This window comes from Ovis aries, chromosome 2 (genome assembly GCF_016772045.2).
Source record: "Ovis aries strain OAR_USU_Benz2616 breed Rambouillet chromosome 2, ARS-UI_Ramb_v3.0, whole genome shotgun sequence".
NCBI lineage: Eukaryota > Metazoa > Chordata > Mammalia > Artiodactyla > Bovidae > Ovis > Ovis aries.
The window spans coordinates 226,358,948-226,431,036 of record NC_056055.1 but is presented as its reverse complement, the minus strand read 5'-3'; the positions used below and the strand labels follow the sequence as shown (position 1 = coordinate 226,431,036).

Below are 72,089 nucleotides of genomic sequence, written 5' to 3'. Positions count from 1 at the left end.
CTGCAGGGACAGCCAGCTGACAGCTGACGAGTCACGATGTTGCTCTGAAGCCCACTTGTGTCACAGTCCCAAGGGGTTCCATTTGTATGTTATTTTTAAGTATTTTGGAGAATAGAGTTCAATTAGAGCAGAAAGTATGAGAGAGGGTGGAATAAACATTAGACGAAAGGCTGAAATTCTGCTAAGTTCAACTGTACACGCTTAAAATTTTGCTATCGTTGCCCTTGAAATCTAATCTTTAAAACTAGTTGTGATTATGAAAATATTCACATTTTATGAGATTAGTTTAACAGATTATACTGGGGCCATCGAGGTTGAGACCATGTGGGTAAAAATTAAAGAGTTGAAATCTCTATTTCCTTTCTGCCAGCCAGGTGCTCTTTTTGGTTAAACATTTATTGTTTGAAATAATTACAAATTTACCCCTCAAAAGTTGCAGGAATAGTACAGTGCCTGTGTAACCCCATTAACCAGCCTTCTCTGATGGTAACTAGCATCTTACATAACAACCATATATTATCAAGGGATTTCCCTGGTAGACCAGTCGCTAAGATTTTGCCTTCCAGTGCAGGAGGTGCGGGTTTGATCACTGGTAGCTCAGATGGTAAAGCGTCTGCCCACAATGCAGGAGACCCGGGTTCGATCCCTGGGTTTGGAAGATCCCCTGGAGAAGGAAATGGCAACCCTCTCCAGGACTCTTGCCTGGAAAATCCTATGGACTGAGGAGCCTGGTAGGCTACAGTCCATGGGGTTGCAAAGAGTCAGACACGACTGAGCGACTTCACTTATGGAGTTAAGATCACACATGGCTCATGGTCAAAAAACCAAAACATAAAATAAAAACAATATTGTAACAAATTCAGTAAAGACTTTAAAAAACGATCCACATAAAAAACTTTAATGAAAAAATGAAAACACATAATACGTTAGCAAAACCAGGAAACTGACATTAGAACAATACAACTAACTAGACTATAGATGTTACTTATACTTCACCAACTTTTGAATGTAATCATTATTTTCTTGGGGGAAGTGTATGTATATGACATTTTATTCCATATACAGATTTGTATAACCACCACAGCAATCAAGGTACAGGATTGCTAGGGAACTCCTGGTGTTACCTCTGTCTAGTCATATCTTTCCTTCCTTCTAGAAATGCTGGCAACCCTGATTGATTCTCCATTTCTATAATATTCCCTTTCCACCATCCCTTACTACCTTGCAGTCAATATCTTTGGGGGCAGATTTTCTCTGAAATGCGCATCTGGTCCTTTTCAGTCTTCCCCCTTTGAGGCATATAGTTCTTTGATCCAATCAACATAAAGATCCCTGGTTATCAGTGACTGATACTGCAAGGAGTAAAGTAAGCTGTGTTTAATCTAATGTCAATGAGAATCCAACTTAACTCATTTCACCCATTTATCTCTGAGGATACTGCAATTAATTGCCACTAAAGTAATGCTCAAAATTCTCCAAGCCAGGCTTCAGCAATACATGAACTGTGAACTTCCAAATGTTCAAGCTGGTTTTAGAAAAGGCAGAGGAACCAGAGATCAAATTGCTTACATCCACTGGATCATGGAAAAAGCAAGAGAGTTCCAGAAAAACATTTATTTCTGCTTTATTGACTATGTCAAAGCCATTGACTATGTGGATCACAATAAACTGTGGAAAATTCTGAGAGAGATGTGAATACCAGACCACTTGACCTGCCTCTTGAGAAATCTGTGTGCAGGTCAGAAAGCAGCAGTTAGAACTGGACATGGAAAAACAGACTGATTTCAAATAGGAAAAGGAGTACATTAAGGCTGTATATTGTCACCCTGCTTATTTAACTTCTATGCAGAGTACATCATGAGAAACGCTGGACTGGAAGAAGCACAAGCTGGAATCAAGATTGCCGGGAGAAATCTCAATAACCTCAGATATGCAGATGACACCAGCCTTATGGCAGAAAGTGAAGAGGAGCTAAAAAGCCTCTTGATGAAAGCGAAAGAAGAGAGCGAAAAAGCTGGCTTAAAGCTCAACATTCAGAAAATGAAGATCATGGCATCCGGTCCCATCACTTCATGGAAAATAGATGGGGAAACAGTGGAAACAGTGTCAGACTTTATTTTTTGGGGATCCAAAATCACTACAGATGGTGACTGCAGTCATGAAATTAAAAGACGCTTACTCCTTGGAAGAAAAGTTATGACCAATCTAGATAGTATATTCAAAAGCAGAGACATTACTTTGCCAACATAGGTCCGTCTAGTCAAGGCTATGGTTTTTCCTGTGGTCATAAGTGGATGTGAGAGTTGGACTGTTGGAGCACCGAAGAATTGATGCGTTTGAACTGTGGTGTTGGAGAAGACTCTTGAGAGTCTCTTGGACTGTAAGGAGATCCAACCAGTCCATTCTGATGGAGATCAGCCCTGGGATTTCTTTGGAAGGAATGATGCTAAAGCTGAAGCTCCAGTACTTTGGCCACCTCATGCGAAGAGTTGACTCATTGGAAAAGACTCTGATGCTGGGAGGGACTGGGGGCAGGAGGAGAAGGGGACGACCGAGGATGAGATGGCTGGATGGCATCACGGAGTCGATGGATGTGAGTCTGAGTGAACTCCGGGAGATGGTGATGGACAAGGAGGCGTGGCCTGCTGAGATTCATGGGGTCACAAAGAGTCGGACACGACTGAGCAACTGAACTGAACTGAATGCATCATAATTCTGATCTTCACCTGATGTTCTCCCTATGGGTGTTTTCATGTCTTTTTTTTTTTTTTTTGTATGTATTTCTCTGTGTCTAAAATTCCCCTTTTTATAAGGACACCTATCATTTTGGATTAGGGTCCTCTCTAATCCAGTTTCCGCCAGTGGAGGAAGCTAGCTGATGGTCACATAAGCTCTCTCTGCAATATGTTTGTGAATTTATAATTATTTAAAAATAATACATGTTTAACCTAAAAGAGAGCTTGACTGGGAGAAAGGAGATAGAGATTTCAATTATTTAATTTCTACTCACAAGGTCTCAATTTTTTATCTAAATGGCCCCAGTATACTCATCTGTTAAACTAATCTCATAAAATGTGGATATTTTCATAACCACAGCTAGTTTTAACTTGACCTCATTTTAACTTGATTACCTCTGTAAAAATTTTACCTCCAAGTAAGGTTGAATTCTGAGATATTGAAGGTTAAGACTTTTTTTGTGGGACTTTTTTTTTTCCGATCCATAACAATAAACATTCAAGAATCATGACCAGGATATTTTGGCAAACAGAGTACAAGGAAAATAAATTAGACATGATAGTAGAAAAGTGGGGGACTGTGGAAGAGAATGCTTCCTGATTTATTAAATTAATAAATTCTGAATCTTCAGGATGTGACCTGAAAAGAGATGCTCCAAAGGGCAGACATGGCAGCCTTGACCTGGACCTTTGACTGTCACCTTCTGCCTAGTAGTGACTCTACATGATCACTCCAGGAAACCAGTGCTCTGTTGGTCAGATCTCTGTCCCAAATCTGAATGCAGTTAAACAACACTCAGAGCAGCCTTTATATATACCAAGGGGAAAAGGAAAGCAAGAAATCCAGAAGTTTACAAAAGAAAGTGAAAGTTGCTTAGTTGTGTCTGACTCTTTGTGATCCCATGGGTAGTCCATGGAATTCTCCAGGCCATACTGGTGTGATGGGTAGCCATTCCCTTCTCCAGGGGATCTTCCCAACCCAGGAATCAAAGCAGGGTCTCTGGCATTGCAGGCAGATTCTTTACCAGCTGAGCTACCAGAGAAGTTTACAGATGAAGGTTAAATGCTGCATGTTTTTAAAAGAATAAGTTTCAGATCCTATGCCGCTGTATCTCTTGCAATAGAAACAAGTATGCTAAGAGGACTGCAGAGAGGTGATCTTTCTTACTTGTGCGTGACCATGATGGTGTCACGATGTCTAAGTGATGGCTTCCAGATGACCTGTTTTGCACTCTGTCTTAAGATGTTTTTATAAACTGAATGTTTGTGCTGCTCCTTCCCAAAATTCATATATTGAAGCTCTAACTCCCAGTTTGGCTGTATTTGGAGTGCTAAGTGCTAAGTCACTTCAGTTGTGTCCGACTCTCTGAGACTCAGTGGACTGCAGCCTGCCAGGCTCCATGGAATCCTCCAGGCAAGAATACCAGAGTGATTGCCATGCTCTCCTCCAGGGGATCTTCTCAACTCTGGTATTGAACCTGCATCTCTTATGTCTCCTGCATCAGCAGACAGGTTCTTTCCCACTAGATCCACCTGGGAAGACTGTGTATTTGGAGACCAGGTCTCAAAGGCAATAATTAAGGTTAAATAAGGTGTGCCCAACATAATTTAGTCATGTCTGATTCTTTGTGACCCATGGACTGTATAGTCCACCAGCCTCCTTTACCCATGGCAGGATTGGCACAGTTTATCTGGTGCTCATCTCCTAGCCTCCGTCTATCTAGAGGTGCCATCCTCACAGCCTTTACCTGGGAACTCCCACCCATATGTTGATACCTGCATGGAGAAATCCAGGAAAGATCCCCTCCCTACAGCTCACTTCGATTCTATCTAAGTTCTTGTTTCTGTTAGGAGAGATACATCTCTTTCCAATTAATATTGAGACTGATCTCACCCTTCCAATGAGTGGTCCCCTCCCGAAAAGAGGTCCAAGAAAATGAGAGTTCTTTATGCTAGTTGATCAGTTGTGTCCGACTCTTTGTGACCTCATGGATTGTAGCCCTCCAGGCTCCTCTTGTCTGTGGGATTTCCCAGGCAAGAACACTGGAATGGGTTGCCATGCCCTCCTCCAGGGGATCTTCCCAACCCAGGGATCAAACCCAGGTCTCCAGCATTGCAGGCAGACTCTTTACCGTCTGAGCCACCAGGGAAGCCCAAGAATACTGGAGTGAGTAGCCTATCCCTTCTCCAGGGGTTCTTCCTGACCCAGGAATTGAACCAGGGTCTCCTGCATTCCAGGCGGATGCTTTACCAGCTGAGCTACTTATACCTCTACAGTAAATGTAAGCCTACCCAGAAAAGCTTGAATGCTTAAAATAAAAATGGGAGGCCTGGTTTTCCAATAGGATGACCCAACTTTCTGTTTCTTTATTTAAGCTAATTTGTTTTAAGTTAGAATGATTGCTGGACTATAGACCAATAGATCATAGATTTATAAGAGATGCCACATCATTTGGGACATTATCTAGAGGCAATAGTCAATGAAGATTGGAGAACTTTTAAAATAATTTTTTCAAAACCAGTTTTGAATATGAGAGATTGCTTTTGTATTTTCTGTTTCCCGGTGTTTTCTAACTTTGCATGTTTCCCTTTTGCTAGATTTAAAATAAAGCAAAATATTAAATAATACCAAAAATAAAAACTAGAAGTCTAAGCTAAAGAGTTTTTTTTTTTTAATCACACTTCTAAAAGGCATTAAGTGGAAGAAGGGGATGGCAAATAAAACTTAGTGACCATATTATCTATAATTTACTAACTTCTCATTTTGACACAAGCACTGTTCTAAGCATTTTGTGTGGACATGCTTGTTTCATCATATAATCAGGAAATCTTAAAAATAGGAGGTAATATGAAAAAATTTATAACATTTTAAGAGTTTTATAGAAAAGTGGGTTTTGTGTGCAAAGTAGGTGGCTGAGAGTATCACATAGATATAAAATTGGGGAAGAATAAAGACTTATAGAACATTTAGAGGATAATGTAAATTCATTTGAACAACCTTCAGATGCAGGAAATTTAATAGAAAATGTGAACATAAAGATAACATTTTTAGCTCTTTTGATGCACTGGGTCTCAGAATAGGGAAGGTTATGAAATGGAAAACTTGTGAACCTTGATACAATCAGAAAAAATAACAGCTCTTTTAGGAGATTAGGGAAATAAAAGCTTTTTGAGGAATGCCATAGATTCAGGGGTATGTCCCTGAGACTGGGATCCCTAACTGAGGCTGTGTCACCCAGCAGGTCACGCTGTTCTAATTCAGCCTGGTGAGCTGCCAAAGATACTACATGCAAGAACAGCTGTCTGCTAGGTGAGGGGATGGGTGTGTTTTATAACTTCTATCAATTTTTTAGAAAGCTTTTTAATTTGAACTAATATAGACTTATAGGGAGATGTCAAAAAATGTACAGAGACGTCCCATGTTTCCTTCATCCAAGTTTCTCCAATGTTAGCATCTTTAGGATGGTATGGCATCAAAAACTGACATTAGCAGAATACAGTGAGCTAGACAACAGATTGCATTTGGATTTAACCAGTTTTATATGCACTTTTTTGGGGGATTGACATCTGCAAATTGAAAATACTCAATACTGAGTTCCTCAAATCTTCATGGGCAATGTCTCCAATACTTGCCTGCTCTCCATCCCTCCTCCCTCCTTCCTTCCCTCATTCTCTACTTCCCTCCTTGGCTTCCATCCCTCCACATGAGAACCAGTTTAGTATCAGGCACTGTGCTCTGTGTTGAAAAGATTGGTGAAGGCAGACAGTCCTAGCAGGTCCTTCCTTCATTGCCCCCATCCCCCATTACTCCATCCCCACTAGTCCCCTCCCTCATCCTCATTCAGACTCTTCCTAGGATTTCTGATGGGTTTTCCAAACTTTTGTCTCCTGCAACCTGGTCATTCTTACATACAGATCCAGATGAATCCTCCTAAAACAGTTCTTATCTATTGCTTCTTTTTCTAAAGTACTAAAACTCTTCATCACCAACAGAATTATTGTACTGCATATTTGGAAGTCACTAAGAGAGTAAATCTTAAAAGTTATCATTACAAGGAAAAGAAAATTTTGTAACTATGTGTGGTGACAGATGTTAACCAGACTAATTTTAGTGATCATTTCCCTATATACACATATATATATCAAATCATTATGTTGTACACCTGAAGTTGAAACATATAATATGTATGTCAATTTCACCTCAGTAAAAATGCTTAAATATAAAAATAAATCTAAGAATCTTGAAATCATATAGACTATATTCTCTCACAACTAATTAAGAAATATATACAAAAATTTTTTTAAAAAAAAACTGAAAGCCATTCAGTCATGTCCGACTTTTTGTGACCCCATGGCCTATACAGTCCGTGGAAGTCTCCAGGTCAGAATACTGGAGTGGGTAGCTTTTCCCTTCTCCAGGGAATCTTCCCAACCAAGTGATCAAATCCAGGTCTCCTGCATTGCAGGCAGGTTCTTTATCAGCTGAGCCACAGGGAAGCCCATTTAAAAAACAACAACAACAACAACAACAGAATTAGCTAGAACAGTATGTATTCAGTCCTCGTTATGGAACTTGCCTTCTAGGCTGACTCTACAAAGTGCTATTTTTGATCCTCCCTGCATGTTTTTCCCTCCAGTAACTGTAAACCGTATATTAAAAGACGAGACGTCACTTTGTCAACAAAGGTCGGTCTAGTCAAAGCTATGGCTTTTCCCATATTCACATATGGATGTGAGAGTTGGACCATAAAGAAGGCTGAGAACTGAAGAATCGATGCTTTTGAACTGTGGTGTTGGAGAAGACCCTTGAGAGTCCTCTGGACTGCAAGGCGATCAAACCAGTCAATCCTAAAGGAAATCAACCCTGAATGTTCAATGGAAGGACTGATGCTGAAGCTGAAGCTCCAATATTTTGGCCACCTGATGGGAACAACAAACTCATAGGAGAAGACCCTGATGCTGGGAAAGGTTAAGGGGAAGTGGACAAGGGGGCAACAGAGGATAAGATGGTTGGATGGCATCACCAACTTAATGGGCATGAGTTTGAGCAAACTCTGGGAGATAGTGAAAGACAGGGAAGCCTGGCGTACTGCAGTGTATGGAGTTGCAGAGTTGGACACAACTTAGTGACTGAAAAAGAGCAATAACAAATTGTAACCCTCTTGAATGACACCTCTTCCATGAGATTTCTCTAAGCAGATGCAACTTTTCCTTTCTTCCAGTGCTCCCGGCCAAGTATTCTGTTTGTATTCTCTAACTTGTGTGGTGTCACATGGTTACATCCCTGCCTCTAGATCATACTCTCCTCCTTCAGGATGGAGCTTCAACATCATTTTTTTTTTTCAGTTTTTGATTAATCTCTAGAGAAGAAACATAGATTTGCGGGGCTTCCCTGGTAGCTCAGATGGTGAAGAATCTGCCCGCAGTTTGGGAGACCCAGATTCCATCCCTGGGTCAGGAAGATCCCCTGGTGAAGGAAATGGCAATCCACTCCAGTATTCTTGCTTGGAAAATCCCGTGGACAGAGAAAACTGACAGGCTACAGTCCATGGGGTTGCAGAGTTGAGCATGACTGAGTGACTTCACTCTTTCTAGAGAAGAAACATAGTTTTGTAGTCAACATGTTACTGAGTCCAACCTCGTACTGCTCGTCCCATGACAGGCCAGTAAACCGAGGGAGACAAGTTGTTGGGGTAAGGAATAGTGAGTGATTTTATTCGGAAAGCCAGAAGACCAAGAAGGTGGCCTAGTGACTCAAGGAACTATCTTGCAGGAGTTTCGGTACTAGTTTCTTTTATAGAACATGATATGGGGGAAGTAGGGAGGCAAAGTAAAAAAGGTGATAAATTTGGAGGAGGTATGTTAATTTCTTCCTTCCTGCAGGCATTCGTAAGTGAGCCTGGTCAGGGTCTTTCCTATTAGCTGAACAAAGGCATTTTAGCTTAACTAACTCAGACATAGGAGGCAGGGTTTCCAGTGATGGGTCATTATAGGCAACATTTCTTTAGTGATTAACTTGTAGCAAAAGCAATAGAATATAAAGGTTAGAGTAAAAAAGTAAAGAAACTGATCCAATATGGAGTCAGATTTGTTGTTCCCTATTATTAACAGGAAGACAGATCTTCACAACTGCCCCTCTTCTCAGCCTCTGCCACTTGTTATCTTTGTGACCTGTAGCCCTACAAGGAGGCTGCTATGAGCTCCAAGTCTTTTGGAGCTGATGTGCCTATGTCCTGGGGCCTGGCACAGAAAATACTTGTAAAAGCAAATCTTCAAGGGTGGAGAAAACTGTCTTTCTAAACAAAGAAGTAGGTTTTATAAATATGACTGTCTTTCAATGAGTTAGAGATGCCCAGTTAATGATCTTTCTTAACACTCTAAAACCAGTCTGAACCAGTCAAGTTCAGAATCCTCTGAGATTAGAGTCATTTTGAGAATGTTGCTACCACTAACTCTTGACAACACATGCTGAGAATAACAAGGTCAGGGTGTGGGGTAGAAACTCCCAACTCCTTCTCACTGCACGCTTTGTTTCTTAGGGTCTGAAATAGCTGCACTGCTCAGATTTGCTTCCTGCCCCCTCTCCTCTCTATAGTTGTTGTTCAGTTCCTAAAATTCTTTGCAACCCCTTGGGCTGCAGCATGCCAAATATCTCCTGGAGTTTGCTCAAATTCATGTCCACTGAGTCGGTGATGGCCCCCAACAACCTCATCTTCTGGCGCCCCCTTCTCCTCCTGCCCTCCATCTTTCCAGAATCAGGGTCTTTTCTCTCCTCCATACGTCTGGATATTTTAGTTGTGTGGAATCAGATGAGGGCTACACTTCCACTCCTTTCTTCTTTGGAAGTAACTGTTGGAGCCAATTCTTTATTGTTTCTAATTCAAGGAAGACTTGGCTTATGATTTGCATAGCTGTCACCTAATTTGCATATTGCGCACAAATCTTTCTTTTATTACCCTGAAAAACTGAGTTGAATCTATACACATTTTGATCTCTTTAAGAGTATACCAGGCCCTTGTTTTCTCAGGACTGAACAGTTATCGGGGACATAAGCACTTCTCTGTATTTTAAACCGAATGAGTTAACTACATGTCCACCTTCTTACTCAAAGGGTTTGCTTACTTTGTAAGGAGTGTGCCAGGTCTCCAATTCGGCTGGCTGGAGCTCTCTGCAAAGATGGCAATCATTCCAGGACTTGGAAGCCAAATATTATGTGGCTAGCCTCCAGCAATCTGGAAAACAGTTTAGAGGTTACTTTTGAGGCTGATAAAGGCGTTCTGCAAGAAGGCCAAGATCATGCAATCTGACCTTTTGCAAACTTATGGGCCTTGTATCAGAAAAGTTTGCCTAAAAGTGAATGTTCAAGTGCCTTGATATTTTCTGAGGAATCTTTCTAATGAATAATAATGATAATAATGAGATAGGAATAACAACTACTGCAAACCAAGGGCTCATCTTGTCCCAGACCTTATACTAACAGCTTCATATTGTTTCTCCTGGAAATGCTCACAGTATCTCTATGTTAGCCCTATTTTTATAAATGAGAAGCCCATGCCTAAAAACTTTAAATCACAAGATCCCTGAGGGGATGAGTTAGTATTTAAATCTAAGTTTCTCTAAAAGCCATGTCTTAATTGTCCTGATGGTAAGTATTACAATTTCTCAAATACTTAAAATAAGACTCTAAATTAATTAAATTATTTCATCTTTATTAGCTTTTCTTTACTTTAAGAGTTAAAAGTCATGCTGTTATGGGGAAAATATCAAATTTATTGAGCATCCACTATGAGTCAGGCACTGTGATAAACACTTCCATTCATTTTATCTCATTTACTCTGAATAGTCACACTTGTAGATAGGCATTGTTATATCCAGGCTTAAAGAAATGAAAACAGATGATCAGAGAGGCCAAGTAACCTACCTGTGGTTATAAAGCCAGTATGTCATGGAGCTAAGATGGGGGCTCTTTCTGCAAACAACCACATAGTAGTGACTTCTTGGGAGAATCTTTAAAGGGAACGCATGTGTCCATCAAAATTCAAACCTTACTCTGGGCTTCCCTATCAGTCTAATGGTTAAGACTTCACCTTCCAATCTGGGAACTAAAATCCCACATGCCTTGTGGCCAAAAAACCAAAACATAAAACAGCAACAATACTGTGACAAATTTAAAGACTTTAAAAATGGTCCACATGAAAAAAAGCTAAAAACAAACAAACAGAAACTCAAAACTCTATGGATACTGAATTTAAAAAATTCACACTCCAGCTTCTTTTCCTCAGCATTGATTGGCTTGGTGGTTTTAATATATTATCCCTGATAATTTCTTGGGGTATGCTTTGGAGCTAGGAAGCATGGTCAAGGATAGACATTTCTCACTGATGCCTGATTTATTTTTTTAAGTTACCAGATTATTGTTATTTATAAGAGGATGTATTATACCTTTTGCTTCATGACTAAAACTTCATAACATTCTTAGAAATATGTGGGTTGGTAACTACAAATTTAAAATCTGTACAGCATGAAATTTTCGTAGGTTAAAAAATAAAAAACCTAACTTTTATTCTGAAAAGAGACAAAAAATAGATTGGGGGGATTTTTAAGCACCCCAAGGAAGGATGAGAAGTTTGGAATCTGTGTGGCTTTCTTTATCTTGAACTAATTAATGTGTAGCTTCTATGTGAAAATTAACATGTCCTTTGAAGAGCCTGGTAGAAGAAGTGAGGATATTTGTTAATTCCCTGATACCTAGTGAGATGTCATGTACACATCTGACCCTTGGCAAACTATGGACCCTTACGCTTCTTCCTTTACTCAACCCAACACTGCTAATCCATTGTTGCCTTTCACTCACTCAGTTGCGTCCCACTCCTTGCAACCCTGTGGACTGCAGCACACCAGTCTTCTCTGTCCTTCACTATCTCCCAGAGTGTGCTCAAACTCATGTCTGTTGAGTCGGTAATGCCATCCAACCATCTCATCCTCGCTAGCCCCTTCTCCACTGCCCCTCAATTTTCTGCAGCACCAGGGTCTTTTCCACTGAGTCAGCTCTTAGCATCAGATAGCCAAAGTTTTGGAGCTTTAGGTTCAGTATCAATCCTTCCAATGAGTATTCAGGGTTGATTTCCTTAAAGATTGACTGTTTTGATCTTGCTAATTCATGCATTATAATAATGGCTTTGACTCTGTGGATCACAAGAAAATTGTGGAAAATTTTTTTTGTATTATTATTATTATTTACTTTACAATATTGTATTGGTTTTGCCACACATCAACATGAATCTGCCACTGGTGTACACGTGTTCCCAATCCCGAACCCCCCTCCCACCTCCCGTGCAAAATTCTTAAAGAGATGGGAATATCAGACTACTTTACCTGCCCCCTGAGAAGTCTGTATGCAGGTCAAGAAACAATAGTTAGAACTGAACATGAAACAACAGACTGGTTCCAAATTGGGAAAGGAGTACATCAAGGCTGTGTATTGTCACCCTGCTTATTTAACTTATATGCAGAGTACATCATGAGAAACAATGGGCTGGATGAAGCACAAGCTGGAATCAAAATTGCCGGGAGAAATATCAATAACTTCAGATATGCAGATGATATCACCCTTATGGCAGAAAGCCAAGAAGAACTGAAGAGCCTTTTGCTGAAAGTGAAAGAGGGGAGTGGAAAAGTTGGCTTAAAACTCAACATTCAGAAAACAAAGGTCATGGCATCCGGTCCCATCATTTCATGGCAAATAGATGGGGAGACAATGGAAATAGTGACAGACTTAATTTTCTTGGCTTCCAAAGTCACTGCAAGTGGTGACTGCAGCCATGAAATTAAAAGATGCTTGCTCCTTGGAAGAAAAGCTATGACCTACCTAGACAGCATATATTAGAAAGCAGAGACATTTCTTTGCCAACAAAGGTCTGTCTAGTCAAAGCTATGGTTTTTCCAGTAGTCATGTATGGATGTGAGAGTTGGACCAAAAAGAAAGCTGAATGCCAAAGAATTGATGCCTTTGAACTGTGGTGTTGGAGAGGATCTCTTGAATAGCAAGGAGATGAAACCAGTCAATCCTAAAGGAAATCAACCCTGAATATTCTCAGTGGATGCTGAAGCTCCAATACTTTGACCACCTGATGCAAAGAGCTGATTCATTTGAAAAGACCTTGATGCTGGGAAAGATTGAAGGTGGGAGGAGAAGGGGATGACAGAGGATGAAATGGTTGGCTTGCATCACTACTTAATGGACATGAGTTTGATTAAACTCCGGGAGTTGGTGGTGGACAGGGAGGCCTGGTGTGCTGCAGTCCATGGGGTCTCAAAGAGTCAGACACGACTGAGCCACTGAACTGAACTGAACTGATAGTAATGGTTATATTCAGAATGAAACCAAATTCCCCAAAATACTACATGATGAGAGATGGTTCCTCCTTTCATTATTGCAGCTAAAGTTAAAGGGGTTCCACTCTAGGAGAATTTCTTGAAGTATGGCTCAGGAATGTGTGTTATCTGGAATGTGTGTTAAAAATGCAGACTCCTTGACCTCATATTAGACTCTGCTGTGGGAGGGTCCCTCGGGTGATTTTTATGCGGAATGGTATTTAAGACCTTATCTTCCAGTCTTCCATACTAACTACTCATGTTCATCCTCATTCCTCGCCTTAATACCACAAAAAGGAAAGCCTTAATTGCGTTAACTGAACTGCACCTATCTTTTCCTCATGTTCAGTTTCACTGTAATCCTTTATATGTTAATAGTCAGCTTCTGATTTTCTCTGCAAAGGTGACATTCTCTGTCCATGGAATTCTCCAGGCAAGAATACTGGAATTCCATTCTTCAGGGGATCTTCCAGCCCAGGGATCTAATCCTAGAATCCTGAATTGCATATAAATTCTTTACCATCTGAGCCACCAGGGAAGCCCAAAGGTGGCATTAAGGATGCCTAAATGCACAGACAATTCAACATATATAATTCAGTCAACACATTTGACCTTCACACACACTAAAGCTTTTATAATTTCTAATACAGTAGGTAGCAAATTTGAAATAGTGATTTATCATCTTTTTTTTTTTTTTTTAACTTTTTGGCCACGCCATGTGGCATGCTGAATCATAGTTCCCTGACCAGGGATTGAACCCATGATCACTGCAGCAGAAGCATGGAGTCTTAGCCATTGGGTTGCTGGGGAAGTCCCCTGATTTATCATCCTTTTAAAGACTTTCTTCTGATGCTGATGATCAACAAAAGAGGAAAATATAGGCATTCAAATGAGAGAAAAATAGGATGCTATATGTGTATGCGTGTCCTGCCAGAGTGGTGTTAGTTAGGAATACTGCTGGGATGTAATTGGGAGGGAACCCAGTCTGCATTCCTCTGTCCACAGTAATTTTTTTTTTCCCTGTGTGAAAGAAAATACAGGAGATTGCTTTGGGTGCACTTTGTAATTTCTGAGACTCTTTCCCCTAGAGACAATAGGTGTTGACCTGAGCACTTTCCTGCTGGATGAATCAAAATGATGTGCGTAAAAAGAGAATTATTAAGCCTGAAAGTGATACAGAGCCTTTCCCAGCCTCCGTGGGAGTGTAGCTGGCTCTCTTTTTTCTGCATTTGCTGGTGGAAATAGGGTGGGGCACAATTGGAAGGCCAAGCTGTACTCTGCAGTTAAGCCTGCAGTTAATATGAGCATGAACGGTCAACTTCTCCCAAAAGTAGGAAAGCTGAACTTCAGTTGTTAGAGTCAGCCAGACCCACAGAACGCTGATTTACTGCTCAGCTGAACAGACACTACACTGCTTCCTAATTAAAGCCCAGGGATCTGTTTCTGTCATGAAGCAGTGTTTTACTGTCCAGTCACTTCCTCTCTTTCCCGCCTCAAAAACCCCAAGCCAAACCAAACCCAAACAACTCCCCCCCGCTACCCAGAACTCCCGAAATAGATACCTCAGCATGTTATAATAATAGAATACCCTTGCTAATAGGGGTGTTCAGAAGAAACATTCCCATTTCCTAAATGCTATATGGTTGCCAAAATATATTTTTCTTTCTAAGAATAACTGAGAAGGCGCTTTCATGACTTTTAACAAGTGAGGTGAGAAAAGTCACACGTTTCTGCCCAAATCTTGTTTCAACTGGGTGACAACATTTCAGGTGGCTATTCTTTCATGAAAGAGTGTCTATAAGTCAATAAGTTGGTCAGTCATAGAGTGTTAGAATGCCTCTCAGTCTCCCATAAAAACATCCAACCCACCTCCTGGGCCTCCCTTAACTGTCTTTGTTTTATATATATATATATATATATATATATATATATATATATATATATATATATATTTTGCTTTTTACTGAATTATTTTATTTCTATAATGCTTATCACAGTAGAAGCTCACCAATCTGAGCTTGATTCAACCAAAGAAATAGTTATGTATTCCAACACTAGAGAATTGTCTTGATAGACAGTGGCATTTTTCTCAGGGATGTTCAGGGGTGATTCTGCCTATATATTGTTTTTGATTTATATGCTGATTCTAAAACTTAACTCATTTGTCAGATGTTAGAGTCATTTGTTTTTCAAACCTTCTTGTTAGAGTTGACAAGGATCTTTCACCCCTGTAGTTCTTGACACATACTTTGTATTAAGTGATCTGAAATATGGAGCTGCTTGAGGTCTCATGTTAACTGTTTTCACTCAAGTTCTACCTGCACTCCTGAGTACTAACGATCGAGTAGTGTTAGTGTTAGTCACTCAGTCGTGTCCGACGCTTTGAGACCCCATGGAATGTAGTCCACTAGGCTCCTCTGTCCATGGAATTCTCTAGGCAAGAGTACTGGAATGGGTAGCCATCCCCTTCTCCAGGGGATTTTCCCAACCCAGGGACTGAACTCAAGTCTCCTACATTGCAGGCAGATTCTTTACCATCTGAGCCACTAAGGAAGCCCAGAATCACCTAGAGACTTAAATTTTTTTTAACTTAAAAAACAATGCCTGAAGTCACTCTCAGACCAATTGATGGACTGTCTGGGATTAGGGTCCAACAGAAGAACTGTACAAAACAGATCTTCACGACCCAGATAATCATGATGGTGTGATCACTCATCTAGAGCTAGACATCCTGGAATGTGAAGTCAAGTGGGCCTTAGAAAGCATCACTATGAACAAAGCTAGTGGAGGTGATGGAATTCCAGTGGGGCTGTTTCAAATCCTGAAAGATGATGCTCCAAAAGTGCTGCACTCAATATGCCAGCAAACTTGGAAAACTCAGCAGTGACTACAGGACTGGAAAAGGTCAGTTTTCATTCCAATCCCAAAGAAAGGTAATGCCAAAGAATGCTCAAACTACCACACCATTGCACTCATCTCACATGCTAGTAAAGTAATGCTCAAAATTCTCCAAGCCAGGCTTCAGCAATACGTGAACTGTGAACTCCCTGATGTTCAAGTTGGTTTTAGAAAAGGCAGAGGAACCAGAGATCAAATAGCCAACATCCACTGGATCATGGAAAAAGCAAGAGAGTTCCAGAAAAACATCTGTTTCTGCTTTATTGACTATACCAAAGCCTTTTACTGTGTGGATCACAATAAACTGTGGAAAATTCTGAGAGATATGGGAATACCAGACCACCTAACCTGCCTCTTGAGAAATGTGTATGCAGGTCAGGAAGCAACAGTTAGAACTGGACATGAAACAACAGACTGGTTCCAAATAGGAAAAGGAGTACGTCAAGGCTGTATATTGTCACCGTGCTTATTTAACTTCTATGCAGAGTACATCATGAGAAACGCGGGACTGGAAGGAACACAAGCTGGAATCAAGATTGCCGGGAGAAACATCAATAACCTCAGATATACAGATGACACCACCCTTATGGCAGAAAGTGAAGAGCAACTGAAAAGCCTCTTGATGAAAGTGAAAGTGGAGAGTGAAAAGGTTGGCTTAAAGCTCAACCTTCCGAAAACGAAGATCATGGCATCCGGTCCCATCACTTCATAGGAAATAGATGGGGAAACAGTGGAAACAGTGTCAGACTTTATTTTGGGGGGCTCCAAAATCACTGCAGATGGTGACTGCAGCCATGAAATTAAAAGACGCTTACTCCGTGGAAGGAAAGTTATGACCAACCTAGATAGTATATTCAAAAGCAGAGACATTTCTTTGCTGACTAAGGTCTGTCTAGTCAAGCCTATGGTTTTTCCAGTGGTCATGTATGGATGTGAGAGTTGGACTGTGAAGAAGGCTGAGAGCTGAAGAATTGATGCTTTTGAACTGTGGTGTTGGAGAAGACTCTTGAGAGTCCCTTGGACTGCAAGGAGATCCAACCAATCCATTCTGAAGGAGATCAGCCCTGGGATTTCTTTGGAAGGAATGATGCTAAAGCTGAAGCTCCAGTACTTTGGCCACCCCATGAGAAGAGTTGACTCATTGGAAAAGACCCTGATGCTGGGAGGGATTGTGGGCAAGAGAAGAAGGGGACGACCAAGGATGAGATGGCTGGATGGCATCACAGACTCGATGGACGCGAGTCTGAGTGAACTCCAGGAGTTGGTGATGGACAGGGAGGCCTGGCGTGCTGCGATTCATGGGGTCGCAAAGAGTCAGACACGGCTGAGCGACTGAACTGAACTGAACTGAACTGAATCTGTATATTCATGATTCTGCTGCCTGGTGAATATGGAGAACCTTTTCTGTATAATTATAAGAATTTGGATGCTTTCAGCGCCATACTTAAGGCTTTTTCCTTGCTAACTTCTGACATGTTTCACCAGGTGCCACTTTGAGGACTTGGGATTAAGTGCACTTCTACTGGAAAAGCTCATATAGGTTTTGGATAGTGATCATCTTAAAAAGGGTTTCATGCTACTAAGTTCTTGAAATATTTTATTCAAAAGTGCATTCAGAGGGTGTGAGAGTGGAGTATACCATAAAAGGGGTCCAGGATTTCAGGTCAGGAGTTTGGAAGTGACAATTGGTGCCAGGAGAAGAGATCAGATTTAATGTAGATCTATGGTTTAAGTTGTAAAAGGCTTTTAAGGAGAGATGAGTTTACAGCCCTAAGTTTCTATTTGTCTCCCTTCTATAAACTCAATGAGGTTTCAGTAGTGTTAATTTGTCTTAAAATCTCCTGCACTTATGGCAATGCCTGGTGCAGAACAGGCAGTAGATAAATATTGGGTGAAGTGTTTCACTCCTGGGAAAAGACTGAGGTTCGGTCCTGGATTACAGACTTCTTTGATTCGACACTCCAATATAGCACATGTTTCTCTCATAGTCAAGGGTAATGCGACAATTCTCAAAGCAATAGACCCCTGTTATAATTTATACTTTCACACAATAGGAACTATTGCCAGGTGTGCAGCAGAAATGAAAATGAAAGAATTCAAGTTGTTCATGTGTTTTAAGTTTTAGATTTGTCAAGATTTGATGGCCGTATGAAGCAGGACAGACAACTTTAGTCAACTTTATTGTCATCTGGTTCATAATTCTTTATTCATGTTTGCTTGGTTGATGGAGCAAGATATGGTTCCTGACCTCAAGGGCTGTCTACTGTAAACCAAAGTCAATAAACACGAACGATTTAAAAGATAGTTTTCCTCTCAAAATTAGTAGAGGGGGATTTTTTTGTGTATAAATAAAGGTTTTTGTATAAAAAGATGTCAAGATCTTATAACACTTAAAAATACCTTGGTGAGTAAAAAATCATGACAAATTTAAGCTTGAAACCTGTAGTTTCTCTTATCAAAGTGCCTAAATTCTCACATTCCCCATGAAGAATGTGGCTATGACTCAGTGAAAGTCAAGAATATTAATTGGGCCATATAATTTTTTTAATGTGGTGTCTACTGGGGCAAACACTAGCTGTAACCTCACTTCTTTCTGTGTCTCTTTCACCTCTCACCCTTTGCTTCCTTTGAGTATATTTTTCTTCCTAGGATACGGGAAGGTGAACCTCACTTTTTCCTTGGCTCCCTTCTTTAGTCTTTCTTTGGGCTCTCAGATCCTCAGGTGCTGGTAGAGTTGAATAGGCTTTCCCTGGGTTGGAGGTCGTGTCTCTCACTTGTTCCTGTACTTACTTCCTCCTGGAAGTGACCAGCATGCTCTGCCCTGAGCTTTCTTCCCAACACAGCATCAACAGTCAAGATGCAAGCATTGGCTCTACACAAAGACAAAAAAAAAAAAGGCTTTTCTGCTTTCCTTATTTCAAGGTGGATTGTGGGCAACAGCAACTCATGGCATCCATAGCCTTCCTTATGAATATTCTATATTTGGGTTAGGGGCCCAGCATCCAGCTAGGAAAGTACTTTTGCTGGCCATGATCCTTGATGCTTAACTACTCACCAGAGGTTCTTATAGGGAAGAGTGGCTGAGCTAGGATAGAATGTGGGCATTATAGGGAACTCTGCCTGAATCTCATTGTAATATGTCTTTAACATTCTCCAGTCTATGAGAAAATCTAAGTTTTAAAACAGATGAATACCTTTTATTGAAGCCCAATACAGTGAGACATTATAGGAAATACTGTGAACATGAATACATTAATATGATTCATATTTATAAACCAAATCAAAATTTCCACTTTCCTTTCATGTAAAACTTACGTTAGAGTTTAAAGTAAAAGTACAGCTTCTTATTTCACCTTTCATACATTTGGTATTTTGCTTCTCTTAAAGAACACAATTCCATCCAAGTAGCGGGATCAAGTAAACTGAAATTTCTGTTAATATTAGAGGTATTCTCAAGTAAACTGAAATGTGTGTTAATATCAAGTAAACTGAAATTTACATTAATATTGAGAGGTATTCTGGGAACAAATATTAGACTTGTTTTAATTCATTAATCAGTTTTAATGACAAGGATGGAAAAATAAGAAATGATGTGGAAAGATGCCAGGGTTGTTAAGGCAACTTGAATGAGATTGTAGTAGGATAGTTACTGAGTGTTGATAAGTCACAGCATTTAGAAATGGATGTTTTTGATTCAGAGAGAGATTTTTTTATTCTCTGTACTTCTCATTCAAGATCTTGATTGTGGTCATTGAAAACTGCTTCCAGAGAACAGGCATGAAGCTGGAGGAAGTGTATTATGTGTATAAACTAAATGAAGACGTTCTTTTGCCATACCAATCAAAGTTGTCAATGTCAAGGAAATAACATCAGCAAATCAGAGAGATTTTCATGATAATTAATTTCTTAGACAAAACTTAGTTAAAGATTAACTTTTCAGTGGTTCTGTTTTTAAACTGAAGAGATTCTTTCAACTGTTTTAAGTAATACTGATTCTTGGGGGTGGGGAAAAAAGAAAACAAAACCACCACAATCTTTAAGTATCTTTTTTAAACTCCACAACCTTGCTTTCTAGAACCTACAATTTTTTCACTTTATTATTATTATTTAGAAAACTTTTGGATTTACAGTAAAATTGAGAGAGCGATATAGAGATTTTCCACATAACCCCTGCTCCCAACTTGCATAGCTTCCCACATTACCAACATCATTCACCAAAATGGCACATTTTTTTTTTTTAAACCAAGGATGAACCTACATTGCCACTTCATAATCACCCAAAATCCATAGTTTACCTTTGGGTTTACACTTGACGTTGAACCATCCATTCTTTGTATTTGATCTTAGTGTGAAAGCTTCAAGTTTCTCAATATTAAATGTGATATTAGCTGTAGGGTTTTTGTAGGTAGTCTTTATCAAGTTGAGAAAGTTCCCCTCTGTTCCTTGTTTACTGAAAGTTTTTATTATGAATAGGTGTTGGATTTTTCAAACATTTTAATGCTTATTTTGAAACGTTATTTTAAAAAAATATATATTGATGTGATGGATTACTTAAATTGATTTTTGAATATTGAGCCAACCTTGCATACCTGGAATATATCCTACTTGATCTTGGTATATTACTTACTCATCTATTTGTTATTTGACAGCTTCTACAATTTTGCCTCCTTTTTTTGCAATTTTGTTGAGACATGTTCAGATACATCTGGCCCTAATTTCAGTGGTGTTTCAGTGGCTCAGGCTATAAAAACCACCAAGAGTTATTGTTGAAGATTTGCCTGCTATATTTATTGAAGGTAGCACAGTTGTGACTAGTAAAGACCCACAAAAAAGATGAAAAACATTTAGTTGTATTAATAAATTGTGTTTGATATTATTGAGGACAAGAAACAAAAAGTACTTCTAAATGGATGATCTAGGCAATTTAGTTTTTTATCATCATACTTGCATCTGAAATAGAATATCTTAAGAAGATATTCTTTAGCACAGAAAAGAATAGTGCATATAAAATGACCATTTGTGTACTATTGTTACAGTGCTTTTCTTCCAAGAAGTTTATGTAGTTTCAGCGATATGAGGTTATTTTCTTTTGTGAATATTATTACTCTTTAAAAGAAGTTATTTTGTCTAAGAGGTCTGAAAGCTAGATAAATGATGTGTCCACAAAACACCTACTTACTTCTCAGAGCAATGAACTCCCTTGAAACACAAGATTTTTCTCATATGATCCATTTTGTGTGTGAGAATTACTAAAGTTGATTTCAAGATAATCTCAATAATCTATTTTTAGTCTTGGATAAAATGTGTATTCCCATTGCAAAATCAAAATCTGCTGCTTATTATGCTAATGTGATATTTACAAAAGCCATTACCATGGTTTCCTGCCCAAAGTCCCTCAAAGCCTTAAGACTTGGTCAATGAAACATTAAACTCAAACACATGCAACTTTTAATTTTTTAAGAGGTTTTCTTAAATAATAAATAAAGGGCTCAAGGAGAAAAATTTTGGTCATATACTTGTAGCAAATGTATCAACTGCAGGAAGAGATTCAAATAATAACTATGATCAATTTCTAGATATTTAGTAACTAGATGTCTAGATGTTTGGTGACTAACAGAGTCTTTAATCCAGACATTTCTTTCATAACTCTTTTATAATTAACACTAGTTGAGCAAAAACTTCCACTTTCTATCCAGAAATTCTTTCCTTTGTGGTAATATTAGTAGTGTATTCTGAAGCCTGAGTTTTGTTCGATATCCTAGGTTGTCAAAGTTTGCAGTAATTTGGGGATCTTATATAGAACAGTTACCTTCCCAGGTGGTTCAGTGGTAAAAAATCCACCTGCCGATGATGGAGGTGCAAGAGACGTGGGTTCAATCCCTGGATCAGGAAGATCTCTTGGAGTAGGCAATGGCAACCCCCTCCAGCATTCTTTCCTGGAAAATCCCATGGACAGAGAAGCCTGGAGGGGTACAGTCCATGGGATCACAAAGAGTCAGAAACAACTGAGTGACTAACACTTTGACTTTCACCCATTAAACAGGTACTTATGAGGCAACTGCTATGTGCTATGTACAGAAATTCAGCAGTAAAAACCCACAATTTTTTTTTCTGTCTTCATGAAGAGGAGAAATGAGTATTAAATACTAATTTTACAATTAGTATTTTAATTGCAGTTCTCATAAGCTTAAAAGATCAACAGGTAAAGACTCAAATGCATTGCATGAAAGAGCATATATTATAGAGAACTGGTCTTGTTGGGAGATAAGAATTTACTTCATGAAAAAAATTTCAGCTGAGATTTAGAGGATACACAGGCATAAGGAGAGGGATGGGAAGACAGAGGAAATAAAATGCATGAGGATTCTGAATATAAATGAACCTGGCTTTGCAAAGGAACCAGGAAAGGGGTGTGATTGGAGAGAGAAGACCCAGGATATGATGAGCAGAATGAGGCCGGTGGACAGTGGGCCAGATAATGCAAGAGTCTATGAGCTGTTTTAATGATTTGGGGATATATTAAAAAAATTTTGGAGTTTTAAGTCACAAAGTAAGTAATGTGATGGGAATGTTGATATAGAGGCATTCTTTTTTAAACTGAAGTATAGCTGACTTACACTATTATATTAGTTTCAGTTATACCACATAGTAATTAGATATTTATATAGATTATATTCTATATGAAGTTATTATAAAATATTGACTATATTCTGCACTTTACAGTTTATCCTTGCAACTTATTTAGTTTCGTGTTTCTAAAATATTTATTGAAATATAGTTGATTTACAATGTTATGTTAGTTTCAGTTGTAAAGCGAAGTGATTCAATTATACATTATACATACATACATATGTATATATTCTTTTTCACATTCTCTTCCACTATAGGTCATTATAAGATATTGAGTATACGCTTAATATCTTGTAACTTATTTATTTTATACTAGAATTTGTACTTCTTAATCCCCTTTATTTTGGGGGATCCAAAATCACTGCAGATGGTAATTGCAGCCATGAAATTAAAAGATGCTTACTCCTTGGAAGGAAAGTTATGACCAACCTAGACAGCATATTAAAAAGCAGAGACATTACTTTGCCAACAAAGGTCCATCTAGTCAAGGCTATGGTTTTTCCAGTAGTTATGTACGGATATGAGAGTTGGACTATAAAGAAAGCTGAGCGCTGAAGAATTGATGCTTTTGAACTGTGGTGTTGGAGAAGACTCTTGAGAATCCCTTGGACTGCAAGGAGATCCAACCAGTCCATTCTAAAGGAGATCAGTCCTGGGCGTTCTTTGGAAGGACTGATGTGGAAGCTGAAACTCCAATCCTTTGGCCACCTGATGCGAAGAGCTGACTCATTTGAAAAGACCCTGATGCTGGGAAAGATTGAGGGCAGGAGGAGAAGGGGATGACAGAGGATTTGATGGTTGGATGGCATCACTGACTCAGTGGATATGAGTTTGGGTGAACTCCAGGAGTTAGTGATAGACAGGGAGTCCTGGCATGCTGTGGTTCATGGGGTTGCAAAGAGTCAGACACAGCTGAAAGACTGAACTGAACTGAACTGAATCCCCTTCATGTATTTTGTCCCTACCGCTACCCCATGCATTCTGAGAGTATTGTGGAATTTTAGCTGGAGGAGTGTGGATGTTGGACACCCACTTGTTAAAAGTCTTTTGTGTGAGCACAGCTGGATCATTGTAACAGAGATAAAATGGTATTTAGAAACTGGAGATTGATTAGATATAAGAAGTGAGGAAGAAAGATATATAAGAGGCCTGGAGTCCTACTTGCACGGCTAGATGAATCATGGAACCATCTCCTAGATAGCATATATGGGGGAGAACCAGTTTATGATGTCTCAGAAATGTCAGGACTTAGGGTGACCTGGGAAGAAGGGCATGGAGAGAGATTAGGAACCCAGTTCTGAATACACTGAGTTTGAAGAGTCTGTGAGATATTTAAGTGGAAAAGCTGAGTAGGAAATTGACTATACCACTCATCTGGACTTAAAAGAGACATCTGTGCTGGAGACAAAATTTATAGTGTATAGTTGGACAACTGAATGAATGCGATAACCTGGGAAAAGGATATCAAGTTCGAAGACAGTCTAACCTATTAAGGAATCTCATGCTATTCCAACATGAAAAATTCACCAAAAAAGACTGAGGTGGGTAAGGAGGTGACTGGAAAGCCAAGAGTGTTATATCACCAGGGAAGAGGATATTTCAAGATGGAAGAAGTCAGTTGGGTGAAATGTTACCGGAATTCCCAGTAATATGAGACTAGCACAGCACCCATTGGATATGGTGACCTGCATCTCTCACTGAGAACTATTCAGGCAGAATCAGTGGGAGTGAGATTCAAGGGCACAGAGACTGGGACTTCCCTGGTGGTCCAGTGGTTAAGACTTCACCTTCTAATACAGAGGTTGTGGGTTTGATCCCTGGTGCAGGAGCTAGGATCCCACCTGCTTTGGGGCCCAAAACCAAAACAAAAAACAGAAGCAATATTGTGTTACTTACAAGTTCAATGAAGATTTTTTGAAAAAAAATAAAGTACACAGAGACAGAGCAAGTGAGGAAACGGAAACAGGGAGCACAGATGATTCAACCATGAAAGACCAGAAAAAGGAAGACCAGCTGGAGAAGGAAGGAGGGGTGAGGAGGGAAGCCACACTGCACTGTAAAGGACAGACCAGAGGAGAATAAAGTCAGTCTAAACATGGACTGAACTTGAGAGGTGCAGGGGTGTCTCTCTGCTCTGCAGAAGAGAAGAAATTAAGGATGAGGAAGAATGCAGCAAGTCTATAGGCTAGGCCACAGGAATTTGACAAAGTTCCTGGGTAAATACTTTCCTTCTTACAAACATCCACCCCAAATCAGGAACACTTTCAAATTCCTGTTACGTAGTCCTTAAACTTCTCTGAATCTTCTTTCAGGACAAGACAAAAGACATCTAACCAGTATTCCTCATTCCTTTCACTCCAGCTGACCCAGCAAGATCTCACTTTCACTCTCTTATCATAAGTTAGAAAAGGTCATTTTGGTGCCTAATGGGGACAGAAAGGGGAAATATCACTCTAGTATCTTCCAGAGATAAGCCCTAACATAAGTTCTTGGTGGGAAAGGTTATCACCTTATCCAAAGCTCACAGTGGATTTGCTTGTTTTGGCTCAGGATTATAAATTTGGTACCAAGAAAATCTCATGCCTCTTCTTGCTTCTGCAAGGAGTACAGGGCATAAATGTGGCCAGAACAGACCAAATGGACACTTTAGACTTTACTTTTTCTTGCCTCTGCATAGAAGCCAAGGTTTGGATCAACTTTTAATGGGAGATTACAATTCCTTTACGGATTAATTCAGCTGAAATGTCAAAGAGCTGGGTGGGGAGGATTTTTTCAGCACCTCAACTCAAAAGAGAAGAAACATTATTTAAGTAGGTTCATATTGCATGTCTGGAGGTTAGGGAGCTTTAAGGTTTAAAGAGTCAATGATGCTTCCAGGAAATGCCAGACTTTAAAAGATTTTCTAATTTTCTGCTCTCTCTCCAGAAGGGATTCTTGCCCTTTTCCCAGCAAGATGAATCAGATAATGTCTGGATCTGAACCACATTCCCAGGGACATCCCCCTGGCTGTATCATGGACACATTTGCTATGACGGCCATTTCTTTCATACTCCAGAGAGACTGTCGGTGTTCAAGAGAGAGTGATGTATTAATATATTAACTTAATAGAAGCCTTAATGTGGGCTCTAAATAGCATATATTATGTTTTATGTTATATATGTGTTCTGTATATATATTCAAATCATATATATTTTTTGTTTTGTTCTTATACAAGTTTCAGGCATGCAGCATTATAATTCAACATCTGTACACTCTCCAGAGTGATCAACACCTCAATTCTAGTTACCATCCATCAGCATACAGTCGACACCCTTCACCCATGTCACCCACTCCAACCCCTCCCACACGGGTAACCACTAATCTAATCACTGTACTACTTTGTTTGTTGGTTTTGTTGGTTTTTTTCCTAGACTTTTTTGAATTCTATAGTGCTTTGCAATTTGCAAAGGTTTCACACATGTGATTTCATTTAATCCCATAATCATCCTTTTTAAAAATCCCCTCCTGGGGCTTCCCTGGTGGCTCAGCAGTAAAGAATCTGCCTGCAATGCAGGAGATGCTGTTTCAATCCCTGGGTCGGGAAGATCCGCTGGAGAAGGAAATGGCAACCCACTTCCAGTAGTCTTGCCTGGGAAATCCCATGATCAGAGGAGCCTGGCAGGCTATCGTCCATGGGGTAGCAAAAGAGTCAGACAAGACTTAGGGTCTAAACAACAACAACTCCTATTATATATTGCCCCTCCCTACCTCCATCTCTCCAGTGGTAACTGTAGGACCGTATTATTCAATAAGACGGTGAGTGCAGAATGCTTAATATGGAGCCTGGCAGACAGCAAATCCTTGCTAAATGGTTTAATTCTGAAGAATAGACAAATGTCCTGGGAAAGGCATCTACAGCAGGCCAATAACACTGCAGAATTTTTCTAACACATAGAATTATTTCACTGCCCTCACAGCAACATTTTATATCTTATTTCTAAATCAGTATCCAACAGTAAATTTTACAGTAATTCTACATATTTTTAAATGGAAGTAATTTTGTGTCCAGGCACATTTATATTCCAGGGCTAACCAATAAAAATATGATGTGAGCTGCACATTTGAATCACATATGTACTTTTAAATTTACTAGTAGCTGAGAATGCCTTGGTGGTCCAGTGGTTATGACTTGGCGCTTTCACTGCTCAGTCCCTGGCTGGGGAACCAAGATACTGCAAGCCCCGTGGCACGGCCACACACACTCACACATACACATATACACACAACCAGTGAAGTTAACTTTAATAATATATTTAAATATTCTCATTTCAACATGCAGTTAATATGAAAGGAGTACTAACAAGGTATTTACATTCTTTCCTTCATACCAAGAATTCAAAACCTGGTGTGAATTTTATTTATAGCATTTCTCAATTTGGAGGAGCCATTTTTCAAGAGTTCAACAGCCACAGGTGGCTCATGGCTATATTTTTCAATTATGCAGATTTACAATTCACTTAAATTCTCATTAAATTTTCTTTACAATCAAGGGTATTACTTTCCTCATTTTACAGATGTGGAAGCTGAGTATATCTAGGTTAAGTCAACCGGCCTAAGTAACATTCACGGTGGAATGAGTCGTAGCGCCAGGTGTCAAACTCAGGGAATCTGACTTGAAACCCTGTTCTTTAATCACTGTGCCATATGACTTGCAAGTGCTCGGAGACTTAAATTCTTATGCTTTCAAAAAGATCTTGAAACATGATGCTAAATGAAAGAAGCCAATTGTAAGAGGCCACATATTGTATGATTGTATGAATACATTACATGTATTTATGCGAAATGTCCAGGATAGGCAAATCCATAGAGACAGAAAGTAGACCAATGGTTATCAGAGTCTACGGTGAGAAGGGAATGGGGTGACTGCTAATGGGTATTGAATTTCTCTATGGGGAGATGAAAATGTCTTAGAATTAGATGATAATAATGGCTATACAACTTTGCTAATATATTAAAAATTAATGAATTGAACACTTCATAAGGAGAAATTTTATGGCATGTGAATTATATCTCAATAAAACTGTTACCAAAAAGAAAAAAAAAAGATCTTGAAAACCTGAGAAAGTCATTGTGAATTCTTCCCTTTTCTTCCCTTCTTGCCTCTTCCTAACTTCGGGCTCTTTCAGACATCCTTGGCTTTCTGCCGCTCACAGCTACATCACTCCAGTTTCTCTGTTGTCGCATGTCCCTCCTCCCTCTCTGTGTGTGGCTCTGTCTACTGTCTCCTCTTCTTAAAGGGAGGCCAGTAGAGTGGATTTCAGGCTCATCTAATTCAGTATGACTTTATCTTACATCTGCAAAGACTCTATTTCCAAATGATGTCACATTCTAAGATTCTGGGTGGACGTGAACTTTGAGGGGACACTGCTCAACCCAGTGTGAGTCTAGTGGTATCAGATGCTTTGTTGGGTACTAGGAATGTAACGGTGAATAAGATGCACATAGTTGCTGCTCTCTGAAAGCCACCAGCGATGCATCGAGACAGAAGACAGACATCTGTCAAATAACTGCAGAGAAGCGTTCCTGGGTGATACATGTCTAAACAGAAATGAGAGGCGGGAGGAGGAATTCAGGCTCATGTTTTAGGAAGCAAACTCTCTGATAGCTGAGACCAATTCTATTCAACTCTGAAGACGTTGTGCCTGGTACATGGTTGATGTTCAGAGATTGGACGCTGAATGAAAAATAGGTCTTACCTCATTACAGAAGTGAAGTCAAAACAGTATGACAAGAAGGTCAAAGACTTGTCATGAGGTTATTCAGAGTGACTAAAGAAAAGACCACTTATCTCTAACCAGAGAAAATGTCACATATATGTGTTAGTCGCTCAGTCATGTCTGACTTTTTTTTTTATGTCTGACTCTTTTGACCCCGTGGACTGTAGCCTGCCAGGCTCCTCTGTCCATAGGATTCTCCAAGCAAGAATACTGGCGTGGGCAGCCATTCCCTTCTCCAGGGAATATTCCGGACCCAGGGGTTGAACCCAGGTCTCCTGCACTGCAGACAGATTTTTTACTGTCTGAGCCACTAGAGAAAAGAAAATGTCATGCTTTGAACTAAATTTTGTAGACAAATATATCTTTTTCACTTTGCCTCCATTTCAGTATCACTTCCTTGTACCATTTCTGATGGTCTTGAATTTCTTAGTGATTATTGAGAATAGTTACATGGCTCATTATACTGCTAATAATAAAATCGAGTTGTATAATAATCTGCTTTCTCTTTTATGAATTTTTTATGTATTCTTATATATTCACAGTTTCAGTATGTTTCAGAATTACCATCATTTGGAATGTTCAGATTTAACTATTGGCTGTTAGGTGCTGGGAAGCAACGAGGAAAATTGGACAATTGAGAACCTTAACTCTTACCTAAAGGCAGGCAGAACGACGTGTAGCTAGAGTTGCCATAGTATGGAAAGAATAGTTCCCCTTGTTAGCAAGGAGAGAAGGACATCTTGGTGCTTTTGTGGTTACATGGTGTCCTTATTTTTGTCTGTGTTCACGCATGATTCCAGAATGGTCTTAGGGCCTCATTCCATCATGGTCATGGTGTGACCTCATCTGTTGTTGAAATTCTGTGAAATTGTTTATGTTTATAGGGAACAGTGTGGGTTGTGAGCAGCTGTTAGTTGTCAGAGCCTTCCTTTGGCTCTCATTGCAGAGACACTTTGCCCTCGTTTGCTGTTTCCCTCCCACCCTATTAGGAAGACATTTTTATTAAGTTCTTGTTTATTCTTCTAGTATTTCTTTTTTCTTTTACAAGTATAATCATATATTTTAGCATGACTTAGCAAAAAAAAACAGTGGTACATTAACATACTGTTCTACACCTTGCTTGCTTCTTGTGTCAATACACAGAGAAAATCTTCCCAGAGGAGTACACAGAAGTCTCTTTCATGCATTTTTATGGGTGTATAGTACTCCATTGTCTAACTGGACCATAGTAATTAAAGAATTTTGGTGTCTTAACAACAAATGCCTCATGCTTCTGAAATAATATGGTGTGAATGACTGTTTATTTGTGAAACGCTGAGCTTACATTTCAAAGCATTTGCTGTATTAACCAGAATCAGGACAGATGTGATAAACACTCTGGTGTAACTGGCTTTTATTCTTGAGTCCACCTGCAATTTTCTTGGCAGGTCAATTAATCTCTCTGAGCCTCAGTTTTCCTACCTGTTAAAACAAGGAATTGACAAGTATTTGAAGGCCAGTCAATTTCCATCCTTTGATCCTATTCTCATAGCTGAAGATCAGTGGTTTGAAGGTAGATGTTTAACAACTCACTTTCCAGAAGAAGCAAAGCCCTGATTTGTAGCATTTACTGATTACCATGGGTAAAATGTTCCCACTAGGACCAATTTCAAGATACTAATGATTTAAAAACCAGTGAGCAAAATTTCTGAAAATTTGCAATCAACTCTTGGAGCTGGCAAGAGTCTGATTTCAGCGGACAGCAGGGAAAACTTCCTAAAATAAGGCACACTGAGATATAAGTATCACACACAGACAGTATAATCTTCTCAGATAGAAGGTATATCCTAAAAGTTTAAGTTATGTCACACTTAGATTGAAAAAAAGAAAACTAAAGAATGGTATTTTCTGAATCTATTACCTTCAGCATTTCCTAAAGCTGTCATTAGTTTGCAGTCCAGAAGGAATGTTAAGGAACAAACAGAAACTCACTTTAATAAATATGATGTATTTACCCAATGTTTTAAGAAAGCTTACTTCACTGGGTCAACATTTACTAAGTATACTATCTAATTCTGGTTCTTAACTATGGTTGCACCTTCTAATCAGAATTTCTGAAATTACTGGCCCCACCCAAAACTAAGTGAAAGTGAAAGTCGCTCAGTAGCGTCCGACTCTTTGCAACCCCATGGACCACAGACCATGGAATTCTCCATGCCAGAATACTGCAGTGGGTAGCCTTTCCCTCCTCCAGCAGACCTTCCCAACCCAGGGAATGAACCAAGGTCTCCCGCACTACAGGCAGATTCTTTACCTGCTGAGCCACAAGGGAAGCATAAGAATGCTTGTGCTTGTGGGTAGCCTATCCCTTCTCTCGTGGATCTTCCTGAACCAGGAGTTGAACTGGGGTCTCTGGCATTGAATGCAGATTCTTTACCAACTGAGCTATCAGGGAAGCAAAACTAATTGAGTCAGAATTTCTGAAGGATGGTGCTCAGATACTTATTTGTTTTAAAGAGTTCCAGATGCCACCAAGGCTAATGATAACTAGTTGCTGGGTAACTTAGGGGTTCCCTGGTTGCTCAGTTGGTAAAGAATCCACCTGCAATGCGGGAGACCCTGATTCGATTCCTGGGTGGGGAAGATTGCCTGGAGAAGGCTACCCATGCCAGTATTCTTGGGCTTCCCTGTGGCTCAGCTGGTAAAGAATCCACCTGCAATGAGGGAGGCCTGGGTTTTGTCCCTGGGTCAGGAAGATCCACTGGAGAAGGGAAAGGCCACCCACTCCAGTATTCTAGCCTGGAGAATCCCATGGACTGTATAGTTCATGGGGTTGCAAAGAGTCGGAGACAATGGAGCAACCTTCACTTTCACTTTCAAAAGTCTTATTTCTCTATGTGAGATTTGCATTTGTTTTGTTTTAAAGAAAGGTCATCTTACTTCTTTTGTGCTGGGCCAGAGAAGCAGCAGACTATCCCAGCACACAAGAAATTAATTACCTTGGAGGATCAAGCAGTTAATTGGTTGCCACAGAGACAAAACCTATATATTCCAAATTTTCCAGAATGGTCTCTATTTTGTCAAATCTTATTTTTTTCAATAATGATCATTCATAAAAATGCAAATATGTGTGACTTTATTACTTTTCTGTATGCATTAATATATACCCAGAAAAAAACAATACTTTGCTGAATAGTGAAACCTTGTCTTTATTAAGAAAATTTAAGGATTGGTATAATTTGAGAAATTAGTTTAAAAAAAAAAAGTTAAATCCAAGGTGCTTTGAAATCCTGTTGGAAAAACTGGAAAACCAACTTTATTAGAATCCCACTGGCACTTGAAGAATGGTGCTGCTGTGTCTAGTGTAACTTAAAGTTAAGTCCAACATGAGAGGCACAACAGCACATATCCAAGATTTCAGTACAATTTCTGTCCTATTTGGCTTACTTTCAGTCTTTTAAAGAAAACCAACATAGAGCTACAGTTCGATTCAGTTCAGTTGCTCAGTCGTGTACGACTCTTTGCGACCACATGGACCACAGCACGCCAGGCCTCCCCGTCCATCACCAACTCCCGGAGTTTACCCAAACTCATGTCCATCGAGTCAGTGATGCCATCCAGCCATCAATCCTCTGTCATCCCCTTCGCCTCCTGCCCTCAATCTTTCCCAGCATCAGGGTCTTTTCAAATGAGTCAGCTCGTTGCATCAGGTGGCCGAAGCATTGGAGTTTCAATTTCAATATCAGTCCTTCCAATGAACACCCAGGACTGATCTCCTTTAGGATGGACTGGTTGGATCTCCTTGCAGTCCAAGGGATTCTCAAGAGTCTTCTCCAACACCACAGTTCAAAAGCATCAATTCTTCAGTGCTCAGATTTCTTTATAGTCCACTTCTCACATCCATGCATGACCACTGGAAAAACCATAGCCTTGACAAGATGGACCTTTGTTGGCAAAGTAATGTCTCTGCTTTTTAATATGCTGTCTAGGTTGGTCATAACTTTCCTTCCAAAGAGTAAGTGTCTTTTAATTTCATGGTTGCAGTCACCATCTGCAGTGATTTTAGAGCCCCCCAAAATAAAGTCAGTCACTGTTTCCCCATCTATTTGCCATGAAATGATGGGACCAGATGCCATGATCTTAGTTTTCTGGATGTTGAGCTTTAAGCCAACTTTTTCATGCACCTCTTTCATTTTCATCGCTGGAGCGGTGAGCGGCCAAGAGGAGATACCTCTCCTCCACGTCCAAGGTAAGAGAAACCCCAGTAAGACAGTAGGTGCTGAGAGAAGGCAGCAGAGGGCGGACAGACTGAATCCACAATCACATGAAAACCAACCAATCAAATCACATGGACCACAGCCTTGTCTAACTCAATGAAACTAACCCATGCCATGTAGGGCCACCCAAGATGGACAGGTCATAGTAGAGAGTTCTGACAAAATGTGGTCCACTGGAGAAGGGAATAGCAAACCACTTCAGTATTCTTGCCTTGAGAACTCCATGAGCAGTATGATAGAGCTACAACACATCTCTAAAACTTGAGTATTATTGATTAGCAAAAATGATATTTTTTTCCTTAAAAAAAGACATGTTTACCCTCATTATTTGAAGAGGTTTTCAGTTATTCACACAACTGGAGTTTAGTTTGATAACAATGTGCCAGTGTTGGTTTTCCAGTTTGACAGTGTTCCATAGTCATTCATGTAAAATTCTATCATTAAGAGAAACTATTGTGTATATGTAAGGGTGGGGAGAGTATGTGAGAACTCTCTGTATTGTCTTTGCATTGTTTTGTAATCCTACAATTAGTCTAAAATAAAGAGTTTATTAATAAATAACTTGTATTATTAATTGTAGTGGATTAATTAATTGGCTATAATGGATACTGTTATGTGGCTATCTTGATTGTGTTAGGTTAACAATGGACATCATCTGGTTAAATCTGGGGTATCTGCCTTTGTTTTGGGATTTCATACTGAATCTTAAGTGTTTTCTAATGAATAATCTAAACATGCAGTTTTAGGACAGTTTTAAATCCTATGTTACATCATCTGTAACATTAGAAATGTCATAACTTTCACTTTTGAACAATTCATTGTGGATATTTGTGTCAGCATTAGCTATCTTTGAAGAACTGAATTTCTTGGATAATTTTTAATTGAAGAATAGTTGCTGTACAATATAGATGACAGGTGTATAATATGGTGATTCACAATTTTTAAAGGTTATACTCTATTTATAGTTATTATAAAATACTGACTATATTTCCCATGGTGTATAATATATGCTTGTAGCTTAATTTTTCCTCTTCACGGGTCACAGACATTGCTTCTCCCCCTTCCCTCTCTCTATATCTGTGAGAATTACTATTTCTTTACTCAAATATCTGATACACTAATATTGTATATAATTTACTAGTGGTCTAATATTTCCATACAATTCTTTTATTAAGCCAATTCCTATTGATATTTGGGTGACAAAATTGCAATAAACTCTCATTTGATCTCATTAAAAAATCTGCTCATGCTTCTCTTCAACTTTTCAGGGCAAACAGCACTTAAAAATCAACCTGTAATTGTGCCATTTGTGGCAACATGGATGGACTTGGAGGGTAGTATGCTAAGTGAAATAAGTCGGAAAGAGAAAGGTGAATACACTATCACTTGTGTGTGGAATCTGAAAAATAGAAAAAACTATTGAATATAACACAAAAGAAGCAGATTCACAGATACAGTGGTCAAACTCATGGTTACCAGTGGGGAGATGCAAGAGGGGCAACATAGAGGTGGGGAATTAAGAGGTTCGAACAATTAAGCATAAAACAAACTACAAAGATATATCATGGAACATGGGAAACTATTTCTTATAATAACTGTAAATGGAGCATAACCCTTAAACATTGTATATCAGTATATTATACACCTGCTATTATATAATATTGTATTTTATACTTCCATTAAAAACAAATGCTGTTTCACTTTAAAAAACATCCGTGCTTCAGAAGGGTGAAATATCTCCTGGTACTTACAACCTCCTAAACTGGTAGGGAAATTTAGGATGTGTTAGTGATTTACCTTAATTTCTGCAAGTGTTAAGTTTATTTTATAATTCATATTTAGCATAAAATGATATTAATTATGTCTAGAAAAGCCCTAGGTGCATAGTAAGTGCTTAACATACGTTTGTTAGATAAAGAAATAAGTTAAATAGTTAAAAGGAATATTCTTCCTATTTAGCTGCTTTTATTTTGTTCTCACTTTGCTTGAACATATAGATCTGGTCCTTTTCCAGGAGAGTTTGTCTCTAGGTGTACATTTATCAAAGTTTCCTTTACAGGGCTATCCAGTTGAGCATGTGACATATCACTATTTTACAACCTCCTGATCAGAGAATCAATTTGGCTTTTGTCTAGCTCAGAATTTAGACCTGTATGAGTTTTATGCTTTCTTGGTTTTCTTTCTTTTGACCTGGGCTTCAGGACTAACTCTGCAAAGACTGAGCTAAATATAGCTTCCACTTCACAATATATGAGAGATAAAATGTTGAGATTCTTAATACATAAGGAATTTAAAAATCAATAAAAAGGGTATTCCCAGGCAAAATGGAGGGACAGGAACTGGATTTACACTCCAACCTGGAACAACTAAAATACTGGAAGAAGTACATGAAACCAAGCATTTTAAGACTTTAGACATCAGATAATAAATAGCGTGATCCTAGGAAATGGGAAAGAAAAGAGGCAAGGCCTGTGATGACCCCAGGTTACTGCATGGATAGAGGTTTCAGGAAGCAGGACAGGAAGGGAAACTAAGGTGGATGTCAACGATCTACTGGAATTGAGAAACCAGAGATAGGAGTCTGAGGAGGCCAACATGGCCAGAGTTTGCAGAAGAGTCCTAGAAATGAGAAAGCAGCAGGGGGAGAGCTCTGGAGATCCACTGAGGGGCCCCCTGAGCCTTCAGCTGAGTCAGGCCATTCATGAGAGGAGATTACCTGAGCCCAGACAAAGAGCTGGCAACAAGCGACAGAGCAAACACTGGCTTGCTCTCATGTTCCCACAAGCAATGGTGGAAAACCTCATATCGTTCATGGAGAGTTAGGTAGAGTGCTTGGAAGGCTGTGCCCTTTGAAAGGACTGGGTAAGATGAGCCCTCAATGGCAGGGGAAAGCGAGAGGTGCACTGACCATTGCTCTGGACCTACATGATGAAATTTAAAAGCAAGATCTGAAAGGATAAGAAACTGTTTCTAATTAATTTATTTGGCTGCACTAGGTCTCAGTTGTGGCATGTGGGATCTTTAGTTATGGCATGTGGGATCTAGTGGCCAGACCAGGGATAGAACCCGGGACCCTCATGTTGAGAGTGCCGAGTCCCAGCCACTGTGTCACTAGAGACGTCTAAAAACTGCCTTCAAGTACAGGAACTATGTTTCAGACCAACGTTCAAAAATATTTATGGGAAGATAAAAACATCGAGCACCCAAAAAGTTAAAAATCACAATTTTTATTCATTAACTAAGGAATGCTAAGTAGCAAGAAAATAGAACCTTAATGATAAAAAAATTAAAAATTTTATCTCAACCTGGAAGCAACCAGATGGCAGGGTTATTATGTCTGTATTCTACATGTTCAAGAAACTAGAGAAAAGATTGCACCTGGAAGATACAGACATAAGACATTTAAAAAGGTACAAATCAAACTTTTGGAAATAAAAATTACAGTGTCTGAGATGAGAAAGATACTTATGAGATTCATAGAAGATTAGTTATTGCCCTCTTCCAGAAAATTTAGTGTCATGGACTGAATTGTGTACCCCAAAATTCATGGGTTGAAAGCCCAAACCCCCAATGTGATGGTATTTGGAGATGGAGCATTTGGCAGGTAATTAGGGTCAAGTGAGGTCATGAGGTTGGGGCTCTCCTTATGAGATTAGGTTCTTTATAAAAGAGAGAGATCACTCTGTTTGTATTATATAAAGACACAGCAAGAAGGGACCTTCTCAAGCCAGGAAAGGGGCTTTCTTACAACTCAACATCAAAAATCCAAACAACCCAACAACAAAAAAATGAACAGAACATCTAAATAGACATTTCTGCAAAGAAGACATACAGATGACCAAAAGGCACATGAAGAGATGTTCAATATCTCTAATTACAAGAGAAATGCAAATCTAAACCACAATGAGGTATCACCTCACACCAGTCAGAATGGCCATCATTAAAAAGTATATAAATAACAGGACTTCCCTTAGCGGTCCAGTGGTTAAGAACCTGCCTGCCAATGCCGGGGACATGGGTTTGGGAAGATTCCATATGTTGCGAGGCAACCAAGCCTGTGCACCTCAACTACTGAACCCACAGTCTAGAGCCCATGAGCCGTAACTATCGAAGCCTGTGTGCTCTAGAGCCTGCACTCTGCAACAAGAGAAGCACTGCAAGGGGAAGATGGTGCGCTGAAACTAGAAAGTAGCTCCTGCTTGCTGCAACTGGAGAAAGCCTGTACACAGCATCAAAGACCCAGCACAGCACAAATAAATAAATAAACACATTTTCAAAAGGTATATAACTAACAAATCCTGGAGAGGCTGTGGAGAAAATGGAACCACCCCACACTCTTGGTAGGAATGTACATTGGTGCAATACCCTAGGATCCTGCAATCCCATTGCTAGACATATACCCAGAGAAAACTAATTCAAAGAGATACATGCACCCCAATATCCATAGTAGCACCATTCACAATAGCCAAGACGCAGAAGCAAGCTAAATATCCACCAATAGATGAATGCATAAAGATATGGTATATGGATACAATGGAATATTACTCAGCTTTGAAATAGAATGAAATAATGCCATTTGCCACAAACTGGATGGAATCCTGGAAACTCCAGAATCCTGGAGTGGGGAGCCTATTCCTTCTCCAGCAGATCTTCCTCACCCAGGAATCGAACCAGGGTCTGCCACATTGCAGGCAGATTCTTTACCCGCTGAACTATCAGAGAAGCCCATTTTATATTAACATTCAAGTCTATTTGGAGATCATGTCAACATCTCTGTTGTTTTGCTGTTTTTAATGTTCCGTCAGTATTGCTGGTACAAGCTGATAATTGTAACAATAGGTTTTGATTTTCTTAAGAAACAATTATTGTAATGGAGCTTTATTTTCCAGAAGGAGAAGCAAATGAATAGAAGCAGCAATATTAGAGGAAAAAGGGATTTTTTTTTTAAGTCAGTGAATGGTCAATATATGTAAGAAGCAGTTTTAGAATGGAACCAAATCCATTATCTGAATAATGTTTGCCATTTATTTATGAGACATGTTTAATCCCAAACATCTGATTTAATTATTCCACTATGATAGAGATGATATGGCTATATCAATTATAAATCACTTATTGTTTTAAAGGAACTCACAGCAGAGTTTTCTAATGGGCCAAAGTGACTTCTCTACTTCATAAATGGGTGATCTCTGACATAATGCCTGAAACTTAAAAGACAAAATGAAAGTTATCATAGAAACCTTTCTGTAGAAGCTCTTTAAATACAGAAGTGCTGCTGCTGCTAAGTCACTTCAGTCGCGTCCGACTCTGTGAGACCCCATAGACGGCAGCCCACCAGGCTCCCCGATCCCTGGGATTCTCCAGGCAAGGACACTGGAGTGGGTTGCCATTTCCTTCTCCAACGCATGAAAAGTGAAAAGCAAAAGTGAAGTCGCTCAGTCCTGTCCGACCCTCAGCGACCCCATGGACTGCAGCCTTCCAGGCTCCTCCGTCCATGGGATTTTCCAGGTGAGAGTACTGGAGTGGGGTGCCATTGCCTTCTCCGCAGAAGTGCTAGTGGTCCCTATTATGTAGTTATTTGAATTCAAAATATTTAAACATATTCCAATACATATGCTTATATATAATTATAAAATGTTTCCTTTGGCAATTTATTTTTTAAAATGAATCCTTAGAGCAATTAGTGGTGTCATAGAATAGTTTATGTTAAGGAGCTGATATTAGTGAATATAATAGGCAGTAGATTAAAATAAAAGCAAAACATGATAATGAGTCAATTCCTTTTAGTCGTTATAAAGGATTAAGCACTCTTACAATTGCTTTGTATACATTAATACACTTAATTCATGTGAAATGTGATGAAAGCTAAGGCATAGGTAGGTATACTGAAAAATCATCAGCAAAATCACACAGCTAGGAAGAAAGATTTAAGATTAAACTCAGAAATATTGTTCCTTTGACTGGTTTTAAGCACTTGATTATGTCACCCAGGAATAAATAAATAGTTCATTATTTGAACGCATGTACACCCGTGGTGGATTCATGTCAATGTATGGCAAAACCAATACAGTATTGTAAAATAAAGTAAAAATGAAAGAAAAAAAAGAAAATAAAAATAACAAAACAAAGTACTCCTACCTAAAGCCCATGCTTAGATATTACAATATTAAAGTGCTGTAACTTTTCTTGGTGTTTAGTCTTAGTGTCTATATTAAGGCTGGTTTCAGTCTTCTCGCCTGGAAAATTCCATGGACGGAGGAAACTGGCAGGCTATGGTCTATGGGCTTGCAAAGAGCTGGACATGATGGAGTGACTGAGCGCGTGCGTGCGCACACACACACACACACACACACACACACACACACAGCAAAAGGTTTACTGATCACACCCTAATGTAGCACCCTGGTAAACCAGCATCACTGCACAGTGCATCATTCACTTAGGCTAATAAATTAGTCCTGACCAATGTAGTGATCACTCAGCACTAAATTCAATGCAAGCTGAGTTGGGAGAGGTGAGTAAGTGACAGCAAGCTTTAAAAAGTCGTAATGTAGAAACTGGAACTGGGACAAACTTGTGTCCATAGGAATCAGGATCGCATTCTTAAGCCTTAGATGGTTGCTTATGCAGCAGCCTGAAACCTTACACTGTCACACAATGACTCCACATTTCTGCCATTTTCACTTTCGGCTTATATATTTTTGTGTTATTGTGAATAACACAACTAATTTAATTTACTTTAAATGTATCCTATAGTGAAGATGTGTTACAGTCTCAGGTTCAATTTTTATTTCCTTTTGAAAGTCATTTCTGTTTTGAAGCAGTAGGCTATATTCATTCCATTCTGAGAAGAAAGTCAGTGGGGAAAATTCTGCTTTATAAAACCTTTCATCACAGTTAACTTCCATATCTGTTCCAAATATTGAGGATTTTTTAAATATATTCTCCTTTCAAGCCCTTTATATAGATTTGTACAATGTTGAAGGTAGAAGAGAAGGAATGTGCATTCTCTCTGGTGAAGCAATTTAATGGTTCTGTTTTCAATTATTTTCATGGGATTTCCATAAAATAGTTGAATAAGAAGTGTTCTTGCCAATTCTGGTGTCCAGTCTTACTGAGTAATATCAACATAGCTGGGCTCAATCTTATTTTTCCAGGATATGTAACTAACTCTCATTGCTGTTTCTATTGGCTGATATTTCTCTTCCTTAATCTGACTGTACATTTTATCTTCAAAAAATAGACCATTTTTCTATGAGACAGAAAAGCGGGTTTCTTTTTTTAAATTTTCCTTTCTGTATAGTCAAAACTAGACCTTTCAGACTGCCAAAATAGTTTGTTTCTTTCTTAAATCAATTTTGTTAGAGAGTTATACGCTGGACTTAGAGTTGTTCTTCAAAGTTTGAATAGTTAATTCCGCATTCATAAATCAATGAAATATTAAGTGCTAAGAGTGTTAGTAGATAGCTAAGGTTGGAGCGTATTCGTGTAGCTGAAAGTGAGGTTGAAGGAAAGATGCTGAAACTGCTTATTGGGAAACAAGGTATTTTTGAATTTTTGCAAAGGCACCCCCCACCAATTTCATCTCAGAAAAACATATTATAAAGCCAAGGTCTGTTTCTGAGGTTCAGACTGACAATGCTGGCAGGCTTTGCTATAGTGAATTACTGTAAAGGTATAAATTACCTAGTTAAGATCAAGAATACAAATGTATCTCTACTCTATCCTGGCACTGACTTAGGTCATCAGAGCCCTTTGCTGTTTTCTGATGCAGGACCTGATTCCTAAAACTTTTGCAATTTGTGTTTCATTGCAAATTACACATTTTCCTTTCATAACAAAATATTTTATAAATTATGTGTGTAAATATTTTCCTTCTTATCTTTTTCTTTTCTGCTTTCCCCAGTCCTAGACTGAAACTGCCTTATAAGTGTTCTCTTTGTGTGCTTTCTATTTATTAATATTTTTCTCTGGTAAGATTCCTTCAACCAGCTTGTCACAGAGTTGCTGACTAAAGCCATTTTTACAAATAGTTTTTAGTGGTATTTGAATATGGTTTGGATGCGGAGAGCAATTATTGCTTGCTGGCTTGCTAAGTCACGTCAGTCATGTCCGACTCTGTGTGACCCATAGACGGGAGCCCAACAGGCTCCTCTGTCCCTGGGATTCTCCAGGCAAGAATACTGGAGTGGGTTGCCATATCCTTCTCCAAGGCATGAAAGTGAAAAGTGAATGCGAAGTCGCTCAGTCATGTCCAACTCCTAGCAACCCCACGGACTGTAGCCTACCAGGCTCCTCCGTCCATGGGATTCTCCAGTCAAGAGTACTGGAGTGGGTTGCCATTGCCTTCTCCAGAGAGCCATTATAGGAATTGGAATTTTCACTAACATTGATTTCTTTGTATATGCACTCCTGATATTTGAAAATGGGAAATATAGTAAGTGTCAGGAGATGCGGAGCTGGAGGAGGACAGGGAGTGGAAAAGTAGTAGAAGCCTTCTTTCATGACTGTGTCCATGAGTTACAAACACATTTCCTAACCCTATCCACCTTCATATGCCTTAGCAAAGTGAGGCTGAAAAATATAATAGTTAATTATCCCCCTTTCCTCACACTCAGTGGCACTGTTAAATTCGGGCTCATAGCATTCTCACCTGAATTCCTGCAACAGCCTGCTGACTGGTGTCCTTGCCCTATGGTCTTGCCCTGCAGCAAACCATCTCCTTCCTGTCACCAGGAAGATTATGTTGTTCAGTCACTCAGTTGTGTCTGACTCTTTGTGATCCCATGGATCGCAGCACACCAGATTTCTCTGACCTTCACTATCTCCTGGAGTTTTCTCACACTCATGTCCATTGAGTTGGTGATGCCATCCAACCATCTCATCCTCTGCTGCCCTCTTCTCCTTTTGCTTCAGTTTTTCCCAGCATGAGAATCTTTTCCAATGAGTTGGCTCTTTGTATCAAGAGGCCAAAGTATTGGAGCTTTAGCCTCAGCATTAGTCCTTCCAATGAATATTCAGGGTAGATTTCATTTAAGGTTGATTGGTTTGATCTCCTTGTCCAAGGGACTCTCAAGACCCTTCTCCAACACCACAGTTCAAAAGTATCAATTCTTTGGTGCTCAGACTTCTTTATGGTTCAACTCTCACATCCATACATGACTACTGGAAAAACCATAGCTTTAACTATATGGACCTTTGTTGGGAAAGTGATGTCTCTGGTATTTAATATGCTTTGTAGGTTTGTCATAGTTTTTCTTTCAAGAAGCAAATGTCTTTTAATTTCATGGCTGTAGTCACCATCCGCATTGAATTTGGAGCCCAAGTAAATAAAATCTGTCACTGTTTCCACTTTTCTCCCATCTATTTGCCACGAAGCTATGGGACTAGATGCCATGATCTTCATTTTTATAAATGCTGAGTTTTACTTGTAGCCAATTGGATCATTTCCATGCTCTTGTATAAAAATTCTTCAAGGATGGGTCTTACCTCGGAAGAGTGAAAATGACCTCACTCATTTTGGTCAGTTCAGTTCAATTGCTTGGTCATGCCCACTCTTTCTGACCCCATGGGCTGCAGCATGCCACGTTTCCCTGTCCATCACCAACTCCTGGAGGCTGCTCAAACTCATGTCCATTTAGTCATTTATAGCATGCAAAATAGATAAAGATCAAGCTATTTTACAGGCTGTGATAACCAAAAAATTGGGCATGCAAAAGATACAGCCACTTACTTAAAATCCTTAGCTGAGAAGTAACTCTGATCGTAGCAACTGATTACTTCTGATCACATGCCACTGGCTAGAACTTAATCACATGGTCACATTTGCAAAGGAGACTGGGAACGATAGTCTATTAATGGTATCTGGGCAAAGAAAATGAGAATGTATTTCAGGGGAGAGCTAGCCATCTTTGTCACAGTACATTATTTTTTAAAAACTGTTAGTAATCACAATAAATATTCATTAATTCAGAATTTCTATCACTAGAAGGAAAATGAGAACTGACATTTATTGAAAGTTGACCATGTTTACCATGATTATTCTAGGAGAGAGACTTGATGTTACTCATGAATTCTTTCTCCTGAGTTTAGCAAACTGTCTAGCATACAGCAAAACATGTTGAATTGAATTTTACAAAAATATGGAAATCAAAAAATATGTAAATGATAATATCAAGCTTTTATAAACTCACTCTTTTTTTCCTGCTTCCCCCCTCCCATACCTATACTGTTTCTTTTATTCCATTTTTTTCTGGTGTTATCCCTGATACTCTTCTGTTCTAACATTAACTAAAACAAACTTTTCAAGTTTACTTGAAGGTGAAGGTTACTATCTTTCAATGGTTGCCTGCCACTGACTTCTGGTTGGTTCTGTCCTCACCAGCAAGGCAATTCAGACAAGTTTATGATTTTCACACATTTCATTGTGGATGACTAAGGATGGTTTTTCTGGGTTATTCCTTAAGGAGAGTATTCAGAACAAAAGGGGGAACTGTAACCCAAGTCATCAGCCCTCTAGGTAAGAAAGTTTTCTTTCAAATTTTAGAAAAGCATGTAGCAACTCACTCCTCCTCCTTATTATAAAAATAAATCATAGCCATTCAGAGTCAAATTGTGGCTCAAAGACCCTGGTTGATCTCGGGGAACATTTGTATAGAAGTAAGAGTGGGAAGAGAAAGAATAGCCTCATATCCTGGCAGGGTTAGACAAGAATGTGTCTGGGTAAGGACAGGGCGTTACAGAATCGAGAAATCTCATTAGGGTTGACTCACTAGCCAGGTGAGCCAGATCAACCCTGATGATCAATAAAGAGACAGACGAGGAAGCTAAATCAACCTCATATCCAGAAAGGAAGTGATATTCTTCTAACTCAGACAATTAACAGTCACTTGGCAGCTACAGGGCTGACTTCAATTTGACCTTAAAGATTGCCAAGATCTCATGCCTTGTTCCTTTTCTACCTACTCCTGCATCAGTGAAACAGCAATGCATTTGTAATCTTGCCCTGGGTTTATTAGGTTAGGTCAGGAGGGGGACAATTTCCAGGTCTACCAGGCTGCTGCTGCTGCTGCTAAGTCACTTCAGTTGTGTCTGACTCTGTGTGACCCCCATAGACGGCAGCCCACCAGGCTCCCCCGTCCCTGGGATTCTGCAGGCAAGAACACTGGAGTGGATTGCCATTTCCTTCCCCAATGCATGAAAGTGAAAAGTGAAAGTGAAGTCGCTTAGTTGTGTCCGACTCCTAGCGACCCCATGGACTACAGCCTACCAGGCTCCTCCATCCATGGGAGGATCCCAAAGCCTGGTAAACATGATACATTTTTTTTTTCTTTCTTTCTTTCTTTTCTTTTCTTTTTTTTTTTTTTTTGTGTGTGTGTGTGGCTGAACCACATAGCCTGTGAAATCTTAGTTTCCTGACCAGGGATTGAACCTCTGCCCCCTGCAGTAGAAGCATGGAGTCTCAACCTCTGGACTGCCAGGGAAATCTCCTTAAGCCATCCCTTGACCATCCCTAGATAGTGTAGCTTGCCCTCCTAGTCCTCATGCTGGTAGGGTTGTGAGTGGCACCTCCATGGACTGCTGAGGGCTCTTGAGTCCTGTCCATGGGTAGGGTCAGCCAGTATTTGCTTTTGACAAAGTGGCATTCTAGAACCTGGGATACATACACCAATAACTAGCCACTATGGCCAGAGGTGCTGAACTCTACCTCATGTTCTTTAGAAAGCAACAGCCATATTTCATGAGACTGAAACAATTCTCACGATAGGAGTCTCTGCCATATTAAGTAGACTTTATCTATAGAAAATGTCATTTTCACAATAAGTTCTGGAACAATAGCTTTGAACTTCAATTGTTGTTGTTTAGTTGCTAAGTTCTGCCTGACTCTTGTGACCCCATGGACTGTAGCTTGCCAGGCTCCTCTGTCCATGGGATCTCTCAACCAAGAATACTGGAGTGAGTTGCCATTTTCTTCTCCAGGGGATCTTCCCAACCCAGGGATCGAACCCTAGTCTCCTGCATTGGCAGGAGGATTCTTTACCACCGAGCCACCAAGGAAGCTCTCAATATTGAATGTTTATTTCCTTATTCTTTTCTAGGAATGATTCACCATCGTCTCAAGCAATTTATCAGCAAAATGCTAACATTTCTCTCTCATTCTTAAGGCAAGAATCCTATAGAAAAGCAGATCTGTATAAAGCTGGGTTCAACTTTTTCTCTGTCTGTACCCTCTATGGGAAGCCTAGAGAGGGGTTGGAGTGCTTCCTCTGGTTGAGAATCATCTAGAAAAGCCACATCAAAAAAATGGAAAGGGCTAAACTCTGAACTCTACTCAGGGAACCAAGAGAGAATTTTGGAGGTGTCAACATTTGCAGCGATTATGAGCAGTTTTCTCTAAAGAGCCCAGAGTAAGAATGAGCTGTCAGTTCATTATTTCCCTTCACATTTCCAGTCACATATTTTCTTATAAATATTTAGATATTTCTTCACTATATAAATATTCTTCATAACTCCACAACCAATTATTTCTGTCTCCGAGCTTTGTGGTAAACGTTGACAGGTCACGCATTTCTCCAACTGTAGAACCATGAAGTTGAAACGTTCCTGTCCTCGCTATGTTGGACAGTCCCATGGTGACCCTAACCACCTAGTAAAGCTGGGTAAATTGTCCAGATTTGAAGTGGTTGGTGATAAAATCGGTCAAGGAATAATTAAGATGATATCACATCCAGGAAACCTCTTGCAAAAGAAAGTGCTTTTTAAAAGAAACACAAAAAGGGAATTTTCAAATACTATTTGACAAGTACCATTAAAAATTTTTAAAGCTAACAGGAAATGCATTTGAAAATTGTTTACCCTAAGTGTCTGAGAATGCATGTGGGATGAATGAGTCCTGGTGTTCCCAAGAATTACCTCACCATGCTGGCAGGGGGCGACTCTGGCAACAGAGCCCTGGGCCTACGTCTAGTGGGTGACTGTCACTCCTCTCTGACCTGGAGCAAAGATCTTTCTCAAATTTGTAAACTCTGGGGGGGGGGGGGGGGGGGGGGTGCTGCATCGCTTGTGTTTATCATTTCTGCCGACTCTTCCCCTGAGGATCAGTCTCTTTGCCTTCAGTTTTCAAAGATCACTCCAGGGAAGACCCTGAACAAAACAGCAGGTAATCATTCATGTGGCATTAAATAGGCTTTCTTGCTCTTTGAGGAAAAAAAATCCCAAAGAACAAAAACCAGCTTTACATTCTTGAGGGTGTGTGCTCAGTTGAATCCAACTCTTTGCAACCCCATGGCCTATAGTCTACCAGGCTTCTCTGTTCATGGAATTTTCCAGGCAACAATACTGGAGTGAGTTGCCATTCCCTTCTCCAGGGGATCTCCTAACCCAAGGATCAAACCTGGGTCTCTTGTGTCTCCTGCATTGGCAGGTGGCTTCTTTACCACTGAGTCACCTGGGAAGCCACAAAAACCACCTTGGTGCTTTTCAAATTTTCAAATTGCAAAAGTGAGGTCCTTCAAGATGGAAGTTATACTGGGAAAATCAACCAGAAAAAAAAAAGAAAGAAAGAAAGAAATCTGCAGACGAGGGTTCAATTCTTGGCTTTTGCTCTCACTAGTTGTGTGAATTTGGGCAAGTTGTCAATCTTTTCTGAACCTCAGCTTCCTCATCTATAAAACTGCGTGCATGTGTGTTCAACTCTTTGTGACCCCATGGACCGCAGCCCGCCAGACTCCTTTGTCCATGGGCTCTCCAGGCAAGCATGCTGGAGTGGGTTGTCATTCCCTTCTCCAGGGGAACTTCCCAACCCAGGGTTCGAACACAAGTTTACTGCATTGCAGGCAGGTTCTTCACCACTGAGCCACCTGGGAAGATCACATCTATAAAATCAAGGGCTGTTAATGCTTATCCCATAATATTATGGTGGAGATGAAATGAGGTAGTCAGCCTATCACAGTGCCCAGTCTGTATAGCTCCCATGTCTCTTCACGCTAGACTCTAAAGCTCACCTTGCATGGCTCTTCCTGAAACTATGTGAGTCCTTTTTCTTCCCTCACATTCATCTTGAGTCACAGAAAAAGAGAATATCTGAGAGTTAGACCTTAAAGAAGGGTGAGCACCAAAAACTGATGTTTTCAAATTGTGGTGCTGGAGGAGTCTTGAGAGTTCTTGGACAGCAATGTGATCAAACCAGTCAATCCCAAAGGAAATCAACCCTGAATATTCTCTGGGAGGACTAATGGTAAAGCTGAAGTTCCAATACTTTGGCCACCTGATGTGAAGAGTCGACTCTTTAGAAAAGATGCTGATGCTGGGAAAGATTAAGGGCAAGAGGAGAAGGGGGAGACAGAGGATGAGATGGTTAGATAGCATCACTGACCTAATGGACATGAATTTGAGCAAACTCCAGGAGATAGTGAAGGACAGGGAAGCCACGTGTGCTGCAGTTTGTGGGGTTGCAAAGAGTTGGACACGACTTAGTGACTGAATAACAAATATCTGAGCAGAAAAATGATATACACTTTAAAAACGAAGGGCTAAGCTTCTCATATATTCTCTTTTGACTGTGAGATGTGACTGTGAAAAAACTACATTTTATGGGCTATAAATCTGGCTCATAACTACTGAAATTTCTTGAACTGGCTTCAAAAATAGAATTTATTTTTCCTCTATACATTTAAGCAATATCAACTTACATATTTTTTCTCCTCCACATTTTTGACTATCTTCTTTCTCTGCATGATTGAAGTTTTTGCTCAAACAGATGCCAGATTGTTACTAATTAATAAATTTATCATGACTCTATCTCACTACTATCAAGGACCGAGCAAGCTCATCACCAATCAACCACCAGACTTCAGAAAAGTCATTATTAGGGAAGATATACACTTCCCCACCTTCTCCCAACAAAAAGAATGTGTAAGTGGCTAAAACTGATGTTGAAGTAGGGCTTAAAATCTTTTCATATCAATATTCCATTTCAGGTTTCAGTAGAATTCCCTGGATTCTGTAAGTAAGCAGTGTGGGAAAAGAGTATTTGAACACAGAGTTTTGCTTATAAAAAAAAATGACTCAGAATGCTTCCTTGTGGGGACTTCCTTGGTGTGTGGCTGGGACTCTGCTCTCCCAGCTGAGGGGGCCCAGGTTTGATTCAAGGGGAGGAAACTGGATCCCACATGCAGCAACTAAGACTGGGGCAGACAAATAAATAAATAAATTTTAAAAAAGAAAAGAATGCCTCCTTGTGGTAAATTGATTGATAAAATGTCTCAATTTTCCCACCCTCCATGAATCTCTCTTGCTCTTTGCCATGTGAGTTTGTCATTTCTCCCATCAAATGTATAATCTATCCTCCCATCCCTTGAATCTGAGCTGCCCTTTTGTCTTACTCTGGCCAATAAAATGAGGCCTCACCTCCATACTGGGGCCTTCTGGGGTCTTTCATACTCTTTCTTGCATGAACCATGAGAACAAGCCTGGGCTAGCTTCTTGGAGGATGAAAGACTGTGAAGCAAAGCCAGTCACCCTAGCCAAGACCTCCTTGCATTAACTAAAAATTTTAGTTGATTGCCAGATATGTAAGTGACCCCCAGCCAAGATAAGAACTGCCTAGCCAAGCCCAGCCAAGATCAGCAGAACTGCTCAGCCAACTCAGAGTCAGGAGTGAAAATCAATGTTTAATTTCTTGCTGCTGAGATTTTGTGGGGTCTTATGTAGCATAATTGTAGAAATAGATAACTGTTACATTCCAACTAAAAATTGGCAGTTAGCATCCACCTCTCCAAGGATTAAATCATGAGCCGCTGCAGCCTCTGATCTTTAACACTCCCTGAAAGGAGTTCATACGCTAGTAAAGTAATGCTCAAAACTCTCCAAGCCAGGCTTCAGCAATACGCGAACCGTGAACTTCCAGATGTACAAGCTGGTTTTAGAAAAGGCAGAGGAACCAGAGATCAGATTGCCAACATTCGCTGGATCATGGAAAAGCAAGAGAGTTCCAGAAAAACATCTATTTCTGCTTTAATTGACTATGCCAAAGTCTTTGACTGTGTGGATCACAATAAACTGTGGAAAATTCTGAAAGAGATGGGAATACCAGACCACTTGACCTGCCTCTTGAGAAACCTATATGCAGGTCAGGAAGCAATAGTTAGAACTGGACATGGAACAACAGACTGGTTCCAAATAGGACAAGGAGTATGTCAAGGCTGTATATTGCTTATTTAACTTCTATGCAGAGTACATCATGATAAACGCTGGGCTGGAAGAAGCACAATCAAGCTGGAATCAAGATTGCTGGGAGAAATACCAATCACCTCAGATATGCAGATGACACCACCCTTATGGCAGAAAGTGAAGAGGAGCTAAAAGGCCTCTTGATGAAAGTGAAAGAGGAGAGCGAAAAAGTTGGCCTAAAGCTCAACATTCAGAAAACAAAGATCATGGCATTTGGTACCATCACTTCATGGGAAATAGATGGGAAACAGTGGAAACAGTGTCAGACTTTATTTGTTTGGGCTCCAAAATCACTGCAGATGGTGACTGCAGCCATGAAATTAAAAGACGCTTACTCCTTGGAAGAAAAATTATGACCAACCTAGATAGAATATTAAAAAGCAGAGACATTACTTTGCCAACAAAGGTCCGTCTAGTCAAGGCTGTGGTTTTTCCTGTGGTCATGTATGATGTGAGAGTTGGACTGTGAAGAAAGTTGAGCGCCAAAGAATTGATGCTTTTGAACTGTGGTGTTGGAGAAGACTTTTGAGAGCCCCTTGGACTGCAAGGAGATCCAACTAGTCCATTCTAAAGGAGATCAATCCTGGATGTTCTTTGGAAGGAATGATGCTAAAGCTGAAACTCCAGTACTTTGGCCACCTCATGCGAAGAGTTGACTCATTGGAAAAGACTGATGCTGGGAGGGATTGGGGGCAGGAGGAGAAGGGGACGACCGAGGATGAGATGGCTGGATGGCATCATCGAATCAATGGACATGAGTTTGGGTGAACTCTGAGAGTTGGTGATGGACAGGGAGGCCCAGCGTGCTGCAATTCATGGGCTGGCAAAGAGTCGGACACGACTGAGCGACTGAACTGAACTGAACTGAACTGAACTGAAAGGAGTTCAGGGTGGAGATCAGGAAGGAGGCACTGTGCGCTGGGAAAACTGGCAGAATATGTCTTCAGATATTTAGATATTTTCAGGAGATTTTATGAATTCATTTCTTGCATCTTCTCATATCTAGAAAAGCACTGACCTCATTCATGGTCATGTCTGCCTCTCAGGACTACCAGTAAGCTTCACAAGAATAATGTCAACCTTCTGCAAAAATGTATGCTTGATAGCAAGTACTCCCCCTTCACCAAAATCTCATATGTATCAACTTTTCCCTCTACCTCTTTGAAGCGATTTCTCAAAAATGTCTGAAATGATGCCTTCCAGGCTATAGTCTTCATTCTGCCCCAAATAAAACTTAACTTGAACTCTCACATTGTGCAGTTTTTCCATTCAACATATATTAACTACGAAAAAAAAAAAAAAAAAGTAGGAGCTCTTGGAGTGATCAGGGAGATTTGCAGAGAGGCTGCCTTAAGATGAGAAAGAGAGATTCTGTTTTTTGTCTGTCCTGGACACTAAACTTTACTCAAAGTATGCCTGGAACAAGTTTGGTGATTAAAACTTAGTGAAGACGTGTGTCAAACCTTTTGTCCAAAGGGCTACTTTGTGCTTTGAGAGGGCAATTAAGACCCTATGGTCTGGGTTCTCAAACTAGGGCACAAATAATTCCAGTATGGAACTGTAAGGGGTCAGGCAAAGCTACACAACAAAAGTGATATATCTTGTTGGGACATGAATTATCTTGAAGAGTTGGGGGGACAAGAGTAGCATTGTTTTCAGTAAGAAATATAGAAGAGAATATAAAGTTTCAACACATTTTAGTGATAAAACACAGTTATCCATTTCCGTCTCCTCTTCCAGCCAGGGATTCACTCTCCTAGATGTAAGACTTACATTTTTAAAAAAACTTTTTATTTTGTATTGAAGTATAGCTGATCAGCAAACATTGTGAGAGTTTCAGGTGATCAGTGAAGGGACTCAGCCACACATAGACATGTATCCATTCTCCTCCAAACTCCCCTCCCATCCAGGCTGCCACATAACATTGAGCAGAGTTCCCTCTGCTTACAATAGTTTTCTGTTGGTTATCCATTTTAAATACAGCAGTGTGTGCATGTCCATCCCAAACTCCTTAACTATCCCTTGCCCCCCATACTTCCCCCTGGCAACCATAAGTTCATTCTCTAAGTCTGTGAAGGAATTCTATTTTTTGAACAGTTTAAAAAGCATTACTCTGGGCACTGTGTTCTAAATTTTTTTTGTCATTTTTATTCTCCCATCATCAAAAGTTTTACTCTGCCCCTTGCCATGTTTAAAACCATTGTATACCTTTTAAATGTAATCTGTGCTTTATGATTATCAAACCTTACAGATGGAAGTTGTTTGGAATTAAATTTCTAATAAAGTGTTACACATGCTTTTGTAATCTTTGTACATTCCATATGGCCTAGTTTACTCCCAATCAGAAAAAAAAAAAAAAAAGAAGATGATCACTCATCTAATGAAAAACTTGATGTTTCCTTTTTGACATTGGAGGGAAGCGGGACCCAGTTAATTGTCCAATACTGCATTCTGTTTGTTTCCCACCCTGACCTCCAGCAGAGCCCTGATGACTTTTGAACAGCCCTGATGCTGTTAAAAATGCCTTCTCATCTGTTATGGACTGAATGTATCCCTCCAAACCTTGTATATAGAAGCCCTGCTGCTGCTGCTGCTGCTGCTGCTAAGTCACTTCAGTTGTGTCTGACTCTGTGCGACCCCATAGATGGCAGCCCACCAGGCTCCCCAGTCCCTGGGATTCTCCAGGCAAGAACACTGGAATGGGTTGCCATTTCCTTCTCCAATGCATGAAAGTGAAAAGTGAAAGTGAAGTCGCTTAGTTGTGTCCAACTCCTAGCGACCCCATGGACTACAGCCTACCAGGCTCCTCCGTCCATAGGATTTTCCAGGCAAGAGTACTGGAGTGGGGTGCCATTGCCTTCTCCAACATAGAAGGCTTAATCCCCAGTAATCAGAACGTAATTATATTTGGAAATGGAAACTTGAAAGAGGAAAATTAAAATGAGGTCTTTAGAGTGGTAATCCAATCTGACTGGTGAGTGAAGGTCACTCCGTTGTGTCCGACTCTTTGTTACCCCATGGACTATACAGTCCATGGAATTCTCCAGGCCAGAATACTGGATTGTATAGCCTTTCCCTTCTCCAGGGGATCTTCCCAACCCAGGAATCAAACCCAGGTTTCCCACATTGCGGGTGGATTCTTTACCAGCTGAGCCACCAGGGAAGGCCAGTCTGACTGGTAAACAAAGGAAATCTGTGTACACAGAGAGATACCACAGTTGTGAGCACACTAAGGAAAGACCATGTGAAAACACAGCAAGATGGCAACTGTTGGTAAGTCAGGGAGCGAGGCCTCAAGAGAAACCACCCCTGCCAGCACTTTTATCTTGGACTTCCAACCTCCAGAACTGTGAACTTATTTTGTTTAAGCCACCTATCCTGTGATATTTTGTCATATCACTACCAAACAAATATACTACTCTAAACAACTAACTGTACTTCTTCAAATATCTATAATTTTTGGTTTTCTTACATGCCAAGAAACAATAGTGTTTACTCTGTTCCTCACTGAATAATTTCTCTTAGCTCTCCATCTCTTCTTTATAGTTTCCAGAATGGGCCACTGCTGGCAAGTACCTGTGATTGTCTCATTTATCAATACATATTGCTATTGAGCAGAGGATCATTTTGTTCTAGTGGTTAATAATGATGTGTGTTTGCATTTTTAAAAAACTATACCCTTGCTTGTTTCTTTGCCATGATGATTTGTTTCAACTCTATATTTCATAATCTGATTTTCTTAAATTTCTATAAATCAGAATAAAAATTAAACAAATATTTCTTATATTTCCACATAGATAGTTCAAAGTTTATTTTCCTCACCAGTCCAATTTTTCTGACCTCAGGTACATTTCAGTGCACTTCTTTCTCCTCCCCCAGGCTGGGAAGACGTTTCATTTTAACTTCAACCAGTTGGAAGAAATTCATAACAATCACTGAAAATTCCAATGGGATGTGAAAATATAGGAAACATTAAACTCTATGATTTTCAAAGTAATGGTAACTCTCATCTTTAGAGGAAAGGGGAAATTAAAAGGCCTAGTCAAAGCAAAGTTGAACAAGTCCTTCAGGCAGAAATTACAGGAGAGCCCAGGAGACCAAAAACAAGAGGAACCTTCGTAATGCAGGAAGTCCGATCTAATCCATTCTGCATCCTTGACTTGGAGCAGTTGACTGTAACCTTCAAATTATAGTGAAAGAACTGTATCACAGAGGGTGTGGGAGTGGAGGGAGGTGGGAAGATTTAGGGGAAATGTCAGACTTGAGTGGGAGCTAAGAGCTTGTGATTGCAACCAAATGGACCTGAGATATACTGAAAGAAACAGGGAATTATATATTTTTCTTAGTTAAATGCTTCTTGCGTTTTCCTTCCTGGTCTTGACTGGTATTTATTTTTCTCCACTTGTATCAAAGCAGTGTGACATTCTCAATTGGAGGAGGGGTGGGAAGCAGAGTTTCTTATGGTTGTAATGGAAATATTTACTGGCAGCAGACAAGAATATGCTCTTCTAAGGGGAAGACTGCATTTGTCAAAGATTTGCTTGGATCCTGCCTTGCTTGCTGGAAACAGTTATTTACTCTTAATTAACCCTAAATACAGTTGAGCCCTGGAAGGGACTTATTTTAAAACCATCATTGCTGTTTCGAATCTGACTGCAGTAGACGAGAATGACTGACAGTGATTAAAAGGGCAGTTGATGGGCACATATTAGAAATCATGGTCAATAATAAAATCTGAAGACAGGAACAACATGTACTTTATGTTCCTATAAACACAGATTTAGTGCAAGTAAGCCCACATAATAGAAAAGTACTTGTGGCATGCACTGATTTGCTCCAAATTTAATTTAGAACAACATAAAAGTTCCAGTATCAGCTGCAGGGTACTAGCCTTGGTTTCAGCTGGCGGGTGGTATCTGTTTTGAGAGCTAGAGCAATTTCTGAAGTTGTACCTTGTCCTTTCTGTTTAGGAAGAACCTCATAAATATCTGGGATTCTCTGAAGGTGATTTCACCTTTCCAGAGTGTCCGATACTGTAATCTTATCTTCTCAGCTGCTCTATGGGTCTCTCTTGATCATTCAGTCACATAGAGAGGGCCACACACACACACACACACACACACACATACACACACACACACACCCAACATGTGCATGGCTAATTGAAACTCTTTTTTATTATTTTCTGCCTGCCAACCTAATAGAAGTGGATTATCTTGAGCATTCTTTGCCTTTAGGCTACTTTGGGGAACAGGAAAAGAGACACTTCCGGTGGGAGTGGGAGGAGCTCGGTGCTGATCCTCCCATCTCCCCTCTCCTCTTTGAGTCTTTGGATCACTCGGCTGCAGCATCTGTGGGATATGGTGGCAGAGGAAGTCTCCCTCGTCGCCACACTCGTATATGCCCCCTTCTCACCACCTTGAGCTGTTGCCAACCTTGAAGCATTTTACTCGCATACCTTTTAAAAGCCTCCGTGGCCATTCACCACCATTTTCCCCAAGGCACAACCCCCAAAGGTTGGGAGATTTCTCTGATCACGGCCACACGGCAAGACCATTCCCTCGGCCTATGACTTCTTTCTCTGGGCTAATGAGCAGAGGAGGTCCCTGGACCTTTCAGTCCCAAGGGACGCCCACACTTCCTATTCCAGGAAGCACGGCTTCTTTTAGTGGAAGCAACCATCAGCACTCCCTCCCTCAGGTTTCTTATAAATGCAAAGCTCAGCCTTGCAGTTTCTGGCAGACTCCATCTAGTGGGAGCAAATGAACCCCCTATTATTTAAATCCACCATTATTTTAATTGTATCTCTATTCAGGAAAGCTGATCTCATCCCCTAGCCCCCCCCCCCCCCCCCCCCCCCCACGTTCCCCCCTCCCCACGTCCCCACCGCCCCCCTACCCCCCATCCCCGATCCTGCTTGCCTAGAGGAAGGGAGCTGAGTATTTCCGGGCTCTTCAACAATTTGCCTGCCTAAATTCTTCAGTCACAGCTACCTTGAGATGGCCCCCGCAATAACCTCTCTGATCCCACCAGGGTGAAGACCAGCATTTACCTAGGCTAAGTTTTTGTACTAGGACAAGGAGTGAAAATAAGGTCATTCTTTTCCTTTTAGGGGGGATTAAAACATAAAATTTCTTTTTCAGAGACATTTCCCAAATACTGGTAATTTGCAGATGTGACTTTTGAGAGTTGACTTTTAAACCTTAGAGGAGAAAAAAAAGAGAGAGAGAGCTGACCAACTGGGATACACTAATGTATCCTCAGTTCCGTTCAGTTCAGTCGCTCAGTCGTGTCCAACTCTTTGCGACCCCGTGAATCGCAGCATGCCAGGCCTCCCTGTCAGAATAACTGGAAAAAAAAAATAAAACCCTCATATCCCCAATGTGAAAGTTTTTATCATAATAATTGTTAGAGACCTGCTCTTTTTGCTTGTGGCAGGAAGTCCCTACCCACAAGAAGTATATGTGGAGATTTAAGTCAGGCCTGCCACTCCATGCAAAAATAACCCCAGGCCATGCTTTCCCAAGAAAATACAGGAATTACAATACAATTGCTATTTTGCAGAACGGCTTCCATAAGTCCTGGCCATGGGGAAATGAGCAAGATGTTCCTTGTGAAGATCATACAGACTAAACCAAATATGATTTGGTGATTAAATATATGGTTAAACCAAATATGGCTACATGAAATCTCAGTCCTGGCCCAGCTTTCTGTGCCCAGTCTCCAGTGGGTAAAACAGGGCTGCAAATGGCCTCAAATATACAATCTCTATAATTTCAGGAAGTGAAATGTCTGAAATGACCCTTTGGAGAAATTTCAAGTCGAAATAATATGACTTAAATGAGAAGCCAAGTCAGTCAAGAAAGTGTGTTTGGCAGTTACTAATGGAAGAAATGTACAGAACTCAGCTACCTGGTCTCACCGAGTGGTCAGCAGTGAGGTCCCAGTGGACTTCCCAGGGCTATAGTAGAAATAGGGCTGGGTGCTTGTTCCTGATAGAGTAAATTGGCCTAACTTCTGGAACTTTCCAAATTTTCAGACTTGAAATCCAAAATGTTCAGTTCCGGAAAGTTTGTGACAGTAATGTAAAGGAACAATGCTCATGTTAGAAAGTTCAGTGCTCTGATTTCCAGCACAAAAGTATGTGATTTGGAGTTTTACCCATTCTTCCTCATGGCTAGACGAGCTCCCCTGAAATATTTTTTTTCATTTATTTATTTATCAAAAGTTAACTGGGATTTTACTAGGTACTGGGCAGTACTTCAGGTGTTAGAGACATTTTAGTGAATTAAGAAAAGTGTCTGCCCTCATGGAGCTTACATTTTAGTTTCTGGAGAAAGACAATGATGGAGAAGACATCTGGCATGTCATTGTTGATCACTCCAATGAAGGACAAGTAAGGCAGAGAAAGGGGATACAGGGTGGAGTCAGGTGAGCAGCGATCTGAACCAAGCAAGAAACACAGCAGTGGGAAAGAGGGGCTAGAAATACTCATAAAATAATACTAACTGTGTCTCTAGAATGCCTCTAGTCTCCATGCTGTTCCAACGAACAGAGGGGCTTAGAAACTCCTTTATAATAATTCAGTTCAGTTCAGTCGCTCAGTCGTCTCCGACTCTTTGCGACTGCATGAATCGCAGCATGCCAGGCCTCTCTGTCCATCACCATCTCCCAGAGTTCACTCAGACTCACGTCCATCGAGTCCGTGATGCCATCCAGCCATCTCATCCTCGGTCGTCCCCTTCTCCTCCTGCCCCCAATCCGTCCCAGCATCAGAGTCTTTTCCAGTGAGTCAGCTCTTCGCATGAGGTGGCCAAAGTACGGGAGCTTCAGCTTTAGCATCATTCCTTCCAAAGAAATCCCAGGGTTGATCTCCTTCAGAATGGACTGGTTGGATCTCCTTGCAGTCCAAGGGACTCTCAAGAGTCTTCTCCAACACCGCAGTTCAAAAGCATCATTCTTCAGCGCTCAGCCTTCTTCACAGTCCAACTCTCACATCCATACATGACCACAGGAAAAACCATAGCCTTGACTAGAAGAACCTTAGTCGGCAAAGTAATGTCTCTGCTTTTGAATATACTATCTAGGCTGGTCATAACTTTTCTTCCAAGGAGTAAGCATCCTTTAATTTCATGGCTGCAGTCACTATCTGCAGTGATTTTGGAGGCCCCAAAAATAAAGTCTGACACTGTTTCCCATCTATTTCCCATGAAGTGATGGGACCGGATGCCATGATCTTCGTTTTTTGAATATTGAGCTTTAAGCCAACTTTTTCACTCTCCACTTTCACTTTCATCAAGAGGCTTTTGAGTTCCTCTTCACTTTCTGCCATAAGGGTGGTGTCATCTGCATATCTGAGGTGATTGATATGTCTCCCGGCAATCTTGATTCCAGCTTGTGTTTCTTCCAGTCCAGCCTTTCTCATGATGTACTCTGCATTTAAGTTAAATAAGCAGGGTGACAATATACAGTCTTGACGTACTCCTTTTCCTATTTGGAACCAGTCTGTTGTTCCATGTCTAGTTCTAACTGTTGCTTCCTGACCTACATACAGATTTCTCAAGAGGCAGGTCACGCGGTCTGGTATTCCCATCTTTTCCAGAATTTTCCACAGTTTATTGTGATCCACACAGTCAAAGGTTTTGGCATAGTCAATAAAGCAGAAATAGATGTTTTTCTGGAACTCTCTTGCTTTTTCCATGATCCAGCGGATGTTGGCAATTTGATCTCTGGTTCCTCTGCCTTTTCTAAAACCAGCTTGAACATCAGGGAGTTCACGGTTCATGTATTGCTGAAGCCTGGCTTGGAGAATTTGAGCATTACTTTACTAGTGTGTGAGATGAGTGCAATTGTGCGGTAGTTTGAGCATTCTTTGGCATTGCCTTTCTTTGGCATTGGAAAGAAAACTGACCTTTTCCAGTCCTGTGGCCAATGCTGAGTTTTCCAAATTTGCTGCCATATTGAGTGCAGCACTTTTGGAGCATCATCTTTCAGGATTTGAAACAGCTCCACTGGAATTCCATCACCTCCACTAGTTTTGTTCGTAGTGATGCTTTCTAAGGCCCACCTGACTTCCTATTCCAGGATGTTTGGCTCTAGGTGAGTGATCACATCATCATGATTATCTGGGTCATGAAGATCTTTTTTGTACAGTTCTTCTGTGTATTCTTGCCACCTCTTCTTAATATCTTCTGCTTCTGTTAGGTCCATACCATTTCTGTCCTTTATTGAGCCCATCTTTGCATGAAATGTTCCCTTGGTATCTCTAATTTTCCTGAAGAGATCTCTAGTCTTTCCCATTCTGTTCTTTTCCTCTATTTATTTGCATTGATCACTGAGGAAGGCTTTCTTATCTCTTCTTGCTATTCTTTGGAACTCTGCATTCAGATGCTTATATCTTTCCTTTTCTCCTTTGCTTTTCGCTTCTCTTCTTTTCACAGCTATTTGTAAGGCCTCCCCAGACAGCCATTTTGCTGTTTTGCATTTCTTTTTCATGGGGATGGTCTTGATCCCTGTCTCTTGTACAATGTCACGAACCTCATTCCATAGTTCATCAGGCACTCTATCTATCAGATCTAGGCCCTTAAATCTATTTCTCACTTCCACTGTATGATCATAAGGGATTTGATTTAGGTCATACCTGAATGATCTAGCGGTTTTCCCTGTTTTCTTCAATTTGAGTCTGAATTTGGTAACAAGGAGTTCATGATCTGAGCCACAGTCAGCTCCTGGTCTTGTTTTTGTTGACAGTATAGAGCTTCTCCATCTTTGGGTGCAAAGAATATAATCAATCTGATTTTGGTGTTGACCATCTGGTGATGTCCATGTGTAGAGCGTTCTCTTGTGTTGTTGGAAAAGGGTGTTTTCTATGACTAGTGAATTTTCTTGGCAAAACTCTCTTAGTCTTTGCCCTGCTTCACTCCACATTCCAAGGCCAAATTTTCCTGTTACTCCAGGTGTTTCTTGACTTCCTACTTTTGCATTCCAGTCCCCTATAATGAAAAGGACATCTTTTGGGGGTGTTAGTTCTAAAAGGTCTTGTAGGTCTTCATAAAACCGTTCAACTTCAGTTTCTTCAGCATTACTGGTTGGAGCACAGACTTGGATAACTGTGATATTGAATGGTTTGCCTTGGAGATGAACAGAGATCATTCTGTCGTTTTTGAGATTGCATCCAAGTACTGCATTTTGGACTTTTTTGTTGACCATGATGGCTACTCCATTTCTTCTGAGGGATTCCTGCCCACAGTAGTACCCCTCGTCCAAGGTAAGGAGCAGCGGCTGTGCTTTGCTGGAGCAGCCGTGAAGAGATACCCCACGCCCAAGGTAAGAGAAACCCAAGTAAGGTGGTAGGTGTTGCAAGAGGGCATCAGAGGGCAGACACAAGGAAACCATACTCACAGAAAACTAGTCAATCTAATCACACTAGGACCACAGCCTTGTCTAACTCAATGAAACCAAGCCATGCCTGCGGGGCAACCCAAGATGGGTGGGTCATTGTGGAGAGGTCTGACAGAATGTGGTCCACTGGAGAAGGAATGGCAAGCCACTTCAGCATTCTTGCCTTGAGAACCCCATGAACAGTATGAAAAGGCAAAATGATAGGATACCGAAAGAGGAACTCCCCAGGTCGGTAGGTGCCCAATATGCTACTGGAGATAAATGGAGAAATAACTCCAGAAAGAATGAAAGGATGAAGCCAAAGCAAAAACAATACCCAGCTGTGGATGTGACTGGTGATAGAAGCAAGATCTGATGCTGTAGAGAGCAATATTGCATAGGAACCTGGAATGTCAGGTCCATGAATCAAGGCAAATTGGAAGTGGTCAAACAAGAGATGGCAAGAGTGAACGTCGACATTCTAGGTATCAGCAAACTAAAATGGACTGGAATGGGTGAATTTAACTCAGATGAATTTATAATAATAAGCACTGTTTATTGAGCCCTTTATATGTGCCTGCATTCTTCGAAGAATTTCACATGCACTTTCTCCACCAGTCTCTTCATTAGCACAATAAAACCAGGTAAGAGAGGTCCAGGGGAATTAAACGATTGGCTGGAAGTCACCCAGACAAGAGAATAAATGCTGGACTTAGGACTTGAACTTACTACCTTTCCAGTTGACTCCAAACATGATAGAAACAATAACAGCTATCATTTATTGGGTACCTGCTATGTGCAGGAATTGTGTGAAGTGCCTTGCATGTATTGCATAGGTATTGGGGTTGATGAAGGGGAACTCCATCACGCACATGCTCACTGCTGTAGACCTTTGTTTCTGATAACATGCACTCTCTATCTTTGACATATGCTTCTGACAAGACCACTCCTTCCACCAAAATTCTCTCAGGCCTGATATACAACCGTTCAGTGTCTATCTCTCTGGCTTCATCTGCTTCCACCCTCTCTCTGCTGCACCACTCTAGCCTCAGCGGCCTTCTCTCAGCTCCTTGAGTATGCCAAACACATCTCAACCTCAAGGCCTTTGAACCTGCTGTTTCATCCGCCTGGATCGCTTTCCCTCAGAGACATATACAGCTGCTTTTTCGCATCATTCGGTTCTCTACTCAAACATCTCCTTATAGTGAAGCCTTCCCTGAACAATGGAAGGAAAACAGCGCAGGGCTCTGCAACTATTCCGCTACTTCCCATCTCCCTAATTCTGCTTCAGTTTTGTTCACTCTTTTTTTTTTATCACCTCCTGACATATTTTATGATTTTTCATTGTCTGCCTTTGCTTTATTAGGAGTTCTGTTTTGTTTACTTGTTTCCCCAGCAACTAGAACAATGCCTGGCATCTGATAGAAGGTCAATCCATATTTTTAATAAATTATTAAATCATGGGCACTTGAGTATGTTATTGGGTACATTATTAATCATGGGTATGTTATTGACAAGACCTGTGCATCTTGAAGACTATTGTTAAGTTTAACAGATGAAAAAGGTGCAACACTTTCTATATCCAACATACTTTTCTAGACAAGGTTAATGTTCTTGACTGACAATATAATACAATTTCCTTGAGACAAGCATTGGTTAAAAAATTCATTCAGATTTTTCTTTCACAGTGTATGGGAAAATCCAAACAAAAGTTTTGGCCAACCTGATATAACAGAGAATCATTTATCCAGGGTCCTGTCATCACAGTCCTTGATGGCTGGAAGCCAATGGTGTATCCAGGCCAGGAGCTTTCACCTCACATAGTCCCAGGTGCTTTTTTAGTTGACATTTGAAGTAAGAGTGATTAAGTGGTATAAAAGACTTCAATATCTGCAAAAGTAATTGTTCCTGGTGCTGGCTACAACTTAGGAAGCTACACAGAAATCCAAGTAAAAGATCTAAGTGTTTTAGATCAATGTGACTACAGAACAGATGAGGAGAAGCAGGTGAACTTAAGATGTTATTTTGTAAGTGGAACCAACAAGGCTTGCTAAAGGACTCACAGGACTTCTCAACAAGAGAAGACTTGAGGGAAGAGAAAAATGCAAGGATGACTCTTAGGATTTTGGTTTGATGGCAGTATTTATCTAAATGGGAAAGACTGGAGGAGGATATGGAAAATCAAGAGTTATGTTCTGAGCTTGGCATATTTGGAAAACTTATTAGACACCCAAGTGGCAACGTCAAAGCTTAGGGTAAAGATTTGGGACTTGAGTCAGTTTTGGAGCCATCAACACAAATGTGATATTTAAACCTATGAAGAGATAAGCCTTGTATGAGAGTTTAACATGGGAGAGAAATCCCAAAATAAAGCTGTCCTGTATGATCTTCCAGTGCTAGGTAGCTAGATGCTTTAGCTTGCCTTGGTCTCAGCTTCTCTCTGTCTCTGTCTCACTCTTCTTTTGGAAGGTTGACCCCTGGAACCCAACCATCATGTTTTGAAGAAGCCTGGTCTTCCCAATCTTCTGCAAGACGTGTGAATAAATGAGCCTTTGGATGATTCCAGCTCCCAGCTGATAGCGAAAGGAGCAGAGTAGAAATGCTGGGCAGTGTTGAGTCCCACTGGAGGCTGACCCACTCAGCCATTCAGTGGGCACTGTAGAAAAAGCTGATAAGGGGGAAAAACAGATTGTTCAGGGTTTACCCCAGGAGGTACATCAGAGGGTGGGCATGGACTCTAAGGGTGTGTGATGTATGCGTACTCACTCGTACCTGACCCTTTGTGACCCCATGGACTGTAGCCTGCCAGGCTCCTCTGTCCATAGGACTTTCCAGGCAAGAATACTGGAGCAAGTTGCTATTTCCTCCTTCAGGGGATCTTCTCAACCCAGGGATTGAACCCAAGTCTCCTGTATCTCTTGCGTTGGCAGGCGGATTCTTTACCACTGAGCCACCTGGGAAGCCCCTAAGGGTGTATATAAGGTAGTAATTATAATAATGTATCTTGGCACAGGCACTAAGAAGGGAAGACCAAACAGTGAGAAAGTACCAGGGCCCCTCAGTCAGTGGTGTCAGTGAGGCTGAAAACATGTTACAGTAGAATTTCCAGAAGTCTAGAAAAATCTGACCTTCATAGTTTGATGTAAGATTTAGGCATCATGGGTTGGAAGAGAGAGGGTTAGCTGCAGAGTTATGGATATTTTGTAAGGAGCTGCTGCAGATGGCTGGATCCAGAGACTGTTGTTAAAGAAGGAAGCCTGAGCACAAAGTCAACTAATTGGTATCAACAACCAGAAACAGATTTTTTTTCAATCTACTTTGAGAATAGATTGTATTACTTCAAATATTAAACTTTCCTAGAGAATTTTCTTTTCCAAGTACTGTGAAAAATGACTGCCGTGTTTCTTATATGAAGGTTAATAATGATGTTAAATGTAAAAATAAATGAAAACCTGTTGGAAGTCTCTGGAATGGAACTAATACACCTCTAGCTGGCTTTCTTAATGAATCCTGCTGTTTCTTTGTATTTGACTTCAGATAAATTGCTGATCTCAGCCTGTGTTTTGTGGCCTTCTGCTTGCTGAGTTCTTTCCAGGACAGCTTGACAATTCTTGTGCAGACAAACGCAATGCCCAGGACTACTGCAGCTGAACTGGGGCTGGGAGTGCCAACATCAGCACTGAATGCACTTCCTCCTTGAGTTTGTCTGCCATTCTTTTAATTTCTTTGTCTTGGAGGAGCTGGAGGTCATGACTTTACAAATGGTCTTACTGATACATTTCCTGCCTTTGGGAGATTAACCTAAATATACTTGTTTTGTTGAGACACACTGGAAGAACCACATATTCATTTGCTGGTAAGTGTGATTGCTGAACTGTATTCCGTAGAGGATTTTTAAAAGATCTGGCAGGGACTTCCCTGATGGTCCGGGGGTTAAGAAACCACCTACCAATGCAGGGGATGTGGGTTCAGTCCCTGGTTGAGGAACTAAGATCCCCGTGCCTCAGCAATTAAACCTGGCTAAGACCCAAAGCAGCCAAATAAATAGATACCACTCTCTTTAACAACAACAACAAAAAAAATAGATAACATCTTCATGAAGGGTTAGGTAAGGATTCCTTAAAAAAATTTTTTTAAACTCCTGTAGCAAAAGATTGATAGATTAGATGAAATTGAACTATTAAAGTTCTCTTTATAAAGACTCAGCACAGTGAAAAAGACTAGCATACCAAGTGATGGCTTATAAATATTATTTATTTCCAAACCAGAGCTGAAAGGGGATTATAAAGTATATCTTTACTTCTGCTTCCTCTTCCCCTCTCTTTCCATTTTCTCATCCCAACACTCATATAATCAAACCACAGAGGATTTTCTCCTCCTAACCTTCGAAATTAATAAATTACCCAATCTCCTTACTCCTGAGTTAGCCACTGGCCAGTAGAACTTTCTGTAATGATGGAAATGGTCTGTGACTGTGCTGTACAATATAGTGACTGCTAGTCATACGTGCTTAATGAGAAACTGAAATTTTACCTTATTTAAATATAATTAAAATAGCCACATGTGGTTCACAGCTACCTTATTGGCCAATGCAGCTAGATAATTGGTTTAATTTATTGAGGACCTACTCTTAGAAAGAAAAAGAGAGAGAAAAGATGCAAAAGAAATTGAATTTTTCTGCTGAGACAGTGCCCTAGGTGCTGATCCATGAGATAGAATTCCTATAGTAGACATGTCCCCCCGCCATCATACAAATGAGAAATCTGATCCTAATACTTTGATGTAAGATTTAGGAAAAATGGGGGGAAGCATAACTAGGCCATGGCACTTTTCCTTGAAAAATAGGACACATATCAGAATTGCTGCTGAAAAGGTTGTTTTTTAAATGTCAGAGTCAAGTTTTTATGGCATAACATAAAAACTCCAAATCAAAGGTCATGTCCACATTGCTATATTCAAAATGGATAGCCAACAAGGACCTATTGTATTGACCAGGGAACTCTTCTCAGTGTTATGCCAGCCTGGATGGGAGATGGGTTTGGTGGAGAATGGATACATGTGTATGTATGGCTGAGTCCCTTCACTGTTCACATGAAACTACCCCAGTATTGTTAAGCAGCTATGTTTTTGTGTTAGTCGCTCAGTCATGTCCAACTCTTTGTGACCCCACGGGCTGTAGCCCGCCAAGCTTCTCTGTCCATGGAATTCTCCAGGCAAGAATACTGGAGTGAATTGCCATTCCCTTCTTCAGAGGAACTTCCCAACCCAGGGATTGAACCCTGGTCTCCTGCCTTGCAGGCAGATTCTTTACCATTTGAGCTACAGGGAAGTCTATAACCCAATAGACTGGTAATCAATAGCTGGGTAATCAGCTATACCCCAATGCAAAATAAAAAGATTAAAGTTTGAAAAAAACACACCAAATCTGTGTGATTTATAATAACATACATTTATTATTCTCCGCCACAAGTCTGCAGATAAGCTGGGGTTGTTCTGCTTCTGCCTGCAGGTTTGGGGTCAAGTCAGCTGCATGTGACTGCCATTCTGGGTTCAGTGGCTTCTTGGAGGAAGCTGTTCTCATGGATAGTGATACAAGAGGACCAGTGATGCCACGCAAGCACATTTAAAGCCCCTGCTCATGTTACAGGCACTAACGTTCCATTGGCCAAAGCAAATAATATGGTCAACCTCAAAGTTGGTGTGGCAAGAATTTGTACTCCACCTACCTTACTGGAAGGCACTGTGAAGTCACTTGGCCAAAAAAATAGGGATGTGTAATTTGTTACTGGGAGAGAGTGAGGAGTTTGGAACAGTAATAAAATCTATCACAAATACTTAGAACTCCATGGATTCAGTGAGGGTCATATTTTCTAGGGGCGTGAGTTAGTTCTTTTCTTCAACTGGTAGGTTCTCTCTCCTCCTCCTACCTATCCTAATATCCATCCTCAGATGGAACCAACTCTCTTTAGTAACAGCAAAGAGCAGACAGAGCACCCAAGGCGTCAAGTTGCCCCAGTTTCCATTCAGTTCAGTTCAGTTCAGTTCAGTCGCTCAGTCATGTCCGACTCTTTGAGACCCCATGAATCGCAGCACGCCAGGCCTCCCTGTCCATCACCATCTCCCGGAGTTCACTCAGACTCCCGTCCATTGAGTCAGTGATGCCATCCAGTCATCTCATCCTCTGTCATCCCCTTCTCCTCCTGCCCCCAATCCCTCCCAGCATCAGAGTCTTTCCCAATGAGTCAACTCTTCACATGAGGTGGCCAAAGTACTGGAGCTTCAGCTTTAGCATCATTCCTTCCAAAGAAATCCCAGGGCTGATCTCCTTCAGAATGGACTGGTTGGATCTCCTTGCAGTCCAAGGGACTCTCAAGAGTCTTCTCCAACACCACAGTTCAAAAGCATCAATTCTTTGGCGCTCAGCCTTCTTCACAGTCCAACTCTCACATCCATACATGACTACAGGAAAAACCATAGCCTTGAGCCAAATCACAAAGGCATCAAACAAGGAGGACAAGCCTGGGGAAACCTGGGATCTGCTTTCATGCAGTGATGAGCATTACAGAGAGCAGGGGCGTCACTGCGGATCTGAGTGTCACTTCAGTGATTCTCTCTCTGACTACACAAGGAGACACAACAGGTTTGTTGGATACAAAGTGTTGATAAGCTTTCAGGCTCAATGCAATGCTTAAGGTTTCAAATCCAAGTTCAACCCCTTGTTGTATAATTGTTTGTCAACTCTCCAGCCCCCACTTAGACCTTCTCCCAAGACAGAACTAGTAGTGCATGAGTTGCTCCTTTTTGAATTGCTGTGTTCTTTGTTTGCATGAGTGTTTTAAAATCATTCATTTGCCCAACAAATACTGAAAAAGCCTTGACTCTGCCTCACAATATTTTAAGATCTGTGGATATTTCAGTGAACAAATCAGAAAAATGTATCTGTTCTAACAGAGTTTACATCCTGGTGTAAAAAAAAAAAAAACAACGTAGATAACTGAACAAATAAATACATATTTCTGCTGCAAGAAGGAAACCAATTCTGACTCCATGTTGGAACTGTTTCTTTGACTTGCTTTTTGTTACTTCTGTTATTACAATCATACTTATTTGCCTCAGAGGACCCTGCCCCTCTGCTTGACTGTAAACTAAAGTGCCTTTGTTCAACTCATAGACAGATAATTTGTCCCTACTCACCTGTGACTAGGAGAGATTAACACACCCCTTCCAAAGTCTGGCCATTCCCTTGGAGATATTTTACAAGACTGAAGACACTTTCACTTTACTTCCCCACTGCCTCTCTCTATTCTGCCCTTTGACTTTAATTCCTCATTGCTTCTTTCTCTCTCATCTGTGAAAGAACCTGGCATCCAGACCCATGCTGCTAAGTCACTTCAGTTGTGTCCGACTCTGTGCGACCCCATAGACAGCAGCCCACCAGGCTCCCCTGTCCCTGGGATTCTCCAGGCAAGAACACTGGAGTGGGTTGCCATTTCCTTCTCCAATACATGAAAGCAAAAAGTGAAAGTGAAGTCGCTCAGTCGTGTCTGACCCTCCAGACCCATAGGATGGTTATTTTGAGGCGCTAGCCTGCCATCTTTTTGGTCAGCTGCTTGCTGAATAAAGTCGTTTTAATTGTCTTAACACCTTGTCTCTCGGGTTCATTGGCCTGTCATGTGGCAAGTCGAGTGAACCTGGACTCAGTAACAATACAATGTATTAAAAAGGTGTGTGTGTGTGTGTGTGTGTGTGTGTGTGTGTGTGTGTGTGTGTGAGACTCAGTAGTGTTCTACTCTTTGTGACTTCATGTACTGTAGCCTGCCAGCTTCCTCTGTCCATGGAATTCTTGCCTTTATCCAGGCAAGAATACTGGAGTGGGTAGCCTTTCCCTTCTCCAGGGGATCTTCCTAACCCAAGGATCAAACCCCAGTCTCCCACACTGCAAGCATATTCTTTACCATCTGAGTCATCAGTGTTAGTCTCTCAGTTGTATCTGACTCTGCAACCCCATGAACATAGCCTAAAATGCTCCTTTGTCCATGGGATTCTCCAGGAAAGAATACTGGAGTGGGTTGCCATTCCCTTCTCCAGGGGATCTTCTTTACCCAGGGATTGAACCTGGGTTTCCTGCATGGCAGGCAGACTCTTTACTGTCTGAGCCACCAGGGAAGCCCTTAAAAAAGATAAAGGAACATAAAAGGCTTGAGAATGACCAGAATGCCATCTCATTCATATCGTGATGGGGAGGCTTGCTTTGAACATATAACTTTTGAGAAAAGATATGAAGTGAGGAATGAAGAAAATGATAGAAAAATTTCCCAGTTAAAGAGAACATCAATAAGACAGAGATTCAAGGGACAGCTTGAAAAGCAATGTGAGTGGAACAGAGCGAGGTGGGGAGTGTAGAAAGTAATTAAGCTGGAGAGAGGCTGAGAGCCAGATTAGGTAGGACTTTGTAGGCTGGAAAGTCGCTGGAACATTTTGCACAGAGGAATGACATGAATGGAAGTGTGGAGCGAGAAGCCTATGGAATATAACTCTGTATGAAAATGACTCCGGAGCACTGGGAGTGGTGTCAGCCTGATTCCACATCACACCAACCTCTGCCCTCTGGGCCCTCAACACCAGCTGCGTACTTGTTTCATCTCCACTCATCAGTTCTTGTGCTTCCGCAAAGGTAAACATTCTGGGTCTCCCCTTCTTAATCTCACATATTTTCAATATGGGCTTCCTTGGTGGTTCAGACTGTAAAGAATCCACCTGCAAGACAGGAAACCTGGGTTTGATCTCTTGATTGGTAAGATATTCTGGAGAAGGGAATGACAACCCACTTCAGTATTCTTGCCTGAAGGATTCCCATGGACAGAGGAGCCTGAGGGTTACAGTCCATGGGATCTCAAAGAGTCGGACATGACTGAGCGATTAAGCACATCTTCCAGTATCTCTCTTGAGTTCACAACTGCTCCTTTTTTATTAGTTAGCTCAGTCTAATGTATGTACTACCTTCAATCCATTAAGATGGAAATCTGATGAAACCAGCAAACCAATGCTATTCACAGGACATGTGTTTATTGTACACTTGCTGTGGGCAAGCTTCTGAACCAGGAACAAAGGAGGCTCAAATATGAATTGAAATGGACCTCAAAGGCCAGGAATTTACAGCCTGAAATGGAGTTTCCCAATTGTTTCAAGTATGCAGACCTCTATTACCATAAAAATTCTCAATCTCCTGCCCAACAATACCTTAGTATATTTAATAGCATTCATTGAGAAACTATGTAATGACAAGCAGCTATTAAACATTCAATAACACCTTTTATGTATTTCTTTTTTATTAATTTTCTGACTTCTACATAATACCACTGCCTAATAGAAAATGCATGTCTGAAACACATCATGCCTTCAGTACAATATGAGAAGTAAGTACACATTTGTCATCCCTTGAGATAATTCCAACTCTAGCTTACACCTCTGAAATTTAGGAGAAGCACAGACCTGGAATAGTACCCAGCCGACTCGCAATTCCTTTCCTCTGATCACACAGATAAAGCTTCATGCACGGAAATATGCTTATAATGTCTGTTACAAGGCTCAGACGTTAAGGATGTCCCAATATAAATGGGCTTTGCTGGTGGCTCAGACAGTAAAGAATCCACCTGTAATACAGGAGACCTGGGTTCAATCCCTAGTTTGGGAAGAGCCACTGGAGAAGGAAACAGCTACCCACTCCAGTATTCTGACCTGGAGAATCCCCACGAACAAAGGAGCCTGGAGGGCTACAGTGCATGGGGTCATAAAGAGTCAGACATGTCTGAGCAACTTTCGCTTTCAATGTAAATGCAAACCACCCACACGAACACCCATGACAGTGGCCGACAGGGCCTGAGATTCTTAATTAATACCAAAAAAGTGGGGACAGGACCAGCTACCTAACTCGTAGGGCCCAGCCCAGAATAAAATGCAGGGCCCCTTGTTCAATGTACTAAGCATTTCATAATTGTGACAGCAGAGAATTAAACCAAGTGAGGGGAGCTTCTGGGCAGGGATGCCTATCTGACCTATGAAACCAGCCTTGCACGGGGGCCTAATGTACACCACGGTGTCTGCTGCACACAGACATCATGTGCGGTGTCTCACATGGTGCTCATCCAATAAAATCTATCATCACCAGTTAGTAATAGCAAAAGTAATAGTGGCACCTACTGTATGCAGGCATTCCTCTAAGTGCCTTGTGTGTTATGCTGCATTTCACTGATGAAATAGGTATTATTATTATTGTTATCCCCACTTTGCAGCTACCAAAGCCCAGATTGGTTTAGTAACTTAACAGCTTGTGTAACCAATAGAAGGAAGAACCAGGATTCAGTTGACTCCATGTAGTCTGACTTCAGAATGTAAGCCCTTCAATCCTAAGGTGGTATTTCCCTAATGCTGGTTAGGTTGTTTTGAGAATTCAGTAAGAAAATGTAGGCAAAATGCTTGTTAACTTCAGAGTCTACACACTGAGAACCTACTGTGTGTCACACATTGTTCTAAGCCTATGCTAGCTCCTTTCATCTTCAAAACTGTCATCTGGATACCCACTGTTGTAAACTAGCATTTTAACATTGAGGAAGTAAAGGAACAGTGACATTAGGCAACTAGCCTAAGGACACAGAAAATGAGACTGAGCCAGGATGTCAACTGAAGGAGGGAGTAGAAAGTAAGAAACAAAAGAGGCATTGGTTATTTTATTTATATACATATATAATTTAGTTATTACATGGTCATAAGAATATTTTGTGGCTCCTTATAGATTCTGATGGCATTATCTTTAAAACACTTCTTTTATCATAGAAAAGAAATGAAAGATGATAGTTAGAGTCAGAAAACATAATACAAGTAGGCTCTTGCTTAAGCGGTATCCACATTTTATGGAAAAACAAGAAGGCCTTATTTTCCCTGGGTCTGCAATTTATGCCTCTCTTTTTTATGATCTTGAAATTGATTCTCCACTAAGATGTAAATAAGGAAGCCTCTGTGTTTTCCCCAGTGTTCCTCCATTTTCATACTAATTAAATTGTCATAAGAGTAACCATTAATCTTCCTCGGCCACCAGTCACCCTCCTCCTGTTGGTGTGTGGAATTCCCACACTGTGCCCACACTATCTTACAAAGGCAAACTCAAGGCCAAGAGTGGTTTGTGTGCAAAGTGATCAAGGCTAGTTCCTTGAGAAAACAACACAAATTCTCCCCACCTCCTGCCACAAAGTGTGAGTTAATTTACCAAGACGTGAGTTGGAATCCAAAGCCTTAATGGATGTTTTCACTTTTATTGCCTGTTAGAGAGCATCAGTGAACTGTTGAACATCAGCTGTTAGAGATAATGGAATTATCTTCCTCTAATACCAGGAGTGGTCATCACCCTACACCGCTTCCAGCTTTCCCTAAAAGCACTTCAGAGTGTTTGTGTTCATGCACCAAACAGTGATACAGAATGTCCTCATGCTTTGTGGGAGAAATAGGAATCAAACCTTCAGGTTATTCAGAGTTTAATGACAGAGCAAGGACACACATCCCCAGGCATGTGGTGAATTCGCCAGAGGTACAAAGACATTGCCATGGGCAACTAGATGGGAGAGAAATCTCTTTTACCAGAGGTTTCAAAACGGAGGAATCACAAGCTGATTCATGCAGCAGCTAAGAAACTGAAACCTTCCATGCCTTCCGTACTTAAAAAAAAAAAATTCCCAGATCTTTCTCAGTCCAACTGAAGCCTATATAGGCCCTTTCAAATCTGATTTCATCCCTGCTCAAGAATCACTCATAATATGAAGGTATTTTACCTAACTTCTCCATGAATCAGCTTATAAGGAGAGGAGGAGAAATTAAAGATCGTAGAGAGGGTTTCCCTGGTGGCTCAGTGATAAGGAATTCACCTGCCAATGGGGGAGACATGGGTTCAACTCCTGGCTCAGGAAGATCCCACATGCTGTGGAGCAACTAAGGCTGTATGCCACCTGAGCCTGTGCTATAGAACCTGGGAGCTGCAACTACCAAGCTCATGCACCACAGCTACTGAGCCTGAACACCCTAGAGCCTGTGTTCTGCAAAAACAGAAGCCGCCTCAATGAGAAGTCTGTGCAAAGCAATGAGATAGTAGCCCCCGCTTGCCACAACTAGAGAAAAGCCCATGTAGCAATGAAGACACAGCACAGCCAAAAAAAAAAGAAAAGACTGCAGAGAGAGTTGGCATTTTTAAATTTCTTGGTCTCATGGTGATGAAGGTAGCTGGCCTCCAAGATGGCTGCCACTGATGACTTTCCTCCCTGTGGTCCATGCAGTTTCCCCAAGAGACTGAGACTATATTTCCCCTCTGCATTGAATCTGGGCTTTCATACGTTGAACAGAAGTGGTATCCTGGGACTTTTGAGGTCAATTCTAAAGAAGCCTGGTATCTCCTGCCCAAGTCTCCTGGAACACTCTGGGAGTATGGAGATGCCATGTCAGAAGTCCAACTATAGGAGATCAAAATGCTGGAAAGGTCACTGCTGGGCACTTCAATGATTGTTTCAGCCAAGGTCAGCCTCCCAGGCCTTTCAACCAAGATACCAGACATGGATCTCTATCTTGGTGCTTCCAGACCAACCCAACTGCCAGTTGAATACAACTGAGCAACCTCAGTCAACACCACGTGGAGAAAATGTGCCCCGGAAAGCCTTGTTTGAATTCCTGATTGACAAACCTGTGAGATAATAATAATAAAGTGGTGGCTGTTCTACATCACTATGTTTTGAGGTAAATATCACAAGACAGTAAAACCTGGAACAGTGGTAAATCAGACCTCCTGAATA

At 40.6% G+C, this 72,089-nt stretch overlaps 1 long non-coding RNA gene across 1 annotated transcript; it reads left to right on the top strand.

Annotated features, from left to right (window-relative positions):
* The first annotated feature begins 57,647 nt into the window (after positions 1–57,647).
* On the top strand, positions 57,648–65,105 carry LOC132659338 (uncharacterized). The gene is made up of 2 exons (XR_009599656.1): positions 57,648–57,978; positions 58,950–65,105. It is a non-coding gene; the product is annotated as an uncharacterized LOC132659338 (long non-coding RNA).
* The last annotated feature ends 6,984 nt before the right edge of the window (positions 65,106–72,089 follow it).